The sequence below is a fragment of the Salmo salar genome, chromosome 25, assembly GCF_965601325.2.
Source record: "Salmo salar chromosome 25, fSalSal1, whole genome shotgun sequence".
Taxonomy (NCBI): Eukaryota; Metazoa; Chordata; class Actinopteri; order Salmoniformes; family Salmonidae; genus Salmo; species Salmo salar.
Window position 1 is genome coordinate 23,773,637 of NC_138315.1, and position 72,089 is coordinate 23,845,725.

Genomic DNA, 72,089 nt, shown 5'->3' on the forward strand with positions numbered 1-72,089 from the left:
CTCTTTACTACTGAAAATAAGGATGGGATTATGTAAACTCTTTACTACTGAAAATAAGGATACGATTATGTAAACTCTTTACTACTGAAAATAAGGATGGGATTATGTAAACTCTTTACTACTGAAAATAAGGATACGATTATGTAAACTCTTTACTACTGAAAATAAGGATGGGATTATGTAAACTCTTTACTTCTGAAAATAAGGATACGATTATGTAAACTCTTTACTTCTGAAAATAAGGATACGATTATGTAAACTCTTTACTTCTGAAAATAAGGATACGATTATGTAAACTCTTTACTTCTGAAAATAAGGATACGATTATGTAAACTCTTTACTACTGAAAATAAGGAAACACACTTAAAACCTTTTAAACATTAAGTCCCCTATTTAGGAGACTTTCGTTATAATGTAATTGTTTTACCAAGGCATATCAAGGTAATTGGCTTAGTAATCAACTTCTGTTACACTGGGTTTTCACCAACAACGAATTTGACTGCTTCAATTAATTTAGCCTCAAATTACTCTGGGGTATCCGGTCACATATCCACAGCCATTGGAGACTTGGGAGTACCACCTTAACGCTCATTCAGTGATTGGACTGTCTGTCAATTTGTGTCGGAACGGTACATCACAGGCACATAAGCTGCATATAGCTGCAAAACTGAGAGTTTACTGGAGCGTTAGACAGTAGTTCCATCGTTCTATGACAAACACACATCGATTTATATAGAAATTAATTTAAAAAATGTAACAGTTTGAAGATGTGAAACAAAACCACTTTGTTCATCACAGTGGGACAAACTAAATAATAGATGAAAGATGAGATTGTGATGAATCAGTAGAGTTGCTGGCCAACTCTGTGGTACGTTCACAGGGAGAGAGAGACTACAACGAATGAGAGCAGTCCACCAAGAAATGAGTCAGATTTTCCCTGACCACTAGTTACAGTTTAAGTCGGAAGTTTACATACACTTAGGTTGGAGTCATTAAAACTCGTTTTTCAACCACAAATTTCCAACAATTGCATAGTAATTTTTCCAACAATTGTTTACAGACAGATTATTTCACTTATAATTTACTGTATCACAATTCCAGTGGGTCAGAAGTTTACATACACTAAGTTGACTGTGCCTTTAAACAGCTTGGAAAATTCCAGAAAATGATGTCATGGCTGTAGAAGCTTGGAGGTGTACCTGTGGATGTATTTCAAGGCCTACCTTCAAACTCAGTGCCTCTTTGCCTGACATCATGGGAAAATCCAAAGAAATCAGCCAAGACCTCAGGAAAAAAATTGGAGACCTCCACGAGTCTGGTTCATCCTTGGGAGCAATTTCCAAATGCCTGAAGGTACCACGTTCATCTGTACAAACAATAGTACGCAAGTATAAACACCATGGGACCACGCAGCCGTCATACCGCTCAGGAAGGAGACGCGTTCTGTCTCCTAGAGATAAACGTACTTTGGTGCGAAAAGTGCAAATTAATCCCAGAACAACAGCAAAGGACCTTGTGAAGATGCTGGAGGAAACAGGTACAAAAGTATCTATATCCACAGTAAAAAGAGTCCTATATCGACATAACCTGAAACGCCGCACAGCAAGGAAGAAGCCACTGCTCCAAAACCGCCATAAAATAGCCAGACTACGGTTTGCAACTGCACATGGGGACAAAGATCGTACTTTTTGGAGAACTTTCCTCTGGTCTGATGAAACAAAAATAGAACTGTTTGACCATAATGACCATATTTATGTTTGGAGGAAAAAGGGGGAGGCTTGCAAGCCAAAGAACACCATCCCAACCATGAAGCACAGGGGTGGCAGCATCATGTTGTCGGGGTGCTTTGCTGCAGGACGGACTGGTGCACAACACAAAATAGATGTCATCATGGGGCAGGAAAATCACGTGGATATATTGAAGCAACATCTCAAGACATCAGTCAGGAAGTTAAAGCTTGGTCGCAAATGGGTCTTCCAAACGGACATTGACCCCAAGCATACTTCCAAAGTTGTGCAAAAAATTAAGGACAACAAAGTCAAGGTATTGGAGTGGCCATCACAAAGCCCTGACCTCAATCCTATAGAAAATGTGTGGGCAGAACTAAAAATGTGTGTGCGAGCAAGGAGGCCTACAAACCTGTCTCAGTTACACCAGCTCTGTCAGGAGGAATGGGCCAAAATTCACCCAACTTATTGTGGGAAGCTTGTGGAAGGCTACCCGAAACGTTTGACCCAAGTTAAACAAATGAAAGGCAATGCTACCAAATACTAATTGAGTGTATGTAAACTTCTGACCCACTGGGAATTTGATGAAAGAAATAAAAGCTCAAATAAATCATTCTCTCTACTATTATTCTGACATTACACATTCTTAAAATGGTGATCCTAACTGACCTAAGACAGGGAATTCTTACTAGGATTAAATGTCAGGAATTGTGAAAAACTGAGTTTAAATGTATTTGGCTAAGGTGTATGTAAACTTCCGACTTCAACTGTATATAAAACATTATTAGGCAGCTCAAATCTTATAGCATGTCAATTGTAAATGTTCATAGCATGACATTTGAAAATGAAATCTATGATGTGAGCTTTCTAACAGTGTAAGGCATTACAACCTACTGTTCATGGCACTCTCATGAAGATATGTTTTATATGCCCATCCACTTAACATTGACGTTCAACGGGTGGCACCCTTTTCCCTATATAGTGCACTACTTATTAATACACTACATAAGCAATAGGGTGTCATTTGGGACGCATTATATCTCTTTTTTCTTTAAGTGTGTTTCACAGGAGAGGATGTAAATCAGACAGTCAGACAGTCAGACAGACAGACAGTCAAAAAGAAAGACAGAGAGACAGAGAGACAGAGAGACGAGAGCAGACAGACAGACAGACAGACAGACAGACAGACAGACAGACAGACAGACAGACAGACAGACAGACAGACAGACAGACAGACAGACAGACAGACAGGGGGTCTAGATCAAGTGAAATGAAGTTCAGGTCTGAGGCCAAAATAGATACCTGGTGTGGTCCCTCTGTCATAACGGCCTCATTGACTTATCGAATTTGACATGGGCTTTTGCTGCTTCTCATGACCAGGGCCATGCACAGACATGCTCAAAATAACAAAGGACACATGTCAGATCCAACTTCAAATATGGATGCCTGCCCGGCACCCTGCCCGCCACCCACATCCAGTGGCCACTGCATGCAAGTCAAACGAGTGTGCTCTTGGGGCGGAGGAGGGGATTCAAGAGCTTATGAAAGTATCTAGCTTGATGTGCAATTCGTTACATTTAAAATGAAAAGAGACTCAAAATAAAATGTAAAAGTACGTAATAACATTTTTTTAAATCCATGGAGCGAGGGCACTTTCATAGGAGGGCAAATGGGCAGTTGAGCCCCAGTGGCAGCCACTGATTGGCTGAATACTGGACTTTTTTTTTAGATGATATATCACGTGATCTGTGCATTTGAACAACAGCATAAATACACCTACTTCAACCGAATGATCGCTGCTGCACATGCTGCCACTGTTTTGAACAGATTAGATTATACTATTTAGATTGAGCAGCTAGCTCACGTCACAAACGAATAAGTGCACCAGGAAGAACACAACAAGCATTATTTAACTGGGGATATCTAGCTAACATAATGTCACAAAGCATGATGCACTAGCCAGGTAACTTTCATTCTGAAATAACTTCCTATTTCTGAGTTAGTCAGATATTAGTTTAGAAAGACTTGAAATTGGCATGGGAGCTAACTAGCTAGCAAGTTACTAGCAGCTATAGCTAGCTAGCTGCTTTTCAAAGTTAGATAACTAGTTAATTTGACCAAAAAAATCGACCAAACTATTTCTCAATGTTTCTCAAAATGACTGTAGCTGGCTGATTCATTTGATTATGCTTTGTGATACAGTTTTAAAATGTTTTAGTCCACACAACATGTTGCCCTGTCACTTACAGTAGGACCTGATGAACAACATGGTGGGAAAAAATAAAATTAGTCATGCTTTCTTGTGTTATAAAATCCGCTATGAGAAAGTTGTAGCTAGTGTATCGCTGTCCTTCGATACTTGTTGGATGTAGTTGTCCGGTTTATCAGGTCCCAGGCTACCATGACTGTTATTATTATTTATTTACATGTTAATTACAATTTGCTTTTTGCTTTAGGGCCATCTGTACCTGATAGAGCAGATCTAGTCTCACATGCTAGTAAGCTGTCTGATGCAAGAGAATTATTGGGAGGGAGACTAGAGCAGAACCAGAAGTTCTGACTGAACAGACGCACATTTAAGGGCCCCAGAATGGTCCATTTACTTTTTGCTGTTGTAATTTATGCTATTTATGCTCCTGTGATTTCATTGGGTCAGTTCGCTATTCATAAGCAAATAGGTGGCAAAACAATCCATGTTGGTCTTCCCTGTGGCTCAGTTGGTAGAGCATAGTGTTTGCAACGCCAGCATGGTGTGTGCAACGGCAGGGTTGTGGGTTCGATTCCCACAGAGGACCAGTACAAAAAAGAAAAAAAGAAATGAAATGTATGCATCTTACATTGTCATTTAGCAGACGCTCTTATCCAGAGTGACTTACAGTAGTGAATGCATACATTTCATACATTATTATTTTTATTTTTTTCTGTGCTGCCCCCCCGTGGGAAACAAACCCACAACCCTGGCGTTGCAAACACCATGCTCTACCAACTGAGCTACAGGGAAGGCTGCATTCACTACTGTAAGTCGCTCTGGATAAGAGCGTCTGCTAAATGACTAAAATGTAAATGTTCACATGTGCCCACGGAGGTAGAGCTGCTGCTGCTGGCAGTTACTGAGGGGCAGAGTAGTAACTGAACAGCTTGTTTTGAACAATATATTTTTGAAACATGAAAATGTACACATTTACCACACTTTTATGAGGATTTAAAACATAATCCATGAATTATATACATTTTATTTACACTGAACAAAAATATAAGTGCAACATGTAAAGTGTTGGTGTTATGTTTCATGAGCTGAAATAAGATCCCAGAAATGTTTCATACGCACAAAAATATTATTTCTCTCAAATTACATCCCTGTTAGTGAGCATTTCTCATTTGCCAAGATAATCCATCCACCTGACAGGTGTGGCATATCAAGAAGCTGGCCTACATACTCACCAGAAATGTCACCCATTGAGCATGTTTGGGATGCTCTGGATCAACATGAATGATAGTGTGTTCCTGTTCCCACCAATATCCAGAAACTTCGCACAGACATTGAAGAGGAGTGGGACAACATTCCACAGGCCACAATCAACAGCCTAATCAGCTCTATGCGAAGGAGATGTGTCGTGCTGCATGAGGCAAATGGTGGTCACACCAGATACTGACTGGTTTTCTGATCCACGCCTTACCTTTTTTTTTATGTATCTGTTACCAACAGATGCATATCTGTATTCCCAGTTAAGTAAAATCCATAGATTAGACCTAAATAATGTATTTCAAGAAACGTATTTATTTATATGAACTTATATGTAACTCAGTAACATTTTTGAAATTGTTGCATGTTACGTTTATATTTTTGTTCAGTATAATTTAAAATATATATTTTTTTGACCAGTCAAAGTGGGGTGCTGCCCCTAATGCCCTAATGGGAGGGCCACCGCTGTTGAACCCTATCTGTGTGTAACCAACTCCACATAGCTCCCCAGAAGAAAGGCACATTGACACCCACACTTCAGGTTGACTCAGTTTTTATCTGCAGTAAAAGATACTAAACAGTGATGACAGGCATTGCCAGGACGGTCACAGCCACACGTTCACTGCTCTCAGAATATCTCTCAGACTCAATACACAAAGTGATCGTAATGGTTGCGTTGTGTTTAGAAAATAACAAAAATACAGAAAAGCATACATGCGGTAAAAGATATCACACAGTGATGACATGCTTTGACATGACGGTCACAGCCACACGTTCACTGGTTAGGTAGGACACAATATATATTTTAGATAGGAGCAACAGTAGTGATACATACTCTCAATCTGAAGTGATATTAGTCCATAAATACAGAGCACAAGTACAACCCTTTTTATACAAACCTTTTAAGGTAGTAAGAAAATAAACATTCACTTAATATTTCAATAAACCACCAGCTAGCAAATCACCTGCTAGCAATTGCTAGAGTGACATTGTAGTGCAGTGACCCAACGGTGCTAGTTAGCGCGTCATTAACATGGCTAGCTAAGCCAGCAAAAACTTGGTTAACTTGCCGAAATATGTCTTAAATACATTAACGGCAAAATACATATATACATAGTCACATTCGTTATTGACTTCAGAATATATGAACCAGTTTTCCAAAGACACTATTGTGTTATACAGTTTTAAACAGTTTTATATACAGAGGAAGAGGCACAAACATGCTCTCAGAATATCTCTCTCAGGCTGAGGAGCAGGCAGACCAACTTCCCAAATAGGGGAGAAGCACTCAAAACCCACTAGCTGTTCTTTCAAAGCAAATATTACAATGTCCGAAGACCTCTCGTATTGCCAACCTTACTACAATGGCAGCAAATATTCTTATGAATTCAGCAACACATAATGAAAGGAAACTTTATTTATATCACCCCTTTTCCTGAAGTGAATGGTTTCACCTACAACTCCGCGAACTGCGGCGTTCTTTGATATCTACATTGCCCGCGAGGTTGATGGAAACTCTACATTTTCACTTTGTCACATGTACACTTGCCTGCTCATGTCGCCTGTTTGTGTCTTAGTTAGGTTAACTATCTTTCAAGCCATTGTAGGAGAACCATTCTTAGTAATGTTCTTAGTTAGGTTCTTACTTAGGAGAACCATTCTTTATTATATTCTTAGTTAGGTTCTTAGTTAGGAGAAACATTCTTAATTATAGGTTACTATACCTTTCATGCCATAGTAGGAGAAGCGTTCACAGAACTCATTCACCACTATAAAGGAGATGCTGACAGGGTAGTTGGTCCCACATAGTTTCTGAGAAGAAAGGAGAAAGAGAGACAGAGGGACAGAGAGAGGGGAGAAGGGAGAGAGAAAGAGAGCGAGAGAGAGAAATGCAGAGAGATAGAGGGAGAGAAAAAAAGAGAGAGGGTACATAAGGACTATGCACAGTTTACTGGAGTAGCCAATATCCATTCTAACTACAATCAGTTAAACAATACAATTATGACATTGTCCATTCATGGTACAAAGAAATGACAAGTACTACTAAGGTCTGAAGAAGAAGAAATTAAAGTTGAAATGTCGCTCAACTAAGAAACCAAGAAAACAAAGATGCCACTTTCCAAGAATCATCCAATCGATATCCATTGTGCCTGTTCAAGGCACTTTCCAAAGACAGGACCATGGATATAGTGCAATGAAACATGAAAGTAGAGAAATATCAAAAATTACCGGTGATTTGCTTGTCTTTCCATTTTCATGAATTTTCAACTCATGTTCTGTAAGGAAATCACAAAATAATTTAACATTGGAGGTATTGCATTTACAAGATGCATGTACATGACATGACGTACTGTATCTACATTTAAAGTAACTGTCCAGTGTTTCCAGATTTCTATGAAATAAGACCTATAATTAATTACAATATGATTAAAATCGTTTTCCTTCCAGTTTTTTAAATTATGATTAAAAAGCAGCTTTTCTGTGTTGGAATGGTGTGGGTGTACCCCAACAACAGAATGGTGTGGGTGTATACTGGTCCATAAAAATATGAACGCAAGTAGACCGCTGATTGGCCAGCTCATCCTCATCAGGAAATAGTAAGCATTTTTTAAATGCCTGTTTGAGATATAGGTTTGAGTTGGGGTTTTTGGAATGTTTTTTTTCTACAATGTATGCTTTGGCCACAAGTACCAGTATATGTCACGTCCTGACCATAGAAAGATGTTATTTTCTAAGGTAGAGTAGGTCAGGGCGTGACAGGTTTTTTTCTCTCTATGTTTTCTATTTCTATGTTTAGGTTCTAGTTTTGTATTTCTATGTTGGGGTTTTGTTTAGGATGATCTCCAATTAGAGGCAGCTGGTCCTCGTTGTCTCTAATTGGAGATCATACTTAAGTAGGGGTTTTTCCACCTGGGTTTTGTGGGTGATTCATTTTGAGTAGTGTATCACCTCTGCTTCACTGTTTGCTGTTTTTGTCATTCAGTTTCATTATGTATTGCATAGTTTCACAGTATAAATAAAATGTGGAATGACACACATGCTGCACTTTGGTCTGCTCATTCCTACGAAAACCGTGCCAGTATAGGATAGGACAACATTATTTAAGTATGAGTTAACAGAATATGAACTTTTAAAAGTGAGCTTTTCACTGGACAGTTACTTTAAGCATAATCTCTAATAAATGCAGGCCTTCTGTCAAATGCAATGAAATCCCACCCGTATTGCAGTATTCACGCAGTGACAAATACTAGTCAATTAGGTGCATAATTTCTGGGAATTGCCATACTGACTATTAATAATAAAATAATAATTCATGCCAGACTACTCATTATTATTACGCTCTATGGCCTATGAGAAGAGAGTGGTTTATGGTAATAATAGGTCAAATGAATACAAACGCTCCGATGATGCGTCTGTTGACTCAGTTCCATTGCAAATAGACAGATGTGATGGAAAACATATTCAGAAGTTTCGCAGTCAAAACCAAATACTAAATGCAAAATTACAAATTACACATATTTCAGCATTTCTATAAATCGAGCACATGTTACACATTTGCCTACATCCATCCATCTTGTCAAGCATTGGCATGCATAACGACAATCATTCGCCATTTGTCACTCTACAAAAACTGAAAACTATTGATAATAAAGTTTGTGTGTAAAACTCTTTCCTTCAAATATGCATGGACCATAGATCCAATAAAAATACATGCATTACCCTTTCGTGTCTCCATTTCTTCAGTTTTTTCTGGAGTGTTTTTGGCACACTAGCGTCGCATCGGTCGGTGGACCTCTTGACGTGCATCCAAGTCCGTTCCTCTCTTGTCTGTGACTCTGAGCGCACTGCGCAGTAATGGAAAACGCAGCTCTCTTATAACATATGTTCAACCCCTTAGTTAATATTCGACTCCAGATCCATGAATTTGTGACTTCAAGAGCTGTTCAGTACAGATCTGTTACTGTCAGTAGAATAGCAGATGTTACTTTACTTTCATATAGCCCAGCAGAGTCTGGACTGTGTGGGAACCTGCCTGTGAACCAGATTCTGGATGCACAATAGAGTTCTTGTTTGGGTTTTTGAACCCGCAAACCTGAGCATGGAATGCCTGTTGAAATTGGCCTGAAGTGATCATAGCCTGTGAGTTCCTTGAGTCCCACTGGTGGATAGTAGACTAACAGCAGTGTTTGCTCACGCAAAATAGGGTAGGATAAGCCTACCTTTTCATAAGAAAAGTTTAGAGAACATTTATCCCTCATCATTTTATTATCAAATCATTAGTCTGCCTATTTAACTAATTAAACTGTGGTAGTAGTTGGCTTGATGTGAATTAATAATTCGTGACTTGTAACTTCGTTAGTCTACTCTCTGACGAAGTCCATGCTGCTGAAACGCGTCAGAGATTTTACATATTTGTTCCATTAAACAAACTGTAAAAATGAAGGCATTTTCATTATATGAAGAGTGCCTCTGGTCCTCCTTGTTTTTTGAATATTTTCTGAATTGGATAACTTCGATATGTTCTGGCACTTTTAACTGAGACATTTTTAGGGTTTTGTTATCATGCATTTTTTTCTCTCTCATGGAGCGTGCTATTGTTGAAGTGACTGAATAAAATAAATTGTTCACACAAAAAAGTTTTCATGTAGTTCATCTCTAGTATTTCCTGATTTCCACACACAGGTGTAGGATCTTAATTTGACCTGTATTGTTACAGCAAAATAATCATGCAGAAACAAGATTTCATTGTAATGTTGCTTGATAAGGGGTTAGGCTATTAGCTGGCCAAAAGTAGGCTACTTGAAACGTGCAATACTGTTAATATAACCATGTTAGTGTGGGTTTTCAGTGAATGTATGTAAATCGCAAAGCTCATCTGCATTCCCTGCAGTGCAGGATAATTCTCAGCAACAAAATAGTGGATTGTAAAACTCAATAGTATATACAGTATTATTAGCATATAACTCTTTCCCCCATGAAACCCCTACCATGCTGTTTGGTTATATTTTCCATGTCAATAGTCTCCAATTGTAAATAAATGAATGGTCAGCATGTCACATTTACATTCTCCTTTGATGTGCTATGATGTTCCACCCTGGTGCCAGTGACCATCCCCTATGCATGAGCACCAAAGGCGGCAGTAGAGACACTGACTACATAACAGCATTACTTTTTAATTGGTTGTTGAATGTGTGTGCTGAGAGAAAGAGTTAATTTTATTTATTTATTTTTAAATTGAACCATTATTTAATTAGGCAAGTCAGTTAAGAACAAATTCTTATTTACAATGATGGTCTACACCGGTCAAACCCGGACAATGCAGGACCAATTGTGCGCCGCCCTATGGGACTTCCAATCACGGCCGGTTGTGATGCAGCCCAGATTCGAACCAGGTTGTCTGTAGTGACGCCTCTAGCACTGAGATGCAGTGCCTTAGACTGCTGCCCCACTCGGGAGCATGAAGACAGGATATGTACCCACTGTCCACAAAATGAGGTGGAAACCAAGCTGCACTTTCTAACTTCCTGCCAAATGTAGGACCATATAAGAGACGTATATTTCCCTCAAATTACACAAATCCACAAAGAATTTGAACACAAATTCAAAATCCCATATCTGTTAGGGGAAATACCTCAGTGTGCAATCACAGAAGCAAGATTTTGACTTGCTGCCACCAGAAAAGGTCAGCCAGTGAGTCAAAAACACCAATGTAAATAAATATAACCTATATTTATCTGCCTATTTATTTCCCTTCAGTCAATCATTCATTCTACTAGTTGCACATTGTCACAATAGCTTACTAATAGCCACTACGGCCTATTTATTGCCTTACCTCCCTAATCTTACCTCACAGATTTTTTTTCTATTGTATTATTGACTGTACATTTGTTTATTCCATGTATAACTCTGTGTTGTTGTTTGTGTCGCACTGCTTTGCTTTATCTTGGCCAGGTCACAGTTGTAAATGAGAACTTGTTCTCAACTAGCCTACCTGGTTAAATAAAGGCAAAAAAAGAATATGTAACATTTTAAATGTTATACTATATTTTTTAATCGCTAACAATATAATATTTTGAACATTATTATTCTCTTGAAACATTTTGTGTGTCTATTGTTTGCTGTTATGTCTGATTGTTTTTGTCTTTGTTTTGTTTAATTTGCTTTGTTGGTTTTTGGTGTTGTTGTTTAGGCAATATATACTGAAGAAAAATATAAACGCAACGTGCAACAATTTCTATGATTTTACTGAGTTACAGTTAATATAGGGAAATCCGTCAATTTAAATGAATTCATTAGGCCCTAATCTATGGATTTAACATGACTGGCAATACAGATATGCATCTGTTAGTCAAAGATACTTTAAAAAAAATGGGGGGCGTGGATCAGAAAACCAGTCAGTATCTGGTGTGACCACCATTTGCCTCATGCAGCACGACACCTCCTTCACATTGAGTTGATCAGGCTGTTGATTGTGGCCTGTGGAATGTTGACCCACTCCTCTTCAATGGCTGTGCGAAGTTTGTGGATATTGGCGGGAACAGGAACACGCTGTCGTACACGTCGATCCAGAGCATCCCAAACATGCTCAATGGTTGACATGTCTGGTGTGTATGCAGGGCATAGAAGAAAATGTTCAGCTTCCAGGAATTGTGTAAGGATCCTTGCGACATGGGCCTGTGCATTATCATGCTGAAACATGAGGTGATGGCGGCGGATGAATGGCACAACAATGGGCCTCAGGATCTCGTCTCGGTATCTCTGTGCATTCAAATTTCCATCGTTAAAACACAATTGTGTTCATTGTCTGTAGCTTATGCCTGCCCACACGATAACCCCACTGCCACAACTGGGGGCACTCTGTTCACAACGTTGACATCAGCACACCGCTTGCCCACATGATGTCATAAACATGGTCTGCGGTTGTAAGGCTGGTTGGACGTACTGCCACATTTTTTTAAATTACGTTGGAGGGGGCTTATGGTAGAGTAATGAACATAAAATTCTCTGGCAGCTCTGGTGGACATTCCTGTAATCAGCATGCCAACTGCACACTCCCTAAAAACTTGAGACATCTGTGGCATTGAGTTGTGTGACAGAGCTGTACATTTTAGAGTGGCCTTTTATTGCAGAGAAATAAGCTTTTGTGCATATGGAACATTTCTGGGATCTTTTATTTCAGCTCATGAAACATGGGACCAACACTGTACATGATTTCAGCTCATGAAACATGGGACCAAACACTGTACATGTTGCATTTATATTTTTGTTCCGTGTAAAAATATGTTTCCCATGCCATAAAGCCCATTTGAATTGAACTGGATTTAGAGAGAGAGAGAGAGAGAGAGAGAGAGAGAGAGAGAGAGAGAGAAAAAAAGAGAGCGAGAGAGATCAAGAGAGCTAAGGGAACCCTGGGCCATTGAAAACAGCAACCCATACAAGGACCTGTACTCAGTAATGTAATTCACTGAAAGACTTCAATTGCTCCTTTGAAATTCTGACCACAGGACCCTTCTAGCACAGTCTCAGATATAGGCTATGTTAAAACTGTGATGTGAAAAGAAAATTGAGCCTGCAAGTTCAATATGGAACCACTTCCAAAAGGGTTAACAGTTTCAAACATTGGTTGTTTTCTAAACATGTTGTGCCAACTGAATCGCTGTATCTATGGTAACTAAAATAAGCGAATAGATCTGATAGTGATATCACCCTTATCATCCAGTGACTTCAAAAGACCACACTCTAAATCCACAACACTGATTTGTCAAGTACATTTTAAGTCACAATTAACTCCAAATAATGCCATAAAGTGTAAAGGTCCCCTGTTTTATATTGCAATTTCATGCCAACACCTTTCTTTTATTCCTTTATGATATTCGAATGAGGACAGAAACTGCACCATTTGGCTTGATGGTTATCTAGGGATGAGGATGCACTTGAAGCTATGCTGTTTGAAGGGGAGATTAACAGCCAGATCATTGAGTGAGTGGAGGACTATAAATACCTTGGAACCATCATTCACAACAAGCTCTCCTTCAAAAGGAACACTGAACAGATTCACTCTAAACGTCAACAATGGCTGTTCTTTTTACAGAAATGTAGGCAGTTTAATGTACACCCATCCATTCTCCAAGCATTTTATAAATGCTTTATAGAATCCATCCTAGCTTTTAATATTGTGCGGTGGTTTGGTGCTCTATGGAACACTAGTTAGAGCTGTCACAAACCGGCTCAAAGCGCGTAACAAATGAGACAACATGGAGATAAGGAATAACTAAATATATTTATGTAACTAAAGTAAACTAAATATATTTAACAATGGTGTGTGTAGTCAGTAATCAGTAGTGTAAATGAGTGGTTGCGTGCATAAATGTGATAATGAGGGGTGTTGAAAGGTGCAAACGCAAACAACCAAAAACAGCCACAAAAATGCCAAAATCTGTGTCTGCATGGAGAGAATCTCCTCAATAATGGGGAAGACGTGCATTTATCCTGGGACACACCCACGCCCAGGTGTGTCCCATTTCACTGACGACCCTCCCGGCTCCGCCCACCGACATCCTATTAAGGAAAACAAGAGCAAAGAGAAAGAATTCGTCAGACAGAGTGGGAGGGTCGTCACACCCCCCCACATAAAACCGGGGACCAACAAAGACCCCGGAACACCATACCAGTCACAGAACAAATTGATCCAGCCTTTACATCCACTTGCCCCAGCCATCCTCGTCCTCCCCAGACCTCAGCAACCTTTGCGGACAGGAAGCAAACTTTAAGAGGAAAGAAAACGAGACCAGAAGGGAACAGACAGGAGCGGCAGAACAGGACAATACCAGACACAAAATAAGTGGTCAGTCACGTGGACATTCAGGAACAGGGCGCACGAGGGAGTGTGTTAGCAATGACATTATCAGTCCCCCGGATGTGCCACACATCAAGATGGAATGCTTGTAAAAATAAACCCAATCTCATTATCCTCTGATTAGGACACATCGTGGATCTCAAAAAGGTGAGAGGGTTATGGTCGGTGTAGACCACAATAGGTACTACTCCTGACCCGACATACACTTCGAAGTGTTGTAGCATCCATATGAGTGCTAGCGCTTCTTTTTCAATGACCGAGTAGCTCAATTGATAATGGTTAAACTTTTTGGTAAAGAAGCTAACAGGCCTCTCAACCCCAGACACATCTGCTTGCAACAAAACTGCACCTAAATGACAAATCCATGCAAAGAGCAGCCAGCACCGGAGTTGAGGTAAGCAACCTCTTTGCATCTTCAAAAGCCTGTTGACAATGAGAAGACCATACATAAACAGCCTTAGCTTTCAGCAAATCTGTCAAGGGAGCGACCACAGTAGAGAAGTTCCTACAAAAACTACGGTAATAACCAATCATTCCCAAGAAACGCATCAGTTCCTTTTTACTAGTTGGTGGTGGAAAAGCATCAATAGCTACCACTATTGCCCAAACAGGACGCACTTCACCCTGCCCAACCACCTTTCCAAGGTATGTAACAATCGCCTAAGCAAACTCACATTTAGCCAGATTGAGTGTGAGGCAACCTGCAGCAAGGCGGAACAAGGCGGTCGAACAAGGCTTGAATACAGGACAGATGTTCCTCCCAAGTATCTGCATATATCACTTTATCGTCCAGATAAACAGTGCACCCAGCCAGACCGGAGACAACCCTGTTCATGAGTCTCTGAAAATGGCAGGTGAATTACGCAGGCCGAAACTCATCACCGAATACAAGTACAGATCAGAGGGTGTAATAAAGGCAAAGATTTCAAGTGCCCTACTCGTCAGTGGCACCTGCCAATAGCCCTTAAACAGGTCAAATTTGCTCACAAACTTAGCTGCGCCCACTTGATCTACGCAGTCCTCCATCCGAGGAAGAGGAAATTAATCTGGCTTAGTGACACTGTTTTCCTTACGGTAGTCTGTACAAAATCTGTTTGTCCCATCCGGTTTACTGACCAAGATACAGGGAGAAGCCCAACTGGAGAAAGAAGGCTCTGCTATCTTACTCTTCAGCATGTACCCGACCTCAGCATCCAGACAACACAGTTTCTCTGGAGAAACTCTATAGAACCGCTGACAAATGGGGTCAGCATCTCCAATGTCAATATCATGTTCTATTAAGTTTGTACATGTAGGTGTATCAGAAAACAAACCTGTAAATCACAGAATCAGACCAACCACCTCTTTCCACCCATCAACAGGTAGATGAGCAAGAAGGCTGTCTAAAATATCCAGTGTCTGAATTTTTCAATCTACCCTGCAGTATCTACTTGCACATTCATCTTCTGCACATCTACCATTCCAGTGTTTAATTGCTATATTGTAATTATTTCGCCACCATGGCCTATTTATTGCCTTAACTTACCTCATTTACACTCACTGTATATAGACTTTTTGTTTTCTTTTGTTCTACTGTATGTTTTGTTTATTCCATGTGTAACTCTGTGTTGTTGTATGTGTCGAATTGCTATGCTTTATCTTGGCCAGGTCGCAGTTGCAAATGAGAACTTGTTCTCAACTAGCCTACCTGGTTAAATAAAGGTGAAATAAAAAAATTAAAATGCAATCGTCGGGACCAGGAACATCTTCCTCATGCACGAACCTAGCATGACAAGAACCCAGGGAAATAACAGTATCAGCCAAAAGGAGAGGTTTACCGTCCACTGTTCACTCTCAAAGGAACGTGCATAATAGGGTTTTAACAAATTTACATGGCACAGTTGGTGTGCTTTTCTCCGTTCTGGAGTGGCAACTAGATAGTTTTGCTCAGTGTACTGGCACACAACCGTATATGGACCTTGAAACTTGGCTTGAAAAGGAGAACCAACGATTAGCAGCAGAGCAAGAACCTGGTCACCTGTACAACAGTGACGAGGCTCAGTTCGCCGATCAAATATGCCCTTCATCCTCTCCTGTGAAGATGATAGCTTCTCTTTAGCCATTTCACCAGCAGCGTTCAGGCGTCGCCGGAAATCACACACATACGATAACAGGGACTGAGGGGGCTCGGGAGACTTCCAGTCATCCTGGAGAACAGATAGAAGTCCACGCACCCCATATCCAAACACAAGGTCATTTGGACTGAAACCCATGCTCTCCTGTGAAACCTCCCTAGCGGCAAACAGTAACCAAGGCAACCCCTACTCCAAATCCATCTCAGTACAATAAGCTCTCCATAAGACTTAGTGTTTGATGGAAACGTTCCAGTGCTCCTTGACTTTGTGCGTGATAGGCGCTAGACGAATTGTGTTGAATATGGAGCTGTTGGAGAACCTGACCAAACAGATTAGAGGTGAAATTACATCCTTGATCACTCTGAGTGACCTTAGGGATTCCAAACAGTGAGAAACTGAGTCAAAGCTTTTAACAGACTTAGTCATGATAGACCAGAGAAGATAGGCAGCAGGAAACCTAGTGGTCTGACACATCACAGTAAACAGATAATTACTACCCTTTTTAGGACGAGGCAGAGGACCAACACAGTCAATAATCAGATACTCAAAAGGTTGGCTGAGTACAGGAATAGGAAACGCTGGTACCTCAATAGCTTGGTTAGGTTTACCAGTTAATTGACAGGTGTGACAAGTTTTGATGAACTCAGAAACATCCCTTATCAACCTAGGCCAAAAGAAATGTCTTAATATGCGATTGTAGGTTTTCCTCACACCCATATGTCCAGCAACATCGTTGTGGGAAGTTGTCAACACCAACTCACGAAGCTTAACTGGTACAACAACCTGACTAATCACCTCCCCCAGAAAACAACTACCATGAGACACCCACTTTCTCATCAGGACGTCCTCTTGGAGAAAATAGCCATGGGCTATTCCAGAGGCACAATTGTTCCAGAGGCACAATTTGGTCACGCAACTCTTCTAATGTGGGGTCAGTCCGTTGCGCATTGATTAGATCGGAGCAGCATACAGATAAGGGGATAACAGGGAAAGCAGTGACAGACTTCTTTGTGGTATTCTCGTTAGTCGGTGCAGTGACCAGTTCGCCACGGCTCACAACTCTAACCGCTCTTGTTGCAGCTTGATTTTAGTACGCTCCAAATCCTGTTTAAACGCCAATTCCTTTTCATACTTTACACGGTCATGCTCTAGCTTCTCGCGATCACGCTCTAACAGAAGCAGTTCTTCCTGCTGTTCAAAAATAAGACTACTAGGACTAACCGATGGAGCGGTCATTGTAACGTTACGGGGAGAGGCGAGTCCTCAGCAGAGGCTGCCCCAGTGGTAACTTCAAGAATACCACTCTCCATCAGATTGACCTTCAATAGTAACCTAATAGAATGTTAGACGTTTATCACTAATTTCAACCTTGTAGTGTTCAGCAACCTTCAACAGCTGTTCTTTAGTACATAATTCTAACAGTTTCTCTGATGGAAAGCGAATGAACTCGTCTACATAAGACACCATTGTCACAAGAAAAATGAGATATATCTCACTCTTCCCCTCTGCTGAGCACACCAGACCACAACCAGAGAAATGACAATCACACTGGAGAGGAGAGATGAGATATATGGAGCTTCCCCAAAACCTACAGTAACTCAACCCTAGTCTTCATGCAGATTTGCAGTGGGTAATTACACACTGTCAGATTCCCCCAAGCCACAGATGTGCCCCTGAGACAACTGCTCAGTCCACAGACACCACACAAAAATAAAACAAAATTACCATGCCCAACATTTACCAAAATGAAACACGTCGCTAAGCCTAACAGGGGAAAAAGGCTATAGCTCCAGGTAGCAAGTTTCACTACCCTACCCAAATCTCCTACTGAGGTACACCGCCGATTGTACTCACCTCCTCGGACCGATGTCCCAACAGCAGTAGAGCAAGAGTCTCCAGCCTGGGCAGGGGCCTGGAAACTAACCAATGTACTCTCCAACACAGCACACAACAAACTATCCACCGCAGTGGCAAGTTTACCAAACAAACAAACGAAATCAGTACTGGGCACCAAACATTACAACTCAAACAACCTGTAACAAAAGATGCAAACAAAGCACCTACAGAGTTGAACATTAATGCCACGTTTTCTCCCAAACACAACACACATACTAGTAAGACAAATGACAATGGTATTAGTCCTTCATAATGCAACAAAGTGCTATACGCCAAAATGTCTAGGAACCAACCTTATGATCCTGGACGAGCCCCCACTTGTCACGAACCGGCTCAAAGCACGTAACAAACAAGGAGACAACATGGAGATAGAGAATAACAAAATATATTTATTCAACTAAAGTAAACGAAATATAATTAACAATGGTGTGTGTGTGTAGTCAGTAATCACTAGTGTAAGTGAGTGGTTGCGTGCATAAATGTGATAATGAGGGGGTGTTGAAAGGTGCCAACGTAAACAACCAAAAACAGCCACAAAAATGGCACAACTAAAATCTGTGCCTGCATGAAGAGAGTCTCCTCAACAAATGGGGAAGAGGTGCATTTATCTTGGGACACACCCGAGCCCAGGTGTGTCCCATTTCACTGACGACCCTCTCGGCTCCACCCACCGACATCCTATTAAGGAAAATAAGAGCAAAGAGAAAGAATTCGGCAGACAGAGTGGGAGGGTCGTCACAGAGCCCATTGTAATAAAAAAAGTGGGAAGGTCATTGGAGAAAGCCAGAAACCCCTTAGTGACATCTATAAAAAAAAAAAAACAAGGAAGAAGGGGGAACAAATAGCCTTGAACATTATGCACATACTCCATGACCAGTACAGTCCCCTACCCTCCGGACGCAGATATACTGTAGATCTGTCATACAATTCTAAGAGAGCAGCTTCTCGTTTTAATACATTTTTTTTTTATATGTGTATATATAGCCTGTGATTGCATAGATTGCTTCTAATCTAATCTGTTATACTGTTAATGTTTCTATGTTCTATTTTGCTATGTTGTTAAGTGTCTTGTATGTATCACCCCGTCACCGCTCATGAAGTTCCCTCTCAGGAAATAAATGTTTCTTGAATTGAATACTAGGGAAACATGAATGACAGGACTTTTACTGAATATATTTTGTGATAAAAGACTCTTCAGTATGCATAAGACTTATCTAGTCTTACTATCCACGGCTTGAAGTCACCATGCTTGGTGGAGAAAATCTCACTTTTTCTGTGGTTCTGACTAAAGGGAGTACAGCTTAGACCGGAAGTTACTTTTTTGTAGCAGGTTAGGATAATTAACGTGGCAGGTTAGGAGACTTAGGTTAAGGTTAGGAAAAGGGTTAGGGTTACAGTGAGGGAAAAAAGTATTTGATCCCCTGCTGATTTTGTACGTTTGCCCACTGACAAAGAAATGATCAGTCTATAATTTTAATGGTAGGTTTATTTGAACATTGAGAGACAGAATAACATTTAAAAAATCCAGAAAAACACGTAAAAAATGTTATAAAATGATTTGCATTTTAATGAGGGAAATAAGTATTTGACCCCTCTGCAAAACATGACTTAGTACTTGGTGGCAAAACCCTTGTTGGCAATCACAGAGGTCAGACGTTTCTTGTAGTTGGCCACCAGGTTTGCACACATCTCAGGAGGGATTTTGTCCCACTCCTCTTTGCAGATCTTCTCCAAGTCATTAAGGTTTCGAGGCTGACGTTAGGCAACTCGAACCTTCAGCTTCCTCCACAGATTTTCTATGGGATTAAGGTCTAGAGACTGGCTAGGCCACTCGAGGACCTTAATATGCTTCTTCTTGAGCCACTCCTTTGTTGCCTTGGCCGTGTGTTTTGGGTCATTGTCAAGCTGGAATACCCACCCACGACCCATTTTCAATGCCCTGGCTGAGGGAAGGAGGTTCTCACCCAAGATTTGACGGTACATGGCCACGTCCATCATCCCTTTGATGCAGTGAAGTTGTCCTATCCCCTTAGCAGAAAAACACCCCCAAAGCATAACTCCACCCCCATGTTTGACGGTGGGGGTCATAGGCAGCATTCCTCCTCCTCCAAACACGGCGAGTTGAGTTGATGCCAAAAAGCTAAATTTTGGTCTCATCTGACCACAACACTTTCACCCAGTTGTCCTCTGAATCATTCAGATGTTCATTGGCAAACTTCAGACGGGCATGTATATGTGCTTTCTTGAGCAAGGGGACCTTGCGTGAGCTGCAGGATTTCAGTCCTTCACGGCGTACTGTGTTACCAATTGTTTTCTTGGTGACTATGGTCCCAGCTGCCTTGAGCTCATTGACAAGATCCTCCCGTGTAGTTCTGGGCTGATTCCTAACCATTCTCATGATCATTGCAACTCCACGAGGTGAGATCTTGCATGGAGCCCCAGGCCAAGGGAGATTGACAGTTCTTTTGTGTTTCTTCCATTTGTGAATAATCGCACCAACTGTTGTCACCTTCTCACCAAGCTGCTTGGCGATCGTCTTGTAGCCCATTCCAGCCTTGTGTAAGTCTACAATCTTGTCCCTGACATCCTTGGAGAGCTCTTTGGTCTTGGCCATGGTGGAGAGTTTGTAATCTGATTGATTGATTGCTTCTGTGGACAGGTGTCTTTTATACAGGTAACAAACTGACATTAGGAGCACTCCCTTTAATAAGAGTGCGCTCCTAATCTCAGCTTGTTACCTGTATAAAAGACACCTGGGAGCCAGAAATCTTTCTGATTGAGAGGGGGTCAAATACTTATTTCCCTCATTAAAATGGAAATCAATTTATAACATTTTTGACATGCGTTTTTCTGGATTTTTTTGTTGTTATTCTGTGTCTCACTGTTCAAAAAAACCTACCATTAAAACTATAGACTGATCATTTCTTTGTCAGTGGGCAAACGTACAAAATCAGCAGGTGATCAAATACTTTTTTCTCTCACTGTAGCTAAAATGCTCTCCTAACCTGCTATGAAAAGTCACTTCTGGTCATGGCTGTACTCTCTCTATTCTGTGGCACGTTATATTACAGTAGCTTTATGCCAGTGTAACAACAGTGTAATATCATACTGTTACAGATTGGTGAGTAAAGTAGTAAAGCAAATAGTGGAACTGTGGAATTGTCGAACCTCATAATTAAAGATTCCCAGCAGTACAAGCTGTTATTCCACAGTAGCATCTCTAGTAGTGTTGAGGCTAAAGGCCTGCGTCCCAAATGGCACCCTATCCACTATGGGCCCTGGTCAATGTCAGTGCACTAGGGGATAGGGTGCCATTTGGGACTTTGCCAGCTTTCATCCGGCAAAGTCCAAACTGTCTTATCAATCATTGTAATACTAGAGAATGTCCTCAAAAGGAATCTCTGTGAAAAGTACACCAATACATCACAAAACTGTCTAAAAGGCAATTTTATTGTGTTACATTCATTTAGAACGTCTTCAGTACTGAATCAACAGCATAACTTTGTAGGTAATTATACATCTATAATATTAAGTGCATTGTCATATTACATAAAATACATTTTAAAATCATATAACTTTTAAAAAGAACATACAAATTAAACAGTGTTTACTAGCAACAAATAACACATAGCCTCACCTAGAGCAAGACAGTTGTTAAATTAAACAAAACCTATCTACAGAAATAAATGTTAAAATAATGAGAACACACTGTCAACAACAGGGTCTTACTGTGGTCTTGCTGTCTTGTGGTCATGATGTTACACAAAATCTGTCCATGAAAATAAGCACACAAAGTAAGGAATGTTTGTATGGAGGCCAATCAGTGTCTAATTTGGTCATCAAAATGTTTTATTGCTAATTGATGCTTATTTGATTAAATATATGTTTCTTGATGCTTAGGTTGTTACAAATGCACTGATATAAGTGCATTTGGCATTTCGGGCTACTTTGAGTTGTGCCTGTGTCATAGAGATAGATAGAGGACTCATCATGGATATATGCTTTGGCATATATTATACGCTTTAGCATGGACATTGCCTTTGAGGGCTTCCACCATTTTAAAGTAGTCAATTGGGTGTGAATTCATATGAGTTGGGAGTCCATGCTCTGTCGCAGCCGGCCGCGACCGGGAGACTCATGGAGTGGCGCACAATTGGCCCAGTGTCGTCCGGGTTAGGGGAGGGTTTGGCCGGCAGGGATGTCCTTGTCCCATCGCGCACCAGCGACTCCTGTGGCGGGCCGGGCGCAGTGCACGCTGACAAGGTAGCCAGGTGTACGGTGTTTCCTCCGACACATTGGTGCGGCTGGCTTCCGGATTAAGTGGGCATTGTGTCAACAAGCAGTGCAACTTGGTTGGGTTGTGTTTCGGAGGACGCACGGCTCTCGACCTTCGCCTCTCCCGAGTCCGTACGGGTGTTGCAGCGATGAGACAAGACTGTAAATACCAATTAGATACCACGAAATTGGGGAGAAAAAGGGGTAAAAAAATTAACAAAAAAATATATATAATAGCACAGATACAAAGATGAGTCTTCTATCTATCTCTTTGGCCTGTTGTTTACACACATATCTGCCCTTTCATTGGCTAGAATGCCCTCACCTGATCTGGTTTCCTCCTTCATCTTTGAGGACATATATTTCCATTGGCACAGCGGTCACTTGTCTATCTTGTCAATATAATATACAATCTTTGATACTAATGTGGTTCATAGTGACATTCCTTCCACTGCCATTGGTTCCTCTTGCTACTGGACTGTCCTATTAATAAACTGTAGGTTGATTGGGGTAGCAGGGACAAGAAGGGTTCTTGTGATTGGCTTAACTGTGGCTCCGGCAGGATCTGCACGTATTTCATAGTGTTTTATCAACTGGGAGGACAGAGAGAGGAAAACACGTTGACATTAGTATGTTATTGTCCTAGTCTGAGAGAATATCAGCTATCCACGTGTTCAATGGAAAGATATATACTGTACATAATAGATAAAAGGAACAAAAACAAAAACTCATGAATTGCACAATAACCTAGAAATATGAACTCTCCTAATTGGGAAATTAATGACAATGTTTTATCACAATGTGTCGTGACAGTTGAAACATTTACAGTAAATAGATCATGAGAAAGTCCTTGTTTTATCCTATTATTGAACTGTGTCTCTGAATCAATAAAACATATGAGAACACTATACAGGATCTTAAAGGCTGGAGGTTTGAACTCCTTCCTTCCAACAATCCAAGTTAAGTTAATGATTACATATTCTTTGCCGACAGACAGATTCATGGTATCACCATGTATCCAGATGGGATGAATCAGACCAAAGGTGAAGGTCTGGTGTGCCATGTTTTCCTTCCAATGCCAAAGCTAACAGTGGAACACCACAACAAGTTGAACCAGATTCTACAAGACTGTTACTACAGACTACAGCAACACTAACTAACTTAATCAATGTCCTGGTTTTGGGGCTAAACAGTTGGTTAAACTTACTGTAGCTTTAACCTCTCAACCCTCTAGAGTCACTGTCAAATGAAATATGAAAATTGGTGTTGGAAATGTATTACAGACAGAGGATGCTGTATTGACCCCTGACCATTACCAGATGCAGAAAATCTAGCTTTGTAACAAGTGGTCAGCATCCCTAGCTACTATTACAGTCCTACATAACAACAGAAGAATGCTGTTTGATGAAGGGTAGCTACTGCAGGGGTAGCTGATGCTATAACAGTACTATACAACTACAGAACAGGCCTGGAAGTCTTACCCTTGAGAGGATGAGGTACATCTCCAGCTCGGCCACCCTCCGGCCCAGGCAGGCCCGGACCCCAAAACCGAAGGGCACTGAGCCGAAGGGGTGCTGGTTCTTCTTATCTTCCCCCCGGCCCCCACGGAGCCAGCGCTCTGGCAGGAAGGCATGGGGCTCCGGGAACACTGTCTGGTCATAGGACACGGCATAGTGACACAGGTGGAACAGGGTCTGGAACAGAGAGATGGAAAGAAAGGAGGAGAGAGAAGGGATGGAGGGAGAGAAGAGAAGAGAGGAGAACAGTCAAACATAGCCGCTCTCTAACTCTGATTAGTGGTATACTGTATAATTGTTTGGTATGAGAGATATTGACAAACCAAAACTCTACCCTGGATTTCAACTAAATAAAATATTGAATGGTGAAAGTGCATGTATATCTCTGGATAAAACTGAATAGACAAGTGTGATCGGGATCTCCTCTACATACAGGATGAAAAGAAAAGTAATTAAATTCCCCAATAGCAACCATTTCCAACAGTACAAGATGACAAAAGTAAAACTCACATTTTTGGGGAAGAGGTGGTCCCCCACAACTATCTCATTTTCCACATTGATGCGGGCATTTCCTGGTACTACTGGGTACATCCTGAGGAGGGAGAATACAAGAAAGTCACTAGGAGTAGAGAGTGTAGTGGAGTTAGTTTCGACTGCAGAGTAAAATGCTAAAATATAGCGCTATGTGGTACATCTTCGAGAGAGAAAGGGATTGACTAATTTGACTAATTAACAAGAAATAAATGATTAAAAAAACTACACATAAGCACATTGGCGTATAATGAATTTAACAACTCATTATAATTCATTATGAAGACCTCATTATGAATATAATAACTTTAATAACCCATTATTCATTTTATTAATTAGTGAATTTACTGAAAATGACCTGAGTGGGGATGACAGATGACTAATAACATACCGTAGTGTCTCCCTGACAACTGTCTTAAGCCAGGGCATTCTGGCAATGTCATCACTGGTAGGCACCTTGTCCCCCGGGCAGACACTGATCACTTCCTGGTACAGCTTCTCCTGGATCTCTGGCTCCAGGGCCATGTGGTACAGAGACCACGAGATGGTGTTGGACGTCTGGAGGATACAAAAACAATTACAATAAGAATAGGTTGTGAGCTAATAATATTGCACGGATACTGTTATGCTGTTGTTGTAACTGTACATGACAAAGTTAGCTAATGTGGTTATGTTGCAAACGTTCATTCAGCAAATCACAATCTAAAGTGGCTGAAATTAAGAAAAAAATGCCCCCCACCAGGCCATCACCTCTTTCCCCACCTGTTTCCACCCTACTGTGAAACAGCTCCTCACTGGTATTTTCACACACACACACACACACACACACACACACACACACACACACACACACACACACACACACACACACACACACACACACACACACACACACACACACACACACACACACACACACACACACACACACACACACACACACACACACACACACAGACACACAGACACACACACACACACACCGTGTCGACCCCAGCCAGCAGTAGCTCAGTGATGGAGCCCAGTATCTCAGTGACAGACATCTGTTCGCTGACAAGGAGGTGTGTGAGGTACTCTCCCTGCACCGGCTGGCCCAGGCGCACCCTCTCCTGGATCTCCTCCATCTTCTGACGCACCTGCTCCTCTGCTGCATGGGGAGAGAGCAGAGGTCAGAGGATATAGCAACCAGCACAAAGACAATATAGATGCTTAGGGTGAATCTCAAGTCTTTTCTCAATTCCTTGTGTAGCAGATAGGGATCTGTGAAACTCAAATTCAGCCTGAAGTGTCCCACTTGCTCTGCAGAATAGCTTGCTTTTCGGTGGCACAACTGGGTAAGACGCTTCAGGAGGGCAGTTACAGGTGTTTGCAAGTGAGAGGTCCTGTGTTTAAGCCTCAGTATGAGCTGAATCAGGAGAAAGTAGGACTGGCTAAGCAAGCAGCGTGACATCCTTTACACTTGCATCCTCTATCCTTGCCTTCTTCTCAAACAAGAGCGAGAAGGGCATTGGATGTTCTTCTCCCCACTCACTTCCCTCTGATGTTCTGAGGAGGAGGCAAGGAGAGGAAGCGAATAACCGAGGAAAGACTTCACCCTCGCTATGGACCTGAGTCATGATGGGATGTTATTTTTGCTCATGTAGGATATCTGCCACTAGATGGCGATATACTACAATGTAATATGACTTAGCCTGTCAAAGCACCCTGAGCTCAACCCAACAAGCCAAGGATTGTCAGAGTGAACTTTGCTTATTGGGGCAAGTTTCTTGCCAGGAGCAGTGCACCTGTTTGATTTGCTTAGAGCTGAAACACAGCCATTGAACTTTTGAAACCTCTGCTGAAACTAAAGGAGACAGTATTGTAGGGTATGTGAGGGCACTCACTCCTTTTACATGAGAAATCAAATCAAATGTTATGTTACATGCTTTGTAAACACGGTGTAGATTAACGGTGAAATGCTTACTTACTGGTCCTTTTTCAACAGCACAGAGTTAAAGATTAAAAACAAATGTAAACAGTGACACAAGGAATAAATACACAGTGAATAACAATAACGAGTAAAAATTAACATGGCTATATACAGGGAGTACCAGTACCGAGTCGATGTGCAGGGGTAGCTATGTACATTTAGGTAGGGTTAAACTTACTAGGCAACAGGATAGCCAATAGACAGTAGCAGCAGCGGGAAGCCATTTAATTAGCTATTTAGCAGTCTTGTTTAGCAGTCTGGTGGCTTTGGGGTATAATGCTGTTCAGGGTCCTGTTGGTTCCAAAGTCAGTGCACTGGTATCGCTTGCTGTGCGGTAGATAGGAGAACAGAATATGGCTTGGTTGGCTGGAGTCATTGACCATTTTCTAGGCCTCTCTCTGACACCGCCTGGTATAAAGGTCCTGGATGGCTGGGAGCTTGGCCCCAGTGATGTCACCACCCTCTGTAGCACCTTACGGTCGGGTGCCTTGCAGTTGCCGTACCAAACGGTGAGGCAGCCAGTCAAGATGCTCTCAATGGTGCAGCTGTAGGACTTTCAGAAGATCACTACAGCCCTGTCGATGTGGATGGGGGCGTGCTCGCCCCTCCATTGCCTGTAGTCCACGATAAGCTCCTTTGTCTTGCTGACATTGAGGAAGAGGTTGTTGTCCTGGCACCACATTGCCAGGTCTCTGACCTCCTCCCTATAGGCTGCCTCATCGTTGTCAGTGATCAGTCCTACCACCATTGTGTCATCAGAACACTTGATAATGGTGTTGGAGTCGTGCGCAGCCACGCAGTCATGGGTGAAAATGGAGTACAGAGGGGGACTAAGCACACACCCCTGAGGGGCCTATTTAAAGGTCTTACTCACATCGGCTACAGAGAGCAAGATCACACAGTCATCTGAACCATGCTCTTATGCATGGTTCAGTGTTGCTTGCCATGAAGTGAACATAGAAGGCATGTAGCATATCTGGTAGGCTCGCATCGCTGGACAGCTTGTGGCTGGGTTTCCCTTTGTAATCCGTGATAGTTTGCAAGCCCCGCTACAGGCATAGTAGGATTCGATCTTAGTCCTGTATTGATGTTTTTCCTGTTTGATGGCTTGTCGGAGGTGTTCGCGGGATTTCTTATAAGCATCCAGATTAGTGTCCCGCTCCTTGAAAGCGGCAGCTCTAGTCTTTAGCTTAGTGCGGATGTTGCCTGTAATCCATGGCTTCTGTTTGAAGTATGTACGCACGGTCACTGTGGGGATGATGTTGTTGATGAACTTATTAATGAAGCCGGTGACTGATGTGGTAAACACCTCAATGTTATTGGATAAATCCCATAAAATATTCCAGTTTGTGCTAGCGAAACAGTCCTGTAGCTTAGCATCCGCTTCATTGAACCTCTTCTTCCGTATTGAGCATGTCACTAGTACTTCCTGTTTGAGTTTTTGCTTGTAAGTAGGAAGCAGGAGGATAGAGTTATGGTCTGATTTGCCAAAGGGAGAGCGAGGGAAGGTATTGTGTGCATTTCTATGTGTGGAGTAAAGGTCATCTAGAGTATTGTCACCTATAGTTGCAAAGGTGACATGCTGGTAAAATGACGTAAAGCAGATTTTAGTTTCCCTGCATTAAATTCACTGGCCACGAGAAACACTGCCTCTGAATGTGCATTTTCTTCTTTGATTATGGCCATTTACAGCTGGTTGAGAGCGGTCTTAGTGCCAACATCGGAAAGTGTGCTGATGATGTAATATAACATCAACAACATTAACACATTGTACCATTTGCATGTTTCACATGCGAAACAAGTGAGTGCCCTCCAAATATACCCTACATCCCACCCCTCACTTGCTTGCATGTAGTAGAGGTTACTTAAGTTCATGGCTATGTGATGATGTGTTATGTTGTGAAGTTTTACTGTAACTTTTTTAACTATTTTCTATATGCGATGGAGCATGTGATGCAAAACTAATATCTGCGCAATTGTGAAACATAGCATGATTCATTCTGGAAATAATGGCTTCTGGATCACTCACCAACTTTGAAGAGGTGATCCCAGACAGCCACAAAATGTTTCCAGAAGGGGAGGTATGGCCAGGTGGACTTGGGGAAGAGAACGATGATGGGGGAGAGGCGAAACATCTCTCCTACTGAAACAATGAACTTCTGGGTCTCTTCAGGAACCTCCTCATTCAGACAGCCCATACGGGTCTCAAACAGCACAGAACAGATCCCTGAGGACAGAGACAAACAACGGTAGCAGTTTATTTAATTGTATATAGATTAGATAGATCTATACTTTATTGATATCCAAAGGCATCAAATTCAATGCCGGTAGAGAAATAAGCAGCTATTAACTTAGAAAGTGCATGGTAAAATGGTAATTACACAGTTATAACCTATGAATTACTTGTTTGTTTCTTTAGGACCATGTCATGAGTATGATGACATTATGTGAGGTTAAAGGGTACATTACAGCATCAGGATGGCAGTTTACAGAGTGTATGACGATGATTATGTCACATCATACAATCGCGATATGCGAGCAAAGACCATAGTTCGTATCGAGTACAGGGGTGTCAAACTCATTCCATGGAGGGCCTTGTGTCTGGGATTTTTGGGTTTTCCTTTCAATTAATTCCTAGACAACCAGGTGAGGGAAGTTCTTCACTAATTAATTACCTTAATTCATCAATCAAGTACAAGGGAGGAGAAAAAGCCCACAGACACTCTGCCCTCCGTGGAATGAGTTTGACTCGTGATCTAGAACATCCAGATAGACATTTTTCATCTCTACTGCCCTTGACCAAATGAATACGATGTCCTTCAAAATTATAATAAGAACTGCCTACCTAACAAGGTAGTAAAACGATCAGCTACTCAGTATCTACTCAACTACCAAGGCTAAAGATCACTATGCAATTACTTCAAGGTCATCACTTTCTAACAGATATAGCCGTCCACAACCCTCACAATGCACCTTGTTCTTTCACATTCACACGTTTCTCCCAATTCACAGAAAACCGATACCAAAGACACAGAAACACGTGCACCTGTGCCAGAACGTAGCGTCAAAATGACATAATTATAAGATCATGATGAGGACAGCTTTTTATACTTCATGAAGCAGATATCAGTTCCTCGATTGTTCTAAGATTTTCCTTTCTAATGACTAGACCAGGGGTATTCAAATCTTACCCTACGAGGTCTGGACTATTTCTGGCTCTGTTCAACCGTATAATTAATTGCACCCCCTTGGTGTCCTAGGTCCCTGATTAGAACGGAATCATTTTTAAAAAGCAGTAGAATTGGCTTAGAGGTCCAGATTTTAATCTGATGGGGACTAGAAAATTATTACAGACAGTCATTTCCTCTGTTAATTAACCTTCAAAGGCGAACTTGTAGAGTTCTCCAGCCAGGTCGTTCACCATGACCCCTTCTCCCTTGGTCTCCCTGAGCCATGCCACCTTGTCTATGAAGTCTGTAACCACGTCATTGATGGCGTTGGTGTAGGCTGAGACATGCTTGGGCTTCAGCATCCGCGGGTTCAGGATACTCCTGATCCGCTGCCACTGAGCACCCATCCTGTAGTATAGACACAAACAGAATCATGCTTTAACATGGAGAAGAGATGTATTGTATAGTAATTTGAAACAAAGAAGCACTGTTTCAGAGAGAACATGCAAAACACCCATAGGTAGGCAGACCCTCTGATGTGTGCTGTTTTCCATTTTAACTGAGCTCCATTTCCATTTAATCTAACATTTCTACCTTAGACAACTTGTTATGTACAGAGGTAGGATCTTAATTTGATCACTCTTTTGTTGCCTAGAATTTTCCACACCACAGGAAATGCAGATGAGCTTTGTGATTTAGATAAATTCACTGAAAACAAACACTTTACGCCACTTTACCTGTTATTTCAACTTGTTGTGACAACTTGTGACAGAGTGATGTACCACTGACATATTGTTGTGTGCAAAAAGTGACACAATCGATTTGTGCTGGATGTGTCAATGGGTTCGTACATGCATAATCTATGACCAGAATAACTATTTTACCTCATTTAGCCACAAAATCCCTAGTTTGAAAGCAACTGTTTTTCTGAAAGCAGTGCTGCGCCTTTTTCCTGAAATGTGGTCCCACGTGGGCCAGCCCCTAGCGATTTGAGTTCTAGCCAATGAGCCTTAGCCCTTCGGCATTTGAGTGACAACTAGCAAGATGCACACACAGCAGAGCGGGAGAGAGAGCAATGACATGGTGCGCATATCTGAAAATATGTGACGTAGTACGCTATTTTTCAGGGACCCCTTTTGGCTTGTGAACGCTACTTTCAGAACTACTGGCTAAAAAGTATTCAGAAGTACCAGAAAATCTCTTTAACCAATCCCCCAGATGCACCACAATCCTTTGCTACTACAACACTGGTTCAAGCACGACATGATGGATCATGCTGAGGTTTTATGTCCTAGGTTTTGTGTTTCATGTACAGTCTGGCTCATCTAGGCTCTGTATGCAGCCCATGGTTCAAGTGTTTGTGCTTGTCAAATTCTTGCGCATTCTCTTGTGCATGTTCCTACTACAACACTGATATTTCACTGTGGTGTTGGGACAAGCAACACAGGAATAACTACATACCAGTGGAGTGACATTCATACTCCACAAGACTTGCAACCAGAAGACTCTTCCCAGTCCCAATAACCAAAACGAATTCAAGACAACACACAGTAATGTATAGAGCCATGATAACATTAAACTCCTTGCAATCTCAAATCACTCAAGCAAGCAGCCAAAGCAGCAAAATTTGCTTTAAAAAACAAGTAAAACAGCACATCACAGCACAGCGCCTCTGACCTAAATAGCTTGTAGCATCTCCCTCCTGAGAATATCTGGTATTTGGGCTGAAGTTCAAGATAAGGTGTGCCCTTAGCATTAGGATATTAGAGCCTGCTCAGAGAAAGTAATTGTAAGCAAAGCCTCAGTAGAGTAAGGATTTCAGTCATGCTCCGTATGATATGATAGTCTGCTCAGCTCACTGACAAGCTAATGTCTTGAGAATCTCTCAGGTTGTTTAAAGAACATTGGTGAAGTGACATTAGAATTTCAGGTCCTGCCTCAGTAAATCAAAGTATTATTGATGTATGATTGTTAGGCTTAAGGGTATGAAGTGTGTATTCTTATTTTAAATGTAGGTAAGTAGTTCTGTCCTTGAGTTGTTACCTACAGTGCACTTGGAAAGTATTCAGACCCCTTGACTTTTTCCACATTTTGTTACGATACAGCCTTATTCTAAAATGTTTTAAATCGTTTTTTTCCCCCCTCACCAATCTACACATAACACCCCATAATGACAAAGCGAAAACAAGATTTTAGGAACTTTAGCAAATGTATTGAAAATAAAAAACTGCAAAATACATTTATATACAATTGAAGTCGGAAGTTAACATAAACCTTAGCCAAAAACATTTTTCACAATTCCTGACATTTAATCCTAGTAAAAATCAGTTAGGATCACCACTTTATTTTAAGAATGTGAAATGTCAGAATAATAGCAGAGAGAATTATATATTTCAGCTATTCCCAGTGGGTCAGAAGTTTACATACACTCAATTAGTATTTGGTAGTATTGCCATTAAATTGTTTAACTTGAGTCAAACATTTCGGTTAGCCTTCCACAAGCTTCCCGCAATAAGTTGGGTGAATTTTGGCCCACTCCTCCTGACAGAGCTGGTGAGGCTGAGTCAGGTTTGTAGGCCTCCTTCCTCGCACATGCTATTTCAGTTCTGCCCACAAATGTTCTATGGGATTGAGGTCAGGGCTTTGTGATGGCCACTCCAATACCTTGACTTTGTTGTCCTTAAGCCATTTTGCCACAACTTTGGAAGTATGCTTGGGGTCAATGTCCATTTGGAAGACCCATTTGCGACCGAGCTCTAACTTCCTGACTGATGTCTTGAGATGTTGCTTCAATAGAGCCACATAATTTTCCTGCCTCATGATGCCATCTATTTTGTGAAGTGCACCAGTCCGTCCTGCACCAAAGCACCCCCACAACATGATGCTGCCACCCCCGCGCTTCACGGTTGGGATGGTGTTCTTCGGCTTGCAAGCCTCCCCCTTTTTCCTCCAAACATAATGATGGTCATTATGGCCAAACAGTTCTATTTTTGTTTCATCAGACCAGAGGACATTTCTCCAAAAAGTATGATCTTTGTCCCCATGTGCAGTTGCAAACCGTAGTCTGGCTTTTTAATGGTGGTTTTGGAGAAGTGGCTTCTTCCTTGCTGTGCGGCCTTTCAGGTTATGTCGATATAGGACTCGCTTTACTGTGGATATGGATACTTTTGTACCTGTTTCCTCCAGCATTTTCACAAGGTCCTTTGCTGTTGTTCTGGGATTGATTTGCACTTTTCACACCAAAGTACGTTTATCTCTAGGAGACAAAACGCGTCTCCTTCCTGAGCGGTATGACGGCTGCGTGGTCCCATGGTGTTTATACTTGCGTACTATTGTTTGTACAGATGAACGTGGTACCTTCAGGCATTTGGAAATTGCTCCCAAGGATGAACCGGACTTGTGGAGGTCTACAATTTTTTTTCTGAGGTCTGGGCTGATTTCTTTTGATTTTCCCATGATGTCAAGCAAAGAGGCACTGAGTTTGAAGGTAGACCTTGAAATACATCCACAGGTACACCTCAAATTGACTCAAATAATGTAAATTAGCCTATCAGAAGCTTCTACAGCCATGACATCATTTTCTGGAATTTTCCAAGTTGTTTAAAGGCACAGTCAAATTAGTGTATCTAAACTTCTGACCCACTGGAATTGTGATGCAGTGAATTATAAGTGAAATAATCTGTCTGTCAACAATTGTTGGAAAAATTACTTGTGTCATGCACTAAGTAGATGTCCTAACCGACTTGCCAAAACTATAGTTTGTTAATAAGACATTTGTGGAGTGGTTGAAAAACGAGTTCTAATGACTCCAACCTAAGTGTATGAAAACTTCTGACTTCACTGTAAATGTAGGAAAGCACGTATAAAAAAAGATGTAGTTCTGTCCTTGTCTATTCATGTTATGTATTATGTAATGTTTTATGTTTTGTTTGGACTCCAGGAAGAGTATCTGAAGCTTTATGGGATCGTAATAAAATACTAAAATGCTAAATACTAAATATCCTGTCTGTGCAATGACAGTAGCCTGATCCTAGATTGTACTGTATAGCCAGCTCCTACACTCTTAAAACAAAGAGTTCCAAAATGGTTCTTCTGCAGTCCCCATGGGAAAACACTTTTTGGTTCCAGGTAGAACCTCTGTGGAAAGGGTTCTACATGGAAGCCAAAAGGTTTCTACCTGAAACCAAAAGCATTCTACATGGAACCAAAAAGGGTTCTTCAAAGGATTCTCCTATTGGGACAGCCAAATAACTTTTTGGTTCTAGATAGCACCTTTTTTTCTAAGAGTGTATGGCCCTTGTCATGACCATTGTAGTTGGCACGGCCGCACAAACAGATCTGGGATCAGACTACAATGAAAGGGCCTGGGACTGGGTTTCCACTGTCTACTCACTCTGTGAGGGGCCCATAGGCGTGGTTCCTCAGCTCGCGGTAACTCCTCCAGTGGGGCATGTCCGTGCGGGTGGGATGGCGGCCCTCCTGTCTCAACACCTGCTCAATCAGCTCAGCACTGGCCACGTTCACTATCACCAAGGGCCCGTAATTTGACTTCCACAGAGGGCCATAGATCTTGCTGTGTTCAATCTGGGGGAGGGGGGAGAAGAGCATAATTGCAGCGTGATGCCTACAGTAAATGCAAAACAATTTTATGGAATGGTTTTGATAAATGAGTGCATGCATGGCACATCTGGCTCTTCTGGAAAGTACAGCAAGACATAATAGTCCTGGGGCTCCATGCAAGATCTCACCTCATGGAGTTGCAATGACCGTGAGAACGGTGAGGAATCAGCCCAGAACTACACGGGAGGATCTTGTCAATGATCTCAAGACAGCTGGGACCATAGTCACCAAGAAAACAATTGGTAACACCCTACTACGTGAAGGACTGAAATCCTGCAGCGCCCGCAAGGTCCCCCTGCTCAAGAAAGCACATATACATGCCCGTCTGAAATTTGCCAATGAACATCTGAATGATTCAGAGGACAACTCGGTGAAGGTGTTGTGGTCAGATGAGACCAAAATGGAGCTTTTGGCATCAGCTCAACTCGCCATGTTTGGAGGAGGTGGAATGCTGCCAATGACCCCAAGAACACCATCCCCACCGTCAAACATGGAGGTGGAAACATTATGCTTTGGGGGTGTTTTTCTGCTAAGGGGACAGGACAACTTCACCTTATCAAAGGGACGATGGACGGGGCCATGTACCGTCAAATCTTGGGTGAGAACCTTCTTCCCTCAGCCAGGGCATTGAAAATGGGTCGTGGATGGGTATTCCAGCATGACAATGACCCAAAACACACGGCCAAGGCAACAAAGGAGTGGCTCAAGAAGAAGCACATTAAGGTCCTGGAGTGGCCTAGTCAGTCTCCAGACCTTAATCCCATAGAAAATCTGTGGAGGGAGCTGAAGGTTCGAGTTGCCAAACGTCAGCCTCGAAACCTTAATGACTTGGAGAAGATCTGCAAAGAGGAGTGGGACAAAATCCCTCCTGAGATGTGTGCAAACCTGGTGGCCAATAAGGGTTTTGCCACCAAGTACTAAGTCATGTTTTGCAGAGGGGTCAAATACTTATTTCCCTCATTAAAATGCAAATAAATTTATAACATTTTTGACATGCGTTTTTCTGGATTTTTTTGTTGTTATTCTGTCTCTCACTGTTCAAATAAGCCTACCATTAAAATTATAGACTGATAATTTCTTTGTCAGTGGGCAAACATACAAAATCAGCAGGGGATCAAATACTTTTTTCCCCTTACTGTACATACATACATTTTTCAGGAATCCCATGCATGGCTTTCTACAGTGTGGCAGGAATAATGTGATACAGTGCCTTCAGAAAGTATTCACACCCTTTGACTTTTTCCGCATTTTGTTATGTTACAGCCTGAATTTAAAAATGATTAAATTGAGATGTTGTGTCACTGGCCTACACACTATACCCAATAATGTCAAAGTGGAATTATGTTTTTAGAATTATTTTAAAATGAATTAAAAATGAAAAGCTGAAATGTCTTGAGTCAATAACTATTCAACCCCTTTGTTATGGCAAGGCTAAATAAGTTCAGGTGTCACGTTCTGACCAGTAAAAGGGGTTATTTGTTATTATAGTTTGGTCAGGGTGTGGCAGGGGGTGTTTGTTTTGTGTGTTTCGGGGTTTTTGGTTTATGTTCTAGGTTATCTATTTCTATGTTTTTATCTAGCCTTTCTATTTCTATGTTAGTTTTGTCAATGACCTCCAATTAGAAGCAGCTGGTTGTTGTTGTCTCTAATTGGAGGCCATATTTAGTTGTGTTTGTTTTCACTTGTGTTTGTAGGTGGTTGTTTCCTGTATAGTCTGTGCACCTTACGGGACTGTTTTCGTCGTTTGTTTTGTTTAAGTGTTTTTTCCTTCAATAAAAAAGAAGATGATAAATATACCCGCTGCATTTTGGTCCACTCCTTACGACGAACGTTACAGAACCACCCACCAAAGAAGGACCAAGCAGCGGAGGAAGGAGCAGCAGGAGAGCTACTTGGAGTCGTGGACATGGGAGGAAATATTGGATGGAAAGGGACCCTGGAGGTAGGCTGGGGAGTACCGGCGACCAAAGGAGGAACTGGAGGCAGCTAAGGCAGAACGACGGAGGTATGAGGAGGCAGCCCCCAAAAGTTTTTTGGGGGGGGCACACGGGTAGTTTGGCTGGGCCAAGGGTTAGCCCTGAGCCAACTCCCCGTGCTTATTATGGAAAGCGTTTGGCGTGGAGAGCACCGTGCTATGCGGAAGTGAGCACGGTCTCGCCCATCTGCACGCACAGTCCGGAGTGGTCGATACCAGCCCCCCGCAAGTGCCATGCTAGAGTGGGCATCCAGCCAGGAAGGAGTATGCCTGCTCAGCACATCTGGCCACCAGTGCGTCTCCTAGGCCCAGGCTACCCTGCGCCTGCTCTACGCACGGCAGCCATCATTCCTCAGCACAGCCCAGTTCACCAGCACTCCGCCCGTGCCGGGCTACAGTAACAACTCAGCCAGGACGGGTTGTGCAGGCTGTGCGCTTCAGACCTCCAGTGCGTCTTCAAGACCCAGTGTATCCTGTTCCTGCTCCTCGCACTAGCCCTGTGATGCGTGTTACTGTTCTGGCGCCTCCAAAGCCAGCCCCACGCATCAGGCCTCTAGCGCGCCTGCCCAGTCCAGTACATCCTGTTCCTGCTCCTCGCACTAGCCCTGTGGTGTGGGTTACTCGTCTGGCGCCTCCTAAGCCAGCCCCACGCATCAGGCCTTCAGTACGCAGTCCCAGTCCAGAGCTTCCGGCGACAGTTCCTCGTCCAGAGCTTCCGGCGACAGTTCCCCGTCCAGAGCTTCCGGCAACAGTTCCCCGTCCAGTGCTTCCAGCGATGTCCAACAGTCCGGAACCGACAGAGATGGCCTACAGTCCGGAACCGACTGAGACGGCCCACAGTCCGGAACCCGCGGAGACGGCCCACAGTCCGGAGCCCGCAGAAACGGTGCACAGTCCGCAGCCCGCAGAGACGGCCCACAGTCCGGAGCCCGCAGAGACGGCCCACCGTCCGGAGCCCGCAGAGACGGCCCACCGTCCGGAGCCCGCAGAGACGGCCCTCAGTCCGGAGCCTGCAGAGACGCTCCTCGGCCCGAGGTCTCCAGCGACGCACCTCGGCCCGAGGTCTCCAGCGACGCACCTCCGCCCGAGGTCTCCAGCGACGCACCTCCGCCCGAGGTCTCCAGCGACGCACCTCAGCCCGAGGTCTCCAGCGACGCACTTCAGCCCGAGGTCTCCAGCGACGCATCTTAGCCCAGAGCCTTCAGCAGTGGTCTACAGCCCTGAGCTTTACATTTACATTTTAGTCATTTAGCAGACGCTCTTATCCAGAGTGACTTACAGTAGTGAATGCATACATTTCATAAAAAGAAATCTCCGTACTGGTCCCCCGTGGGAAACGAACCCACAACCCTGGCGTTGCAAACATGCTCTACCAACTGAGCCACATGGGATCAGTACGGATCAGCCTTCAGCGGGGGTGGGCAGGTTAGAATGGGGACTAAGGCCGGAGCCAGAGCCACCTCCGTAGTTGGAGGATTGGGGGGGGGTGTAGCACGGGAGCTGTTGTTGACGGTGGCCACCCTCCCTTCCCTCCCTTTAAGTTGGGGTTAATTTTTGTGGGGTTTTTGTTTTGAGGTGCATTCAGGGTCTGCACCTTTGGGGGGGGGGGGGGGGGGGGGGGTGGGTACTGTCACGTCCTGACCAGTAAAAGGGGTTATTTGTTATTGTAGTTTGGTCAGGGCGTGGCAGGGGGTGTTTGTTTTGTGTGTTTTGGGGTTTTTGGTTTATGTTCTAGGTTATCTATTTCTATGTGTTTATCTAGCCTTTCTATTTCTATGTTAGTTTTGTCAATGACCTCCAATTAGAGGAAGCTGGTTGTTGTTGTCTCTAATTGGAGGCCATATTTAGTTGTGTTTGTTTTCACTTGTGTTTGTAGGTGGTTGTTTCCTGTATAGTCTGTGCACCTTACGGGACTGTTTTCGTCATTTGTTTTGTTTAAGTGTTTTTTCCTTCAATAAAAAAGAAGATGATAAATATACCCGCTGCATTTTGGTCCACTCCTTACGACGAACGTTACATCAGGAGTAAAAATGTGCTTAACAAGTCACATAATAAGTTGCATTGACTATGTTTAACATGAAATTTTGAATGACTACCTTATGACTAACTTAAATTTAAAAAAGCAGACATTGAATATCCCTTTGAGCAAGGTGAAGTTATTAATTACACTTTGGATGTTGCATCAATACACCCAGTCACTAGAAAGATAATGGCGTCCTTCCTAACTCAGTTGCTGGAGAGGAAGGAAACCGCTTAGGAATTTCACAATGAGGCCAATGGTGACTTTAAAACAATTTCAGGCTGTGATAGGAGAAAACTGAGGATGGATCAACAACATTGTAGTTACTCCACAATACTAACCTAAATGACAGAGTGAAAAGGAGGAAGCCTGTACAGAATAAAAATATTCCAAAACATACATTCTGTTTGCAACAAGGCACAAAGTAAAACTGCAAAGGATGTAGCAAAGAAATTTGCTTAATGTCCAGAATACAAAGCTTTATGTTTGGGGCAAATCCAACACAACACATCACTGAGTACCACTCTTTGTATTTTAAATCATGGTGATGGCCTCATCATGTTATGAGTAGGCTTGTCATCGGCAAGGACTATTACGTTTTTTTAGGATAAAAATAAATGGAATAGAGCGAAGCACAGGCAAAATCCTATAGGAAAACTTGGTTCAGTCTGCTTTCCAATAGACACTGGGAGCCAAATTCACCTTTCAGCAGGACACTAACCTAAAACACAAGGCCAAATATACACTGGAGTTGCTTACCAAGACAACATTGAAAGTGGCATAGTTAGAGTTGAAAATGGCAAGACTTGAAAATGGCTGTCTAGCAATGATCAACAAACAATTTAAAAGAGCTTGAAGAATTTCTTTTTTCTTGTGAAAATATTGTACAATCCAGGTGTGCAAAGCTCTTAGAGATTTACCCAGAAAACGCACAGCTGTAATCGCTGCCAAAGATGATTTACTTATGTAAATTAGATATTTATATATTTCATTTCCATTAAATTTGCAAATATGTATTTAAAAAAAAAATTCTCCCTTATGGGGTATTGTGTGTAGATGGCCTTAATTTAATCCTTAATCTAATTTAATCCTTAATCTTAATCTTCAAGCATGTCAAATTGATATATACATGTGAAATCTCATTAAATATTGCAATTAAGGATCTTCAGAAATCAGTGATTTGGATAACAATTTGGGCATATTCTTTGAACAATTTTGTGAATAATTTAACATCTTTATACAGTATATCTGGCACATCCATCTTATTTGGCTGTGTATTCTATATCAATCACCGTGAACATTTATGATTTTATTGGGCATTATACAATTATATTTCATACATTTATGGTCATGGGAAATTGATCCAATAAGACTCCATTAAATTGTTTGGAGGCCATATTAGAAAAAGGCTTCTCGGGGATTAATGCATGAATCCTGTGGTGTATCTACAAATATTTTTAAAACCCTATTCTAGCTGTGCGGGTGCAATTTGGTGCTTCTATCACTAAAGTTACAATCCATAAACGTAGCTCTCCCACTACATGGAATTCTATGGCAAAAAAAATGTATGCACAATATGGGCTATTTTTAAACAATAATTGTAGGTGGTGCTTTCAAAGTTGTTTTTATTATATATAATTTGAAAGGTAATTTCATGACCGTTCAGAACCACTTGTCAAACAAGTGTAAAATGTATCAGTTTTTTTTTTTTAACCAATTTATACGGGTACATCTGATATGTACCCTAGAGGTCAAAGGTCAAAGTCTATTGACCTGGACATTGCAAAAATATGCCTAATGGATAGCTGTGAATCTAAGCTTTTCAATTATATACGATTAAACTATACATGACAAATAACTTGTTGTATACTGACGTTGTTTGCCAATAGATAAAATACCTATTGGAAAATGTAAAGGGATGGAGGGAGGGAGGAATGGATGAAAGCCATCAAACAAAGCTGCCATTGCTACACTGCTATCATACATTTTCTAACTCTATGGACAAAGAGCTTCAAGAAAATCACTATGAAACATCGTCACACCACCCCAAATCAACCTGACCGAACCCCTGGCACACGGACTAGGAGATTAGACATAATAATACGCAACCAGTGTGGTATAACACTCGCGGCTAGGTTTCGCAATGCACTGTAATAACACTCTACAGCACTTACTTGCATTTGATGTGTTGTCTGAAAATACCCTTTCCCGAAAAGCCAATATAAAGATCTCAGAAAACTAGGCCCATCCAAATCATCTATAGTTTTCTGTTTATTGTTATCCCTCACGATAGTGGTAGTGGTAGAGGCATCGCGCCGCCTGTCACTAATGTAGGTTAACGTCGGTGTCACTCTTTTAATCCAGTTCCTATTCTCCTGTGTACAAACACGCAGTCCGATCTGTAATAAAGATCTGCTAAACATGTTGACGCATAAACTGTCCTTCCGACTGCTGGAAAGTGTAGTCTGTTATTCTTATCCGTACGACTCAGCGTTCTCCTGCCTATTATAATGGCCACTTGTTTTTATCTACTGAGTGAGAGCGCAGCCAGCCATCCAACTGCCACTGTTGTCCTAATTTTTCAGAACGCTAGTGAACTTTGATACCGTTTATTGTCGGCTATCCATGTGAACTCCCCTTTACTGCCAGAGGAAACCTTTCCCTATAGTCCAAGGTTACAGTCAGTGGCTAGAGCTCTATAAATCATCAAAGGGGCTTCAGTTTTTTTTTAGATACCCCTACCAGAGGTAGAACAAAGCACAATCATGTTTTTTTCACATCTCTAATGTCTCCCATCTATGAAATGGATGATTGTGAAAAAAATATTTAACTGCAAAAGTGGTTAAATTGATAGATACTGTGACACCTCACACCCTCCAACCATGAGACACAAAGAGACACATAAACTCATATAACCCAATATATGAAGCTCTGATATTTCTAACATTTGTAATACAAGTAGTCAATACAAAAAACAAACAGTGTTAGGGTATCTTAATGCATCTTGGAAATATAGACCTGTAAACACAGAGATACAATAGGTTGAAATATCTACCATGAACAGGCTATTGTTGTAAGAATGTGTGTCTTTACACGGTATGCTGTAATTTGTGTACAATTTTTAAAAAAACTATTACGCATTCCTGCGCCTGTCTCCTGAATAATTTATACCAGCGTGACAACGTGTTTTAATCACCTTTGGCAGCAATTACAGATGTGAGTTTTCCGGGTAAATCTCTAAGAGTTTTGCACACCTGGATTCTACAACATTTGCACATTGTTCTTAAAAATTCTTCAAGCTCTTTCAAGTTGGTTGTTGATAATTGTTCAACAGCCATTTTCAAGTCTTGGCATACAGTTGAAGTTGGAAGTTTACATTTTAGTCATTTAGCAGACGCTCTTATCCAGAGCAACTTACAGTAGTGAATGCATACATTTCATATATATATATTTTTTTTTTTCTGTGCTGGCCCCCCATGGGAATCAAACCCACAACCCTGGCGTTGCAAACACCATGCTCTACCAACTGAGCTACAGGGAAGGCCACTTTATACACTTTAGCCAAATGCATTTAAACTCAGTTTTTCACAATTCCTGACATTTAATCCTAGTAAAAATTCCATGTCTTATTTCAGTTAGGATCACCATTTTATTTTAAAAATGTGAAATGTCAGAATAATAGTGGAAAGAATGCTTTATTTCACCTTTTACAGTTGAAGTCGGAATTTTACAGACACTTAGGTTGGAGTCATTAAAACTAATTTTTCAACCACTCCACATATTTCTTGTTAACAAACTATAGTTTTGGCAAGTCGATTAGGAAATCTACTTTGTGCATGACACAAGTAATTTTTCCAACAATTGTTTACAGACAGATTATTTCACTTATAATTTACTGTATCACAATTCCAGTGGGTCAGAAGTTTACATATGCTAAGTTGACTGTGCCTTTAAACAGCTTGGAAAATTCCAGAAAACGATGTCATGGTTTAGAAGCTTCTGATAGGCTAATTGACATCATATGAGTCAATTGGAGGTGTACCTGTGGATGTACTTCAAGGCCTACCTTCAAACTCAGTGCCTCTTTGCCTGACATCATGGGAAAACCAAAAGAAATCAGCCAAGACCTCAGGGAAAAAAATTGTACGACTCCACAATTCTGGTTCATCCTTGGGAGCAATTTCCAAATGCCTGAAGGTACCACGTTCATCTGTACAAACAATAGTACGCAAGTATAAACACCATGGGACCACGCAGCCGTCATACCGCTCAGGAAGGAGACGCGTTCTGTCTCCTAGAGATAAATGTACTTTGGTGCGAAAAGTGCAAATCAATCCCAGAACAACAGCAAAGGACCTTGTGAAGATGCTGGAGGAAACAGGTACAAAAGTATCTCTATCCACAGTAAAAAGAGTCCTATATCGACATAACTTGAAACACCGCACAGCAAGGAAGAAGCCACTGCTCCAAAACTGCCATAAAAATAGCCAGACTACGCTTTGCAACTACACATGGGGACAAAGATCGTACTTTTTGGAGAACTTTCCTCTGGTCTGATGAAACAAAAATAGAACTGTTTGACCATAATGACCATCGTTATGTTTGGAGGAAAAAGGGGGAGGCTTGCAAGCCAAAGAACACCATCCCAACCATGAAGCACAGGGGTACAGCATCATGTTGTCGGGGTGCTTTGGTGTGGGACTGCTGCACTACACAAAAGAGATGGCGTCATGGGGAAGGAAAATTACGTGGATATATTGAAGCAACATCTCAAGACATCAGTCAGGAAGTTAAAGCTTGGTCGCAAATGGGTCTTCCAAACGGACATTGACCCCAAGCATACTTCCAAAGTTGTGCAAAAAATCCACTATGAATGGCAAAGAGGGGTCCGGATGCGCCAGCACGGGAGCATCGGTAGACCGAGTCTTCAGACATCCAAAAGCTCTGTCCGCCACCGCTGACCACCGCAAACGCACCGGCCCCCTCTTCAACAGTGAAGTAATGGGAGCCGCCACCTGCCCAAAACCCCGGATAAACCTCCGGTAGTAATTGGCAAACCCTAAAAACCGCTGCACCTCCTTTACCGTGGTCGGAGTCGACCAATTACGCACGGCCGAAATGCGGTCACACTCCATCACCACCCCAGATGTGGAAATGCGATACCCCAGAAAAGAGACGGCTTGTTTGGAGAACACAAATTTCTCGGCCTTGACATACAGGTCATGCTCCAACAGTCGCCCAAGCACCTTACGCACTAGAGACACATGCGCGGCGCGTGTGGCGGAGTAGATCAGAATGTCATCGATGTACACCACCACACCCTGCCCGTGCAGGTCCCGGAGAACCTGGCTGGAGCATTCTCCAACCCATACGGCATGACGAGGTACTCATAATGGCAAGATGTGGTACTAAACGCGGTCTTCCACTCATCTCCATCTCGGATACGCACCAAATTATATGCGCTCCTGAGATCCAGTTTTGTGAAGAAGCGTGCTCCGTGAAATGACTCCACCGCCGTGGTGATGAGAGGTAGCGGGTAACTGAATCCCACTGTGATGAAATTTAGACCTCTATAGTCAATGCACGGATGCAAACCTTCCTCCTTCTTCTTCACAAAAAAGAAGCTCGAGGAGACGGGTGACGTGGATGGCCGAATGTATCCCTGCCTCAGTGACGTATGTCTCCATAGCCACCGTCTCCTCCTGTGACAGGGGATACACGTGACTCCTGGGAAGTGCAGCGTTAACCTGGAGGTTTATCGCTCAATCTCCTCGTCGACGAGGTGGTAATTGAGTCGCCTTCGTTTTACTGAAGGCGATAGCCAAATCGGCATATTCTGAGGGAATGCGCACAGTGGAGACTTGGTCTGGACTCTACACCGTAGTCGCACCGATGGAAACTCCCACACATCTACCCGAGCACTCCTCTGACCTCCCCTTAAGAGCCCTCTGTCTTCACAACATTTTAGGATTGTGATAAGCTAACCAGGGAACCCCCAGCACCACCGGAAACGCAGGGGAATCAATGAGGAAGAGGCTAATCTGCTCCTCATGACCCCCCTGCGTTACCATGACCAGTGGAACTGTGGCCTCCCTGACCAGCCCTGACCCAAGTGGTCGACTATCTAAGGCGTGCACGGGGAAGAGTTGGTCCAACTGAACCAAAGGAATCCCTAACTTAGTCGTGAACCCACGGTCCATAAAACTCCCAGCTGCGCCTGAATCGACTAGCGCCTTATGCTGGGAATGAGGGGAAAACTTGGGAAAAGAAACCAACACATACATATGGCCGACAGGGAGCTCTGGGTGAGCCTGGTGCTGACTCACCTGAGGTGTCCAAGTAGTGCTCTGCCTGCCCTCTCGACTCCCAGACGAGCTCCTCCAGCTCCGACCACAGCTGGTGCAGGAGGAGACTCCTCCTCCAGTCGTCCTAGCAGCAGCACCCCCTAGCTCCATGGGCGTCAGAGCGGGAGTGCTGGGAGATGGAACGAACAGGGCCCGATCAGGACGCCCGCGAGCAGCCAGCAGGTTGTCCAATCTGATGGACATGTCGATGAGTTGGTCCAGAGTTAGGGTGGTGTCCCGACAAGCCAGCTCCCTGCGGACGTCCTCTCTAAGGCTACACCTATAATGGTCCATCAGGGCCCTGTCATTCCACCCCGCGCCAGCGGCCAGGGTCCGGAACTCCAGTGCGAAGTCCTGCTCGCTTCTCGTCTCCTGCATTAGATGGAATAGCCGTTCACCTGCTGCTCTGCCCTCCGGTGGATGGTCGAACACAGCCTGGAAGCGACGGGTGAACTCTGGGTAATGGTCCCTTGTTGAATCCGGACCCTCTCAGACCACGTTGGCCCATTCCAGGGCTTTACCCATAAGACAGGAGACGAGGACGTTGACGCTCTCCTCTCCCGAGGGAGACGGGTGGACGGTCCCCAGGTAAAGCTCCAACTGGAGCAGGAACACCTTACACCCGGCAGCCGTTCCATCGTATTCCCTCGGGAGCGCAAGCCTAATCCCGCTGGGGCTGGGCGCCGTCGGAGATGGTGGTGGTGCAGGTTGGAGAGCAGCGGAAGGTGGGGTAGGGAGAGCGCTCCTCTCCCATCTCTCCATTCTCGCCAACACTTGATCCATGGCGGTCCCCAGACGATGTAGGATGGCGGTATGTTGAGCAACACGCTCCTCCATTGTTGGGTGGGGCGCGTCTGCTCCTGATGACTCCATAATATTCGGGTGCGGGATTCTGTCAGTACTCACTAGGAGTGGTTGGGTGAAGTCAGGCGCAGGAGACCAAATATGCAATAGTAGAGCGTTTTATTTCCATAGTCCAAACCACCATGAACAGGCATGAATAAGGAAAACCCAACCAGACAAAAATGTCCACCCCAAAAGGGCCGGAACGCAGTCCAGAATAAAACGCCAGTCCACAATAGAAAAAGAGAAATACGTAACCCCCAAACCCACGACAGGTAACACGAAACAATCCCGCACAAAACTCAACCTAGAACAGCAAGACTTGTCACGTCCTGACCAGTATTTAGGTATTATTTGTATTGTAGTTTGGTCAGGACGTGGCAGAGGGTATTTGTTCTGGTTGGTTCGGGGTGGTTGGTTGTGTTTAGGGTGTGTGATTTGTTAGTTCTGGGTGTAGGGTATGTTCTAGGTTGTATTTTCTACGTTCTGTCTAGTTGAGTTTTTCTATGTTTAGGTTTGGGTGTAGACTCTCAATTGGAGGCAGGTGTTTCTATTTTCCTCTGATTGAGAGTCCTATATATAGGTATGTGTTTGGGTTTGTTAATTGTGGGTAGTTGTATTTCGCACTGCTGTAAGTATTAGCCTGTGAAACTGTCGGTCTGTCGTTCTTTGTTTTCTTGTTTTTCTGTGTTCACATTTATTTAATAAAATATAATGATGAACATGCAACCCGCTGCGCCTTGGTCCTCTCTACCCAATGACAACCGTTATAAGACTAAATAACCCACTAATGAACTCAACTCAAAACAGGTGCAACACAAGACAGACAAAACCAAACGAAAAAGGAAAAGGGGATCGGTGGCAGCGAGTAGGACGGCGACGATGGCCGCCGAGCCACGCACGAACAGGGAGAGGAGCCACCTTCGGTAGAAGTCGTGACAGAAAAGCATACCTGAGGTAAAAGATATCAAACAGTGATGACAGGCTTTGACATGACTGTCACAGCCACACGTTCACTGGTTAGGTAGGACACAATATATATTTTAGATAGGAGAAACAGTAGTGATACATACTCTCAATCTGAAGTGATATTAGTCCATAAATACAGAGCACAAGTACAACCCTTTTTATATAAACCTTTTAAGGTAGTAAGAAAATAAGCACTCACTTAATATTTCAATAAACCACCAGCTAGCAAATCACCTGCTAGCAATAGCGAGAGTGACATTGTAGTGCAGTTACCAATGGTGCTAGTAAGCTCATCATTAACATGGCTAGCTAAGCCAGAAAAACTTGGTTAACTTGCCGAAATATGTCTTAAATACATTAACGGCAAAATAAATATATACATAGTCACATTCGTTATTACGCGAGGTTGATGGAAACTCAACATTTTCACATGTGCACTTGCCTGCTCATGTCGCTTGTTTGTGTCTTAGTTAGGTTAACTATCTTTCAAGCCATTGTAGGAGAACCATTCTTAGTAATGTTCTTAGTTAGGTTCTTACTTAGGAGAACCATTCTTTATTATATTCTTAGTTAGGTTATTAGTTAGGAGAAACATTCTTAATTATAGGTTACTATACCTTTCATGCCATAGTAGGAGAAGCGTTCACAGAACTCATTCACCACTATAAAGGAGATGCTGACAGGGTAGTTGGTCCCACATAGTTTCTGAGAAGAAAGGAGAAAGAGAGACAGAGGGACAGAGGTAGGGGAGAAGGGAGAGAGAAAGAGAGTGAGAGAGAAATGCAGAGAGAGTATTTGATCCCCTGCTGATTTTGTACGTTTGCCCAGTGACAAAGAAATGATCGGTCTATAATTTTAACAGTGAGAGACAGAATAACAACAAAAAATCCAGAAAAACGCATGTCAAAAATGTTATAAATTGATTTGCATTTTAATGAGGGAAATAAGTATTTGACCCACTCTCAATCAGAAAGATTTCTGGCTCCCAGGTGTCTTTTATACAGGTAACGAGCTGAGATTAGGAGCACACTCTTAAAGGGAATGCTCCTAATCTCAGTTTGTTATGTGTATAAAAGACACCTGTCCACAGAAGCAATCAATCAGATTCCAAACTCTCCACCATGGCCAAGACCAAAGAGCTCCTCAAGGATGTCAGGGACAAGATTGTAGACCTACACAAGGCTGGAATGGGCTACAAGACGATCGTCAAGCAGCTTGGTGAGAAGGTGACAACAGTTGATGCGATTATTCGCAAATGGAAAAAACACAAAAGAACTGTCAATATCCCTCCGCCTTGGGCTCCATACAAGATCTCACCTCGTGGAGTTGCAATGATCATGAGAACGGTGAGGAATCAGCCCAGAACTACACAGGAGGATCTTGTCAATGATCTCAAGGCAGCTGGGACCATAGTCACCAAGAAAACAATTGGTAACACACTACGCCGTGAAGGACTGAAATCCTGCAGCACCCGCAAGGTCCCCCTGCTCAAGAAAGCACATATACATACCCGTCTGAAGTTTGCCAATGAACATCTGAATGATTCAGAGGACAACTGGGTGAAAGTGTTGTGGTCAGATGAGACCAAAATGGAGCTCTTTGGCATCAACTCAACTCGTCGTGTTTGGAGGAGGAGGAATGCTGCTTATGACCCCAAGAACACCATCCCCTCCGTCAAACATGGAGGTGGGAACATTATGCTTTGGGGGTGTTTAACTGCTAAGGGGACAGGACAACTTCAAATCTTTGGTGAGAACCTCCTTCCCTCAGCCAGGGCATTGAAAATGGGTCGTGGGTGGGTATTCCAGCATGACAATGACCCAAAACACACGGCCAAGGCAACAAAGGAGTGGCTCAAGAAGAAGCACATTAAGGTCCTGGAGTGGCCTAGCCAGTCTCCAGACCTTAATCCCATAGAAAATCTGTGGAGGGAGCTAAAGGTTCGAGTTGCCAAACATCAGCCTCGAAACCTTAATGACTTGGAGAAGATCTGCAAAGAGGAGTGGGACAAAATCCCTCCTGAGATGTGTGCAAACCTGGTGGCCAACTACGAGAAACGTCTGACCTCTGTGATTGCCAACAAGGGTTTTGCCACCAAGTGCTAAGTCATGTTTTGCAAAGGGGTCAAATACTTAATTCCCTCAATAAAATGCAAATCAAATTAGAAGATCTTTGACATGCGTTTTTCTAGATTTTGTTGTTGTTATTCTGTCTCTCACTGTTCAAATAAACCTACCATTAAAATTATAGACTGATAATTTCTTTGTCACTGGGCAAACGTACAAAATCAGCAGGGGATCAAATACTTTTTTCCCTCACTGTACACAGAGACTGTATGCACAGTTTTCTGGAGTAGCCAATATCCATTCTAACTACAATCAGTTAAATAATACAATTATGACATTATCCATTCATGATACAAAGAAATGACAAGTACTACTAAGGTCTGAAGAAGAAGAAATTAAAGTTGATGTCACGCCCTGGCCATAGAGAGGTTTTTTGTTCTCTTTTGGTTAGGCCAGGGTGTGACTAGGGTGGGCATTCTATGTGCTTTTTTCTATGTTTTTGTATTTCTTTGTTTTGGCCTGGTATGGCTCTCAATCAGGGACAGCTGTACATCGTTGTCGCTGATTGGGAGCCATACTTTTGCTTCTTAAGTTCAAGTGTTTCGTATTATTAAAACTTCAATATGAACACTCACCACGCTGCATCTTGGTCCCCTCTGTCAGACGATCGTTACAGTTGAAATGTTGCTCAACTAAGAAACCCATATAACTAAGATGCCACTTTCCAAGAATCATCCAATCGATATCCATTGTGCCTGTTCAAGGCACTTTCCAAAGACAGGACCATGGATATAGTGCAATGAAACTTGAAAGTAGAGAAATATCAAAAATTACCGGTGATTTGCTTGTCTTTCCATTTTCATGAATTTTCAACTCATGTTTTGTGAGGAAATCACAAAATAATTGCATTTACAAGATGCATGTACATGACATGACGTACTGTATCTACATTTAAAGTAACTGTCCAGTGTTTCCAGATTTCTATGAAATAAGACCTATAATTAATTACAATATGAGTGAAATCGTTTTCCTTCCACTTTTTTAAATTATGTATGATTAAAAAGCAGCTTTTCTGTGTTGGAATGGTGTGGGTGTACCCCAACAACAGAATGGTGTGGGTGTATACTGGTCCATAAAAATATTAATGCAAGTAGACCGCTGATTGGCCAGCTCATCCTCATCAGGAAATAGTAAGCATTTTTTAAATGCCTGTTTGAGATATAGGTTTGAGGTTGGGGTTTTCTACAATGTATGCTTTGGCCACAAGTACCAGTATAGGATAGGACAACATTATTTGAATATGAGTTAACAGAATATGAACTTTTAAAAGTGAGATTTTCACTGGACAGTTACTTTAAGCATAATCTCTAATAAATGCAGGCCTTCTGTCAAATGCAATGAAATCCAACCCGTATTACAGTATTCACGCAGTGACAAATACTAGTCAATTAGGTGCATAATTTCTGGGAATTGCCATACTGACTATTAATAATAAAATAATAATTCATGCCAGACTACTCATTATTATTACGCTCTATGGCCTATGAGAAGAGAGTGGTTTATGGTAATAATAGGTCAAATGAATACAAACGCTCCGATGATGCGTCTGTTGACTCAGTTCCATTGCAAATAGACAGATGTGATGGAAAACATATTCAGAAGTTTCGCAGTGAAAACCAAATACTAAATGCAAAATTACAAATTACACATATTTCAGCATTTCTATAAATCGAGCACATGTTACACATTTGCCTACATCTATCCATCTTGTCAAGCATTGGCATGCATAACGACAATCATTCGCCATTTGTCACTCTACAAAAACTGAAAACTATTGATAATAAAGTTTGTGTGTAAAACTCTTTCCTTCAAATATGCATGGACCATGGATCCAATAAAAATACATGCATTACCCTTTCGTGTCTCCATTTCTGGGTGTTTTTGGCCCACTAGAGTTGCATCGGTCGGTGGACCTCTTGACGTGCGTCCAAGTCCGTTCCTCTCTTGTCTGTGACTCTGAGCGCACTGCGCAGTTATGGAAAACGCAGCTCTCTTATAACCCCTTAGTTAATATTCGACTCCAGATCCATGAATTTGTGACTTCAAGAGCTGTTCAGTACAGATCTGTTACTGTCAGTAGAATAACAGATCTTACTTTACTTTCATATAGCCCAGCAGAGTCTGGACTGTGTGGGAACCTGCCTGTGAACCAGATTCTGGATGCACAATAGAGTTCTTGTTTGGGTTTTTGAACCCGCAAACCTGAGCATGGAATGCCTGTTGAAATTGGCCTGAAGTGATTATAGCCTGTGAGTTCCTTGAGTCCCACTGGTGGATAGTAGACTAACAGCAGTGTTTGCTCAGACAAAATAGGGTAGGCTAAGCCTACCTTTTGATAAGAAAATGATTGACACAAAGTTTAGAGAACATTTATCCCTCATCATTTTATTATCAAACCATTAGTCTGCCTATTTAACCGATTAAACTTTGGTAGTAGTTGGCTTGGTGTGAATTCATAATTCGTAACTTGTAACTTCGTTAGTCTACTCTCTGACGAAGTCCATGCTGCTGAAACGCGTCAGGGTTTTTTACATATTTGTTCCATTAAACATACTGTAAAAATTAAGGCATTTTCATTATATGAAGAGTGCCTCTGGTCCTCCTTGTTTTTTGAAATCCTTATGAATTGAATAACTTCCATATGTTCTGGCACTTTTAACTGAGTCATTTTTGGACAAGTTATCATGCATTTATAGGGTTTTGTTATCATGCATTTTTTATTTATTTCTCATGGAGCGTGCTATTGTTGAAGTGACTGAATAAAACAAATTGTTCACACAAAAACGTTTTCATGTAATTCATCTCTAGTATTTCCTGATTTCCACACACACAGGTGTAGGATCATAATTTGACCTGTATTGTTACAGCAAAATAATAATGCAGAAACAAGATTTCATTGTAATGTTGCTTGATCAGGGGTTAGGCTATTAGCTGGCCAAAAGTAGGCTACATGAAACGTGCAATACTGTTAATATAACCATGTTAGTGTGGGTTTTCAGTGAATGTGTGTAAATCGCAAAGCTCATCTGCATTCCCTGCAGTGCAGGACAATTCTCAGCAACAAAATAGTGGATTGTAAAACTCAATAGTATATAGTATATATTAGCATATAACTCTTTCCCCCATGAAACCCCTACCATGCTGTTTGGTTATATTTTCCATGTCAATAGTCTCCAATTGTAAATAAATGAATGGTCAGCATGTCACATTTACATTCTCCTTTGATGTGCTATGATGTTCCACCCTGGTGCCAGTGACCATCCCCTATGCATGAGCACCACAGGCGGCAGTAGAGACACTGACTACATAACAGTGTGACTTTTTAATTGGTTGTTGAATGTGTGTGCTGTGAGAAAGAGTTAATTTTATTTATTTATTTTTTATTGAACCATTATTTAATTAGGCAAGTCAGTTAACCTCTCTGGGAACGTGGGACGCTTGCACCCTAGTCAACAGCCAGTGGAATCGCGTTGCGCGAAATACAAAACCTCATAAATGCTATAACTTCAATTTCTCAAACATATTACTATTTTACACCATTTTATAGATACACCTCTCCTGAATCGAACCACGTTGTCCGATTTCAAAAAGGCTTTACAGAAAAAGCAAAACATTAGATTATGTTAGGAGAGTACCCTGCCAAAAAAAATCACACTGCCATTTTCAAAGCAACTAGATGCATCACAAATACCCAAAACACAGCTAAATGCAGCACTAACCTTTGACAATCTTCATCAGATGACACTCCTAGGACATAATGTTACACAATACATGCATTTTTTGTTCGATAAAGTTCATATTTATATATAAAAACAGCATTTTACATCGGCGCGTGACGTTCAGAAAATATTTTCCCTCAAATGCTTCCGGTGAGCAGCGCTACAATTTACAAAATTACTATTCGAAAACATTGTTAAAATGTAATATTGTCATTTCAAGAATTATAGATAAACATCTCGTGAATGCAACCGCATTGCCAGATTTCAAAATAACTTTACTGGGAAATCACACTTTGCAATAAACGACGTGGTATGCTCAGAAAAATAGGCTAGGCGATACATGTTAGCACCATCTTGGAACCATCTAAAATCAAATATACTATTGTAAATATTCCCTTACCTTTGATTATCTTCATCAGAAGGCACTTCCAGGCATCCCAGGTCCACAACAAATGTAGTTTTGTTCGAAAAAGTTAATAATTTTCAGCCAGAGTCGCCCGCCAGCCGGGCGCAGCCAGAGATGCCCGCCAGCCGGGCGCAGCCAGAGTCGCCCGCCAGCCGGGCGCAGCCAGAGATGCCCGCCAGCCGGGCGCAGCCAGAGGCACCCGCCAGTCCGGAGCCGCCAGAGCCGCCCGCCAGTCCGGAGCCGCCAGAGCCGCCCGCCAGTCCGGAGCCGCCAGAGCCGCCCGCCTGTCCGGAGCCGCCAGAGTCGCCCGCCAGTCCGGAGCCGCCAGAGTCGCCCGCCTGTCCGGAGCCGCCAGAGTCGCCCGCCAGCCGGGCGCCGCCAGAGTCGCCCGCCAGCCGGGCGCCGCCAGAGTCGCCCGCCAGCCGGGCGCAGCCAGAGTCGCCCGCCAGCCGGGCGCAGCCAGAGTCGCCCGCCAGCCGGGCGCAGCCAGAGTCGCCCGCCAGTCCGGAGCTGCCGGAGCTGGGCCATTGAAAACAGCAACCCATACAAGGACCTGTACTCAGTAATCTAATTCACTGAAAGACTTCAATTGCTCCTTTGAAATTCTGACCACAGGACCCTTCTAGCACAGTCTCAGATATAGGCTATGTTAAAACTGTGATGTGAAAAGAAAATTGAGCCTGCAAGTTCAATATGGAACCACTTCCAAAAGGGTTAACAGTTTCAAACATTGGTTGTTTTCTAAACATGTTGTGCCAACTGAATCGCTGTATCTATGGTAACTAAAATAAGCAAATAGATCTGATAGTGATATCACCCTTATCATCCAGTGACTTCAAATGACCACACTCTAAATCCACAACACTGATTTGTCAAGTACATTTTAAGTCACAATTAACTCCAAATAATGCCATAAAGTGTAAAGGTCCCCTGTTTTATATTGCAATTTCATGCAAACACCTTTCTTTTTTTCCTTTATGATATTCGAATGAGGACAGAAACTGCACCATTTGGCTTGATGGTTATCTAGGGATGAGGATGCACTTGAAGCTATGCTGTTTGAAGGGGAGATTAACAGCCAGATCATTGAGTGAGTGGAGGACTATAAATACCTTGGAACCATCATTCACAACAAGCTCTCCTTCAAAAGGAACACTGAATAGATTCACTCTAAATGTCAACAATGGCTGTTCTTTTTACAGAAATGTAGGCAGTTTAATGTACACCCATCCATCCTCCAAGCATTTTATAAATGCTTTAGAGAATCCATCCTAGCTTTTAATATTGTGCAGTGGTTTGGTGCTCTATGGAACACTAGTTAGAGCCCATTGTAATAAAAACAGTGGGAAGGTCATTGGAGAAAGCCAGAAACCCCTTAGTGACATCTATAAAAAAACAAGGAAGAAGGGGGAACAAATAGCCTTGAACATTATGCACATACTCCATGACCAGTACAGTCCCCTACCCTCCGAGACGCAGATATACTGTAGATCTGTCATACAATTCTAAGAGAGCAGCTTCTCGTTTTAATAGATTTTTTTAATATGTGTATATATAGCCTGTGATTGCATGGGTTAGAAGCAATCTAATCTGTTATACTGTTAATGTTTCTATGTTCTATTTTGCTATGTTGTTAAGTGTCTTGTATGTATCACCCCGTCACCGCTCATGAAGTTCCCTCTCAGGAAATAAATGTTTCTTAAATTGAATACTAGGGAAACATGAATGACAGGACTTTTACTGAATATATTTTGAGATAAAAGACTCTTCAGTATGCATAAGACTTATCTAGTCTTACTATCCACGGCTTGAAGTCACCATGCTTGGTGGAGAAAATCTCACTTTTTCTGTGGTTATAATTAAAGGGAGTACAGCTTCAACGGGAAGTTACTTTTTTGTAGCAGGTTAAGATAATTAACGTGGCAGGTTAGGATAATTAACGTGGCAGGTTAGGAGACTTAGGTTAAGGTTAGGAAAAGGGTTAGGGTTAGCTAAAATGCTCTCCTAACCTGCTATGAAAAGTCAACGAGGCAACGAGGAAAAGCTGCCTCCAATTGAAGGTCAAAACAATAAACCAGACATAGAAATAGAAAAAATAGAAAATAGAACACAACCCAAAAACCTCGACAACACAAAACAAACACACCCCTGCCACATCATTAACAAACTACAATAACAAATAACCTCTTTTACTGGTCAGGATGTGACAGTACACCCCCCCCCCCAAAGGTGCAGTTCCCGGAAGCACCTCACAAAAATAAACAAAAAATAATAATAAACCCCAAAACAAAAATAATCCTAACTAAAGGGAGGGAAGGGAGGGTGGCCACCGTCACCGACGGTTCTTGTGCTACACCCCCCCTCCCCTACCTCCTACTACAGAGGTGGCTCAGGCTCCGGCCTTACTCCCCAACCTAACCTGTCCACCCCCCCTAAATGCTTATTATATTTTACCCCTCCTGAAGTCTCTGGGCTATGGCGCATCGCTGAAGACCTCGGGCTGATGCCCGTCGCTGGAGACCTCGGGCTGATGCGCGTCGCTGGAGACCTCGGGCTGATGCGCGTCGCTGGAGACCTCGGACTGGAGGGCCGACTCTGGCTGCGCCGGTTCCGGACTGGAGGACCGACTCTGGCTGCGCCAGTTCCGGACTGGAGGGCCGACTCTGGCTGCGCACTGGAGGGCCGACTCTGGCTGCGCCGGTTCCGCACTGGAGGGCCGACTCTGGCTGCGCCGGTTCCGCACTGGAGGGCCGACTCTGGCTGCGCCGGTTCCGCACTGGAGGGCCGACTCTGGCTGCGCCGGTTCCGGACTGGAGAGCCGACTCTGGCTGCGCCGGCTCCGGACTGTGGGCCGTCTCTGCCGTCTCCGGACTGTGGGCCGTCTCTGCCGTCTCCGGACTGTGGGCCATCTCTAGACGGGGCACTATCGCCGGAAGCTCTGGACGGGGCACTGTTGTCAGACGCTCTGGACGGGGCACTGTTGCCGGACGCTCTGGACGGGGCACTGCGCACTGAAGGCCTGATGCGTGGGGCTGGCTTAGGAGGCGCCAGACTAGGGACACGCACCACAGGGCTAGTGCGAGGAGCAGGAGCAGGACGAGCTGGACTGGGCTGACGCACTGGAGGCCTGGTGCGTGGGGCTGGTAGTGGAGGTACCAGACTGGAGACACGCACCCCAAGGCTAGTGCGAGGAGCAGGAACAGGACGTACTAGACTGGGCTGACGCACTGGAGGCCTGGTGCGTGGTTCTGGCTTTGGAGGTGCCAGACTAGAGACACGCACCTCAGGGCTAGTGCAAGGAGCAGGAACTGGATACACCGGGCCATGAGTAGGCACTGGAGGTCTGGAGCGCACCTCCTGCACAACCCGTCCTGGCTGGATGGTAATAGTAGCCCTGCACGAGCGGAGTGCTGGCACAGGGCGAACTGGGCTGTACAGAGGCCTGATGGCTGCCGTGCGTAGAGCAGGCGTAGGGTAGCCTGGGCCTAGGAGGCGCACTGGTGGCCAGATGTGATGTGCATGCATCCTCCTTCCAGGCTGGATGCCCACTCTAGCACGGCACTTGAGAGGGGCTGGGATCGCTCGCACCGGACTGTGCGTGCGCATGGGCGAGATCGTGCGCACTTCCGCATACACCGGCGCTATCCACTCCACACGCTCCCCATAATAAACACGGGGAGTTGGCTTAGGGCTCACCCTTGGTCCAGCCAAACTACCCGTGTGCCCCCCCCCAAAAAAAATTATTGGGTGTGCCTCTCAGGCTTCCTTGCCAGCCGTGTCCCAGCATAGCGTTTTCTGTCCTCTCCAGCCTTCCTCCATGGTTGTTCTCCCACTAGTATCTGCTCCCAAGTCCAAAACTCCTTATAACTCTGCTGCTGCTCCTTCCTCCGCTGCTTGGTCCGTTGGTGGTGGGTAGTTCTGTCATGGGCGTCATATGAATTGGACCAAAATGCAGCGGGTACGTGAATGCTCATTATCTTCTTTATTAAACAAAAATGAACACTGAACAAAAAGAACTACGAAAACAGTCCTGTCAGGTGCAACAAACACTAAACAGGAAACAACTACCCACAAATCCCATAGAAAAAACACCACTACTAAATAGAACCTTCAATTAGAGGCAACAAGGTACAGCTGCCTGCAATTGAAGGTCAAAACAATAAACTAGACATAGAGAAACTAGAAAATAGAACATAGAAATACAAAACATAGAACACAACCCAAAAACCCCGACAACACAAAACAAACACACCCCTGCCACGTACTGACCAAACTACAATAACAAATAACCTCTTTTACTGGTCAGGACGTGACAACTGTGGAATTGTGGAACCTCATTATTGAAGATTCCCAGCAGTCCAAGCTGTTATTCCACAGTAGCATCTCTAGTAGTGTTGAGACTAAAGGCCAGCGTCCCAAATGGCACCCTATCCACTATGGGCCCTGGTCAATATCAGTGCACTAGGGGATAGGGTACCATTTGGGACTGAAGCCAGCTTTCATCCGGCAAAGTCCAAACTGTCTTATCAATCATTGTAATACTAGAGAATGTCCTCAAAAGGAATCTCTGTGAAAAGTACACCAATACATAACAAAACTGTCTAAAAGACTATTTTATTGTGTTACATTCATTTAGAACGTCTTCAGTACTGAATCAACAGCATACCTTTGCAGGTAATTATACATCTATAATATTAAGTGCATTGTCATATTACATAAAATACATTTTAAAATCATATAACTTTTAAAAAGAACATACAAATTAAACAGTGTTTACTAGCAACAAATAACACATAGCCTCACCTAGAGCAAGACAGTTGTTAAATTAAACAAAACCTATCTACAGAAATAAATGTTAAAATAATGAGAACACACTGTCAACAACAGGGTCTTACTGTGGTCTTGCTGTCTTGTGGTCATGATGTTACACAAAATCTGTCCATGAAAATAAGCACACAAAGTAAGGAATGTTTGTATGGAGGCCAATCAGTGTCTAATTTGGTCATCAAAATGTTTTATTGCTAATTGATGCTTATTTAATTAAATATACGTTTCTTGATACTTAGGTTGTTACAAATGCACTGATATAAGTGCATTTGGCATTTCGGGCTACTTTGAGTTGTGCCTGTGTCATAGAGATAGATAGAGGACTCATCATGGATATACGCTTTGGCATATATTATATGCTTTAGCATGGACATTGCCTTTGAGGGCTTCCACCATTTTAAAGTAGTCAATTGGGTGTGAATTCCTATGAGTTGGGAGTCCATGCTCTGTCGCAGCCGGCCGCGACCGGGAGACCCATGGGGTGGCGCACAATTGGCCCAGCGTCGTCCGGGTTAGGAGAGGGTTTGGCCGGCAGGGATGTCCTTGTCCCATCGTGCACCAGCGACTCCTGTGGCAGGCCGGGCGCACTGCACACTGACACGGTCGCCAAGTGTATGGTGTTTCCTCCGACACATTGGTGCGGCTGGCTTCCGGATTAAGTGGGCATTGTGTCAACAAGCAGTGCAACTTGGTTGGGTTGCGTTTCGGAGGACGCACGGCTCTCGACCTTCGCCTCTCCCGAGTCCGTACGGGTGTTGAAGCGATGAGACAAGACTGTAACTACCAATTGGATACCCCGAAATTGGGGAGAAAAAGGGGTAAAAAAATTTACAAAAAAATATATATAATAGCACAGATACAAAGATGAGTCCTTTATCTATCTCTTTGGCCTGTCTGTTGTTTACACACATATCTGCCCTTTCATTGGCTAGAATGGCCTCACCTGATCTGGCTTCCTGCTTCATCTTTGAGGACATATATTTCCATTGGCACAGCGGTCACTTGTCTATCTTGTCAATATAATATACAATCTTTGATACTAATGTGGTTCATAGGGAAATTCCTTCCGCTGCCATTGGTTCCTCTTGCTACTGGACTGTCCTATTAATAAACTGCAGGTTGATTGGGGTAGCAGGGACAAGAAGGGTTCTTGTGATTGGCTTAACTGTGGCTCCGGCAGGATCTGCACGTATTTCATAGTGTTTTATCAACTGGGAGGACAGAGAGAGGAAAACACGTTGACATTAGTATGTTATTGTCCTAGTCTGAGAGAATATCAGCTATCCACGTGTTCAATGGAAAGATATATACTGTACATAATAGATAAAAGGAACAAAAACAAAAACTCATGAATTGCACAATAACCTAGAAATATGAACTCTCCTAATTGGGAAATTAATGACAATGTTTTATCACAATGTGTCGTGACAGTTGAAACATTTACAGTAAATAGATCATGAGAAAGTCCTTGTTTTATCCTATTATTGAACTGTGTCTCTGAATCAATAAAACATATGAGAACACTATACAGGATCTTAAAGGCTGGAGGTTTGAACTCCTTCCTTCCAACAATCCAAGTTAAGTTAATGATTACATATTCTTTGCCGACAGACAGATTCATGGTATCACCATGTATCCAGATGGGATGAATCAGACCAAAGGTGAAGGTCTGGTCTGCCATGTTTTCCTTCCAATGCCAAAGCTAACAGTGGAACACCACAACAAGTTGAACCAGATTCTACAAGACTGTTACTACAGACTACAGCAACACTAACTAACTTAATCAATGTCCTGGTTTTGGGGCTAAACAGTTGGTTAAACTTACTGTAGCTTTAACCTCTCAACCCTCTAGAGTCACTGTCAAATGAAATACGAAAATTGGTGTAGGAAATGTATTATAGACAGAGGATGCTGTATTGACCCCTGACCATTACCAGATCCAGAAAATCTAGCTTTGTAACAAGTGGTCAGCATCCCTAGCTACTATTACAGTCCTACATAACAACAGAAGAATGCTGTTTGATGAAGGGTAGCTACTGCAGGGGTAGCTGATGCTATAACAGTACTATACAACTACAGAACAGGCCTGGAAGTCTTACCCTTGAGAGGATGAGGTACATCTCCAGCTCGGCCACCCTCCGGCCCAGGCAGGCCCGGACCCCAAAACCGAAGGGCACTGAGCCGAAGGGGTGCTGGTTCTTCTTGTCTTCCCCCCGGCCCCCACGGAGCCAGCGCTCTGGCAGGAAGGCATGGGGCTCCGGGAACACTGTCTGGTCATAGGACACGGCATAGTGACACAGGTGGAACAGGGTCTGGAACAGAGAGATGGAAAGAAAGGAGGAGAGAGAAGTGATGGAGGGAGAGAAGAGAAGAGAGGAGAACAGTCAAACATAGCCGCTCTCTAACTCTGATTAGTGGTATACTGTATAATTGTTTGGTATGAGAGATATTGACAAACCAAAACTCTACCCTGGATTTCAACTAAATAAAATATTGAATGGTGAAAGTGCATGTATATCTCTGGATAAAACTGAATATACAAGTGTGATCGGGATCTCCTCTACATACAGGATGAAAAGAAAAGTAATTAAGTTCACCAATAGCAACCATTTCCAACAGTACAAGATGACAAAAGTAAAACTCACATTTTTGGGGAAGAGGTGGTCCCCCACAACTATCTCATTTTCCACATTGATGCGGGCATTTCCTGGTACTACTGGGTACATCCTGAGGAGGGAGAATACAAGAAAGTCACTAGGAGTAGAGAGTGTAGTGGAGTTAGTTTCGACTGCAGAGTAAAATGCTAAAATATAGCGCTATGTGGTACATCTTCGAGAGAGAAAGGGATTGACTAATTTGACTAATTAACAAGAAATAAATCATTAAAAGATCTACACATAAGCACATTGGCGTATAATGAATTTAACAACTCATTATAATTCATTATGAAGACCTCATTATGAATATAATAACTTTAATAACCCATTATTCATTTGATTAATTAGTGAATTTACTGAAAATGACCTGAGTGGGGATGACAGATGACTAATAACATACCGTAGTGTCTCCCTGACAACAGTCTTAAGCCAGGGCATTCTGGCAATGTCATCACTGGTAGGCACCTTGTCCCCCGGGCAGACACTGATCACTTCCTGGTACAGCTTCTCCTGGATCTCTGGCTCCAGGGCCATGTGGTACAGAGACCACGAGATGGTGTTGGACGTCTGGAGGATACAAAAACAATTACAATAAGAATAGGTTGTGAGCTAATAATATTGCACGGATACTGTTATGCTGTTGTTGTAACTGTACATGACAAAGTTAGCTAATGTGGTTATGTTGCAAACGTTCATTCAGCAAATCACAATCTAAAGTGGCTGAAATTAAGAAAAAAAATGCCCCTCACCAGGCCATCACCCCTTTCCCCACCTGTTTCCACCCTACTGTGAAACAGCTCCTCACTGATATTTTCACACACACACACACACACACACACACACACACACGCACACACACACACACACGCACACACGCACGCGCACACACGCACACGCACGCACACACACGCACCGTGTCGACCCCAGCCAGCAGTAGCTCAGTGATGGAGCCCAGTATCTCAGTGACAGACATCTGTTCGCTGACAAGGAGGTGTGTGAGGTACTCTCCCTGCACCGGCTGGCCCAGGCGCACCCTCTCCTGGATCTCCTCCATCTTCTGACGCACCTGCTTTTCCGCTGCATGGGGAGAGAGCAGAGGTCAGAGGATATAGCAACCAGCACAAAGACAATATAGATGCTTAGGGTGAATCTCAAGTCTTTTCTAAATTCCTTGTGTAGCAGATAGGGATCTGTGAAACTCACTCCTCAGCCTGAAGTGTCCCACTTGCTCTGCAGAATAGCTTGGTTTTCGGTGGCACAACTGGGTAAGACGCATCAGGAGGGCAGTTACAGGTGTTTGCAAGTGAGAGGTCCTGTGTTCAAGCCTCAGTATGAGCTGAATCAGGAGAAAGTAGGACTGGCTAAGCAAGCAGCGTGACATCCTTTACACTTGCATCCTCTATCCTCGCCTTCTTCTCAAACCATCAAACAAGAGTGAGGAGGGCATTGGATGTTCTTCTCCCCACTCACTTCCCTCTGATGTTCTGAGGAGGAGGCAAGGAGAGGAAGCGAATAATCGAAGACTTCACCCTCACTATGGACCTGAGTCATGATGGGATGTTATTTTTGCTCATGTAGGATATCTGCCACTAGATGGCGATATACTACAATGAAATATGACAGCCTATCATGCACCCTGAGCTCAACCCAACAAGTCAAAGATTGTCAGTGTGAACTTGCTTAGTGGGGCAAATCTCTTGCCAGGAGCAGTGCACCTGTTTGATTTGCTTAGAGCTGAAACACAGCCATTGAACTTTTGAAACCTCTGCTGAAACTATAGGAGACAGTATTGTAGGGTATGTGAGGGCACTCACTCCTTTTACATGAGAAATCAAATCAAATGTTAAGTCACATGCTTAGTAAACACAGTGTAGATTAACGGCGAAATGCTTACTTACTGGTCCTTTTTCAACAGCACAGAGTTAAAGATTAAAAAAATGAAAATAGTGACGCAAGGAATAAATACACAGTGAATAACAATAACGAGTAAAGATTAACATGGCTATATACAGGGAGTACCAGTACCGAGTCGATGTGCAGGGGTAGCTATGTACATTTAGGTAGGGTTAAACTTACTAGGCAACAGGATAGCCAATAGAGAGTAGCAGCAGCGGGAAGCCATTTAATTAGCTATTTAGCAGTCTTGTTTAGCAGTCTTATGGCTTTGGGGTATAATGCTGTTCAGAGTCCTGTTGGTTCCAAAGTCAGTGCACTGGTATCGCTTGCTGTGCGGTAGCATCAAGAACAGTCTATGGCTTGATTGGCTGGAGTCTTTGACCATTTTTTGGGCCTCCCTCTGACACCGCCTGGTATAAAGGTCCTGGATGGCAGTGAGCTTGGCCCCATTCATGTACTGGGCCATACTCACCACCCTCTGTAGCGCCTTACGGTCGGGTGCCTTGCAGTTGCCGTACCAAACGGTGAGGCAGCCAGTCAAGATGCTCTCAATGGTGCAGCTGTAGGACTTTCGGAAGATCACTACAGCCCTGTCGATGTGGATGGGGGCGTGCTCGCCCCTCCATTGCCTGTAGTCCACGATAAGCTCCTTTGTCTTGCTGACATTGAGGAAGAGGTTGTTGTCCTGGCACCACATTGCCAGGTCTCTGACCTCCTCCCTATAGGCTGCCTCATCGTTGTCAGTGATCAGTCCTACCACCATTGTGTCATCAGAAAACTTGATAATGGTGTTGGAGTCGTGCGCAGCCACGCAGTCATGGGTGAAAAGGGAGTACAGGGGGGGACTAAGCACACACCCCTGAGGGGCCTATTTAAAGGTCTTACTCACATCGGCTACAGAGAGCGAGATCCCACAGTCATCTGGAACAGCTCATGCTCTTATGCATGGTTCAGTGTTGCTTGCCATGAAGCGAACATAGAAGGCATGTAGCATATCTGGTAGGCTCGCATCGCTGGGCAGCTTGTGGCTGGGTTTCCCTTTGTAATCCGTGATAGTTTGCAAGCCCCGCTACAGGCGTAGTAGGATTCGATCTTAGTCCTGTATTGATGTTTTTCCTGTTTGATGGCTTGACGGAGGTGGTAGCGGGATTTCTTATAAGCATCCGGATTAGTGTCCTGCTCCTTGAAAGCGGCAGCTCTAGTCTTTAGCTTAGTGCGGATGTTGCCTGTAATCCATGGCTTCTGGTTGAGGTATGTACATACGGTCACTGTGGGGATGATTTTGTCGATGAACTTATTAATGAAGCCAGTGACTGATGTGGTAAACTCCTCAATGTTATTGGATAAATCCCGGAAAATATTCCAGTTTGTGCTAGCGAAACAGTCCTGTAGCTTAGCATCCGCTTCATTGAACCTCTTCTTCCGTATTGAGCGTGTCACTAGTACTTCCTGTTTGAGTTTTTGCTTGTAAGTAGGAAGCAGGAGGATAGAGTTATGGTCTGATTTGCCAAAGGGAGAGCAAGGGAGGATCTTGTGTACATTTCTACGTGTGGAGTAAAGGTCATCTAGAGTATTGTCACCTATAGTTGCACAGGTGACATGCTGGTAAAAATTACGTAAAGCAGATTTTAGTTTCCCTGCATTAAATTCACTGGCCACGAGAAACACTGCCTCTGAAAGTGCATTTTCTTGTTTGCTTATGGCCATTTACAGCTGGTTGAGAGCGGTCTTAGTGCCAACATCGGAAAGTGTGCAATGTGTATGTTGTTGTTAATGATGTAACATAACATCAACAACATTAACACATTGTACCATTTGCATGTTTCACATGCGAAACGAGTGAGTGCTCTCCAAATATACCCTACATCCCACCCCTCACTTGCTTGCATGTAGTAGAGGTTACTTAAGTTCATGGCTATGTGATGATATGTTATGTTGTGAAGTTTTACTGTGTACATTTTTTAACTATTTTCTATACGTGATGAAGCATGTGATGCAAAACTAATTTCTGCGCAATTGTGAAACATAGCATGATTCATTCTGGAAATCAAGGCTTCTGGATCACTCACCAACTTTGAAGAGGTGATCCCAGACAGCCACAAAATGTTTCCAGAAGGGGAGGTAGGGCCAGGTGGACTTGGGGAAGAGAACGATGATGAGGTTGAGGCGAAACATCTCTCCTACTGAAACAATGAACTTCTGGGTTTCTTCAGGAACCTCCTCATTCAGACAGCCCATACGGGTCTCAAACAGCACAGAACAGATCCCTGAGGACAGAGACAAACAACGGTAGCAGTTTATTTAATTGTATATAGATTAGATAGATTTATAGTTTATTGATATCCAAAGGCATCAAATTCAATGCCGGTAGAGAAATAAGCAGCTATTAACTTAGAAAGTGCATGGTAAAATGGTAATTACACAGTTATAACCTATGAATTACTTGTTTGTTTCTTTAGGACCATGTCATGAGTATGATGACATTATGTGAGGTTAAAGGGTACATTACAGCATCAGGATGGCAGTTTACAGAGTGTATGACGGCAATGATCGGCTATGAAAAGCCAACTGACATTTACTCCTGAGGTGCTGACCTACCTGTTGCACCCTCGACAACTACTGTGATTATTATTATTTGACCATGCTGGTCATTTATGAACATTTGAACATCTTGGCCATGTTCTGTTATAATCTCCACCCGGCACAGCCAGAAGAGGACTGGCCACCCCTCATAGCCTGGTTCCTCTCTAGGTTTCTTCCTAGGTTTTGACCTTTCTAGGGAGTTTTTCCTAGCCACTGTGCTTCTACACCTGCATTGCTTGCTGTTTGGGGTTTTAGGCTAGGTTTCTGTACAGCACTTTGAGATACCAGCTGATGTAAGAAGGGCTATATAAATACATTTGATTTGAATTTGATTTGATTATGTCACATCATACAATCGCGAAATGCGTGCAAAGACCATAGTATGTATCGAGAACAGGGGTGTCAAACTCATTCCATGGAGGGTCTAGTGTCTGCGGATTTTTGGGTTTTCCTTTCAATTAATTCCTAGACAACCAGGTGAGGGAAGTTCTTCACTAATTAATTACCTTAATTCATCAATCAAGTACAAGGGAGGAGAAAAAACCCACAGACACTTTGCCCTCCGTGGAATGAGTTTGACTCGTGATCTAGAACATCCAGATAGACATTTTTCATCTCTACTGCCCTTGACCAAATGAATACGATGTCCTTCAAAATTATAATAAGAACTGCCTACCTAACAAGGTAGTAAAACGATCAGCTACTCAGTATCTACTCAACTACCAAGGCTAAAGATCACTATGCAATTACTTCAAGGTCATCACTTTCTAACAGATATAGCCGTCCACAACCCTCACAATGCACCTTTTAAAAAGCAGTAGAATTGGCTTAGAGGTCCAGATTTTAATCTGATGGGGACTAGAAAATTATTACAGACAGTCATTCCCTCTGTTAATTAACCTTCAAAGGCGAACTTGTAGAGTTCTCCAGCCAGGTCGTTCACCATGACCCCTTCTCCCTTGGTCTCCCTGAGCCATGCCACCTTTTCTATGAAGTCTGTAACCACGTCATTGAGGGCGTTGGTGTAGGCTGAGACATGCTTGGGCTTTAGCATCTGAGGGTTCAGGATACTTCTGATGCGCTGCCACTGAGCACCCATCCTGTAGTATAGACACAAACAGAATCATGCTTTAACATGGAGAAGAGATGTACTGTCTAGTCATTTGAAACAAAGAAGAACTGTTTCAGAGAGAACATGCAAAACACCCATAGGTAGGCAGACCCTCTCATGTCTGCTGTTTTCCATTTTAACTGAGCTCCATTTCCATTTAATCTAACATTTCTACCTTAGGATCTTAATTTGATCACTCTTTTGTTGCCTAGAATTTTCCATACCACAGGAAATTGATTTAGATAAGTTCACTGAAAACAAACACTTTATGCCACTTTACTTGTTATTTCAACTTGTTGTGACAACTTGTGACAGAGTGATGTACCACTGACATATTGTTGTGTGCAAAAAGTGACACAATTGATTTGTGCAGGATGTGTCAATGGGTTCGTACATGCATAATCTATGACCAGAATAACCATTTTACCTCATTTAGCCACAAAATCCATAGTTTGAAAGCAACTGTTTTTCTGAAAGCAGTGCTGCGCCATTTTCCTGAAATGTGGTCACACGTGGGCCAGCCCCTAGCGATTTGAGTTCTAGCCAATGAGCCTTAGCCCTTTGCCATTTGAGTGACAACTAGCAAGATGCACACACAGCAGAGAGGGAGAGAGAGCAATGACATGGTGCGCATATCTGCATATATGTGACGTAGTACGCTATTTTTCAGGGACCACTTTTGGCTTGTGAGCGCTACTTTCAGAACTACTGGCTAAAAAGTATTCAGAAGTACCAGAAAATCTCTTTAACCTATCCCCCAGATGCACCACAATCCTTTGCTACTACAACACTGGTTCAAGCACGACATGATGGATCATGCTGAGGTTTTATGTCCTAGGTTTTGTGTTTCATGTACAATCTGGCTCATCTAGGCTCTGTATGCAGCCCATGGTTCAAGTGTTTGTGCTTGTCAAATTCTTGCGCATTGTCTTGTGCATGTTCCTACTACAACACTGATATTTCACTGTGGTGTTGGGACAAGCAACACAGGAATAACTACATACCAGTGGAGTGACATTCATACTCCACAAGACTTGCAACCAGAAGACTCTTCCCAGTCCCTATAACCAAAACGAATTCAAGGCAACACACAGTAATGTATAGAGCCATGCTAGCATTAAACTCCTTGCAATCTCAAATCACTCAAGCAAGCAGCCAAAGCAGCAAAATGCTTTAAACAAGTAAAACAGCACATCACAGCACAACGCCTCTGACCTAAATAGCTTGTAGCATCTCCCTCCTGAGAATATCTGGTATTTGGGCTAAAGTTCAAGATAAGGTGTGCCCTTGGCATTAGGATATTAGGGCCTGTTCAGAGAAAGTAATTGTAAGCAAAGCCTCAGTAGAGTAAGGATTTCAGTCATGCTCCGTATGATATGATAGTCTGCTCAGCTCACTGACTAGCTGATATCTTGAGAATCTCTCAGGTTGTTTAAAGAACATTGGTGAAGTGACATTAGAATTTCAGAGCCTGCCTCAGTAGATCAAAGTATTATTGATGTTTGATTGTTAGGCTTAAGGGTATGAAGTGTGTATTCTTATTTTAAATGTAGGTAAGTAGTTCTGTCCTTGAGTTGTTACCTACAGTGCATTTGGAAAGTATTCAGACCCCTAGCCTTTTCCACATTTTGTTACGATACAGCCTTATTCTAAAATGTTTTAAATTGTTTTTTCCCCCCTCACCAATCTACACATAATACCCCATAATGACAAAGCAAAAACAAGATTTTAAGAACGTTAGCAAATGTATTGAAAATAAAAAACTGCAAAACACATTTACATACAGTTGAATTCAGAAGTTTACATACACTTTGGCCAAATACATTTAAACTCAGTTTTTCACAATTCCTGACATTTAATCCTAGTAAAAAGCAGTTAGCATCACCACTTTATTTTAAGAATGTGAAATGTCAGAATAATTTTAGAGAGAATTATTTATTTCAGCTTTTTCCAGTGGGTCAGAAGTTTACATACACTCAATTACTATTTGGTAGCATTACCTTTAAATTGTTTAACATGAGTCAAACGTTTCGGGTAGCCTTCCACAAGCTTCCCACAATAAGTTGGGTGAATTTTGGCCCATTCCTCCTGACAGGGTTGGTGTACCTGAGTCAGATTTGTAGGCCTCCTTGCTCGCACACGCTTTTTCAGTTCTGCCCACAAATGTTCTATGGGATTGAGGTCAGGGCTTTGTGATGGCATCTCCAATACCTTGACTTTGTTGTCCTTAAGCCATTTTGCCACAACTTTGGAAGTATGCTTGGGGTCAATGTCCATTTGGAAGACCCATTTGTGACCAAGCTTTAACTTCCTGACTGATGTCTTGAGATGTTGCTTCAATATAGCCAGATCATTTTCCTGCCTCATGATGTCATCTATTTTGTGAAGTGCACCAGTCCCTCCTGCAGCAAAGCACCCCCACCACATGATGCTGCCACCCCCACGCTTCACAGTCGGGATGGTGTTCTTCGGCTTGCAAGCCTCCCCCTTTTTCCTCCTAACATAACGATGGTCATTATGGCCAAACAGTTCTATTTTTGTTTCATCAGACCAGAGGACATTTCTCCAAAAAGTATGATTTTTGTCCCCATGTGCAGTTGCAAACCGTAGTCTGGCTTTTTAATGGTGGTTTTGGAGCAGTGGCTTCTTCCTTGCTGAGCGGCCTTTCAGGTTATGTCGATATAAGACTCGTTTTACTGTGGATATTGATACTTTTGTACCTGTTTCCTCCAGCATCATCACAAGGTCCTTTGCTGTTGTTCTGGGATTGATTTGCACTTTTCGCACCAAAGTACGTTCATCTCTAGGAGACAGAACGCGTCTCCTTCCTGAGTGGTATAATGGCTGCGTGGTCCCATGGTATTTATACTCGCATACTATTGTTTGGACAGATGAACGTGGTACCTTCAGGCGTTTGGAAATTGCTCCCAAGGATGAACCAGACTTGTGGAGGTCTACAATTTGTTTTCTGAGGTCTTGGCTGATTTCTTTTGATTTTCCCATGATGTCAAGCAAAAAGGCACTGAGTTTGAAGGTAGGCCTTGAAATACATCCACAGGTACACCTCCAATCGACTCAAATAATGTCAATTAGCCTATCAGAAGCTTCTAAAACCATGACATAATTTTATGGAATTTTCCAAGTTGTTTAAAGACACAGTCAACTTAGTGTATGTAAACTTCTGACCCACTGGAATTGTGATACAGTGAATTATATGTTAAATAATCTGTCTGTAAACAATTGTTGGAAAAATGACTTGTGTCAAGCACAAAGTAGATGTCCTAACCGACTTGCCAAAAGAAAAGTTTGTTAACAAAAAATGTGTGGAGTGGTTGAAAAATGAGTTCTAATGACTCCAACCTAAGTGTATATACACTTCTGACTTCACTGTAAATGTAGGAAAGCATGTATAAAAAAAAAGTAGTTCTGTCCTTGTCTATTAATGTTATGTATTATGTCATGTTTTATGTTTTGTTTGGACTCCAGGAAGAGTAGCTGAAGCTTTATGGGATGGTAATAAAATACTAAAATACTAAATTTCCTGGCTGTGCAATGTCAGTAGCCTGATCCTAGTTTGTACTGTTTAGCCAGCTCCTACACTCTTAAAACAAAGAGTTCCAAAATGGTTCTTCTGCAGTCCCCATGGGAGAACCCTTTTTGGTTCCAGGTAGAACCTCTGTGGAAAGGTTCTACATGGAACCCAAAAGGTTTCTACCTGAAACCAAAAGCGTTCTACTTGGAACCAAAAAGGGTTCTTCAAAGGATTCTCCTATTGGGACAGCCAAATAACCTTTTGGTTCTAGATATCACCTTTTTTTTCTAAGAGTGTAAGGCCCTTGTCATGACCATAGGAGATGGCACGGCCGCACAAACAGATCTGGGATCAGACTACAATGAAAGGGCCTGGAACTGGGTTTCCACTGTCTACTCACTCTGTGAGGGGCCCATAGGCGTGGTTCCTCAGCTCGCGGTAACTCCTCCAGTGGGGCATGTCCGTGCGGGTGGGATGGCGGCCCTCCTGTCTCAACACCTGCTCAATCAGCTCAGCACTGGCCACGTTCACTATCACCAAGGGCCCGTACTTTGACTTCCACAGAGGGCCATAGATCTTGCTGTGTTCAATCTGGGGGAGGGGGGAGAAGAGCATAATTGCAGCGTGATGCCTACAGTAAATGCAAAAAAATTTATGGAATGGTTTTGATAAATCAGTGCATGCATGGCACATCTGGCTCTTCTGGAAAGTACAGCAAGACATAATAGTCCAAGATGTGAAGATAATAGGTAGAAAAAAGTATAAGCGCACATTGTTTTGTCCAATAGAGGTCTTGGTCACATTGTGTTAACTTTTTTATGACGTTTACCTAGCAAAAAACACAGTTCAGATTGTTCAGACTGGTCGAAACATGACATACATTTTTCAGGAATCCCATGCATGGCTTTCTACAGTGTGGCAGGAATAATGTGATACAGTGCTTTCAGAAAGTATTCACACCCCTTGACTTTTTCCACATTTTGTGAAAACTCGCAGACATTGTTTGTCAATGGATAAAATACCTATTGGAAAATGTAATGGGATGGAGGGAGGGAGGGATGAAAGCAATCAAACAAAGTTGCCATTGCTACACAGTTATCAAACATTTTCTAACTCTATGGACAAAGAGTTTCAAGAAAATCACTATGAAACATCGTCACACCACCCCAAATCAACCTGACCGAACCCCTGGCACACGGACTAGGAGATTAGACATAATAATACGCAACCAGTGTGGTATAACACTCGCGGCTAGGTTTCGCAATGCACTGTAATAACACTCTACAGCACTTACTTGCATTTGATGTGCTGTCTGAAAATACCCTTTCCCGAAAAGCCAATATAAAGATCTCAGAAAACTAGGCCCATCCAAATCATCTATAGTTTTCTGTTTATTGTTGTCCCTCACGATAGTGGTAGTGGTAGAGGCATCGCGCCGCCTGTCACTAATGTAAATTAACGTCGGTGTCAATCTTTTAATCCCGTTCCTATTCTCGTGTGTACAAACACGCAGTCCGATCTGTAATAAAGATCTGCTAAACATGTTGACGCATAAACTGTCCTTCCGACTGCTGGAAAGTGTAGTCTGTTATTCTTATCAGTACGACTGAGCTCTCTCCTGCCTATTATAATGGCCACTTGTTTTTATCTACTGAGTGAGAGCGCAGCCAGCCATCCAGTGTTCCAACTCCTCCGTAAGGAAAGTAATTATTGGCTGTCCTAAAAGTCGCTAAAAGTCGCTAATGACGTCATCACCTAATTTGCATAAATAGCCATGTGCATGTAATTCTGATGGACGCTGTAGAAGAGAGGAATAACATCGTGGGAGAGACAAAGTGAGTAAAAAACACCCTAAATATGTTTTGAACTACAAATTTACGAAAATGAAATACAGCAATATCTCATTTACATAAGTATTCACACCCCTGAGTCAATACATGTGTCACGGGTTCCTCTGGAACTATCATTACGCACACCTGTCCCCTATTCCCACTGATTAGTACTTGTATAAGTGTGCCCTTTGTTCACCATGGTGCTGTCGATTATTGTTACTATGTCCGTTGGGGCATGTGAGTACCTGTGCTGTGTGTTTTGGGCATTCGTGCCCTTGTGGATTGTGCTGATTATTACAGGTCACGTCCCGTGCATTAATCATTGTGCACATGTGTATTTATTCGAGGTACTCCTTGTTCTTTTGTTAGGGTTTCAACCCTGTGTTATTGTTACATGTTTGCTTGGTCTTCGTCCCTGTGTCTTTACACGGTACGCCGTAATTTGTGTACAACTTTTTAAAAACTATTACGCATTCCTGCGCCTCTCTTCCGAATAATTTATACCAGTGTGACAACATGTTTTAATCACCTTTGGCAGCAATTACAGATGTGAGTTTTCCAGGTAAATCTCTAAGAGTTTTGCACACCTGGATTCTACAACATTTGCACAATGTTCTTAAATTCTTCAAGCTCGTTCAAGTTGGTTATTGATAATTGTTCAACAGCCATTTTCAAGTCTTGGCATACAGTTGAAGTTGGAAGTTTACATACACCTAAGACAAATGCATTTAAACTCAGTTTTTCACAATTCCTGACATTTAATCCTAGTAAAAATTCCCTGTCTTATGTCAGTTAGGATCACCATTTTATTTTAAGAATGTGAAATGTCAGAATAATAGTGGAGAGAATGCTTTATTTCAACTTTTACAGTTGAAGTCGGAAGTTTACAGACACTTAGATTGGAGTCATGAAAACCCGTTTTTCAACCACCCCAGAAATTTCTTGTTAACAAACTATAGTTTGAAAGTCGGTTAGGACATCTACTTTGTACATGACACAAGTAATTTTTCCAACAATTGTTTATAGACAGATTATTTCACTTATTATTCAATGTATCACAATTCTAGTGGGTCAGAAGTTTACATTCACTATGTTGACTGTGCCTTGGAA

At 42.7% G+C, this 72,089-nt stretch overlaps 3 protein-coding genes across 4 annotated transcripts in view; all 3 read right to left on the bottom strand.

Annotated features, from left to right (window-relative positions):
* LOC106586419 (solute carrier family 15 member 2) overlaps nucleotides 1–9,179 on the bottom strand; it is a 25,638-nt gene extending 16,459 nt beyond the window's left edge. Inside the window, exons 1-3 of the mRNA XM_014173652.3 lie at nucleotides 8,911–9,179; nucleotides 7,420–7,466; nucleotides 6,915–7,002 (exon numbers count right to left, since the gene is read on the bottom strand). Coding sequence (XP_014029127.1) covers nucleotides 6,915–7,002; nucleotides 7,420–7,466; nucleotides 8,911–8,926 — 151 coding nt within the window. The 5' untranslated portion in view covers nucleotides 8,927–9,179. The remainder of the gene's footprint in view (nucleotides 1–6,914; nucleotides 7,003–7,419; nucleotides 7,467–8,910) is intronic.
* A 12,310-nt stretch (nucleotides 9,180–21,489) lies between these two features.
* LOC106586420 (sterol 26-hydroxylase, mitochondrial) lies at nucleotides 21,490–49,139 on the bottom strand. 2 transcript variants are annotated; one of them, XM_045707421.2, is made up of 10 exons: nucleotides 48,992–49,139; nucleotides 46,908–46,995; nucleotides 33,913–34,103; nucleotides 29,728–29,927; nucleotides 28,379–28,576; nucleotides 25,364–25,527; nucleotides 24,772–24,938; nucleotides 24,360–24,441; nucleotides 23,814–24,026; nucleotides 21,490–22,925 (listed from the first exon to the last, which is right to left on the bottom strand). In XM_045707421.2, the coding sequence occupies exons 3-10, from the start codon at nucleotides 33,969–33,971 to the stop codon at nucleotides 22,803–22,805; spliced, it is 1,206 nt and encodes a 401-aa protein (XP_045563377.1). In that variant the 5' UTR covers nucleotides 33,972–34,103; nucleotides 46,908–46,995; nucleotides 48,992–49,139; the 3' UTR covers nucleotides 21,490–22,802. The 2 variants fall into 2 exon arrangements, with proteins under 2 accessions (XP_045563377.1, XP_014029129.3); XM_014173654.3 differs by lacking the exons at nucleotides 46,908–46,995; nucleotides 48,992–49,139 and adding an exon at nucleotides 40,309–40,716.
* An 8,000-nt stretch (nucleotides 49,140–57,139) lies between these two features.
* LOC106586421 (sterol 26-hydroxylase, mitochondrial) lies at nucleotides 57,140–70,830 on the bottom strand. Its single transcript, XM_014173655.3, has 9 exons — nucleotides 70,442–70,830; nucleotides 69,548–69,738; nucleotides 65,405–65,604; nucleotides 63,991–64,188; nucleotides 60,939–61,102; nucleotides 60,426–60,592; nucleotides 60,014–60,095; nucleotides 59,468–59,680; nucleotides 57,140–58,579 (listed from the first exon to the last, which is right to left on the bottom strand). Exons 1-9 carry the CDS (start codon nucleotides 70,688–70,690, stop codon nucleotides 58,457–58,459), a joined length of 1,587 nt encoding a protein of 528 aa, XP_014029130.3. The 5' UTR covers nucleotides 70,691–70,830; the 3' UTR covers nucleotides 57,140–58,456.
* Nucleotides 70,831–72,089: the final 1,259 nt, after the last annotated feature.

Coding starts and splice junctions, on each gene's coding strand:
- LOC106586420 (XM_014173654.3), bottom strand. CDS start 40,557: ATGTTTAGCAGATCTTTATTACAGATCGGACTGCGTGTTTGTACACAG. Junction 29,928..33,912: donor GCCTATGGGCCCCTCACAGA/GTGAGTAGACAG, acceptor TCTATACTACAG/GATGGGTGCTCAGTGGCAGC. Junction 24,442..24,771: donor GTTGTCAGGGAGACACTACG/GTATGTTATTAG, acceptor CTCCCTCCTCAG/GATGTACCCAGTAGTACCAG.
- LOC106586421 (XM_014173655.3), bottom strand. CDS start 70,690: ATGTTTAGCAGATCTTTATTACAGATCGGACTGCGTGTTTGTACACAC. Junction 60,593..60,938: donor TGCTGGCTGGGGTCGACACG/GTGCGTGTGTGT, acceptor TGTATCCTCCAG/ACGTCCAACACCATCTCGTG. Junction 60,096..60,425: donor GTTGTCAGGGAGACACTACG/GTATGTTATTAG, acceptor CTCCCTCCTCAG/GATGTACCCAGTAGTACCAG.